General features: G+C 42.8%; 1 protein-coding gene across 1 annotated transcript; it reads right to left on the bottom strand.

The window, feature by feature from the left end:
• Positions 1 to 14,019: 14,019 nt before the first annotated feature.
• Positions 14,020 to 52,342, bottom strand: LOC140211825 (S-adenosylmethionine synthase-like). The gene is made up of 9 exons (XM_072281994.1): positions 52,143 to 52,342; positions 43,608 to 43,685; positions 43,009 to 43,131; positions 40,651 to 40,763; positions 32,117 to 32,260; positions 31,763 to 31,981; positions 26,919 to 27,101; positions 22,527 to 22,660; positions 14,020 to 14,774 (listed from the first exon to the last, which is right to left on the bottom strand). Exons 1-9 carry the CDS (start codon positions 52,234 to 52,236, stop codon positions 14,672 to 14,674), a joined length of 1,191 nt encoding a protein of 396 aa, XP_072138095.1. The 5' UTR covers positions 52,237 to 52,342; the 3' UTR covers positions 14,020 to 14,671.
• Between the last annotated feature and the right edge of the window lie 19,747 nt (positions 52,343 to 72,089).

Below are 72,089 nucleotides of genomic sequence, written 5' to 3'. Positions count from 1 at the left end.
CTGGAGGAACTCAAGGAGTGCCAAGCAGCATCTGCGGTGTTTTTTTTATATAGATAGGAGGAGTCAAAAGAGGGATTGTTCAGAGTCACCACAAATTTTGGTAGACAGGAGGTGATAGTAGAGAGGAAGTAGTTGATTCTGTGCTTTAGAAGGTAACAGAGAGCTCTAAGGCCTGCCTGATGGAAGTGATTAGAGACTGGAAGTCCATGGCTAGATATGAGGTGGTACGGCCAGGGCATTGAAAGTTGCTAAAATGGTGGTGAGCACTGTGGCTGAGAAGATCTACAGGGTGGGACAGAACATAGTCGCAGTACGAGGTGCTGAGTTCAGTAGGGCAAGAGCAGGCAGAAACAACGGGGAAATCAGGGTAGCCTTGTGTAACACCTATGTAGTATTTGTCTTACCTCATGTGATTGGTCACCGCACTCTTTATGAGAAAAATCAAATTACATGGTTCCACACTAGGTGCTAGTAGACCATCAGAAGCTATAGATATCGGAAAGAGGCAGAGAACAGAAGAAAACACACACTTCTGGAGCTAAGTTTTGTTTATTAAAAAAAATGCAAAATATTTACATGAGTAAGAACAATTCAAAATCCAACATTCTGTTTAGGTTCCAAATCCCAGATATCAACATTCCAGATCCCAGATATCAAAATCCAACATTCTGTTTAGGTTCCAAATCCCAGATATTTAGGTTCCAAATCCCAGATATCTCTTGCCAGAAACAGCAAGGAGTTCATGCAAAAAGGTGCTCTCTCTCTCTAAAGGAGTTTAAGATCAGTTGATTTAAACTGTTTATTTTCGGCATCGTGAATGAATCCTGTGGACAGAACCAGCAGTAAAGTTGCGTCTGTGACGAAATCCTTCTCCAGAGAAGTCTCTCCCAATTAAATGTGTAAATCTGTTGAACTTTCGAAGTTATTGCTTTAAGAACTATATCTGACTGTATCGCTTTAAGAATTGTTTTCGCATTTAACGCTTTAAGGACCAGAGCTGAATGGCGAGTTGGTGAACGGCTGTGTATCTGTTAACTTGCGGTTAAAGTTTTCGTTTTTTTTTCCCATATCGTTTATCGGTGTTTAATAAATGTTTGGTTATTTTTATATAACCTGTCTCGATTGATATTCATTGTTGCCCGTTACGTAACAATATTCATTAGAATAACCTTTGTTACTCCAATTTCTCTAACTAATTAGATCTAGTGTTATTTCCTATTTAAAGCTTTACAGACTAACCTTTCCTTTTTATATGTCCCTAGTTAGAAAACTCATTGAATTCCTATTCTTAGGTATTATGGTTAACTTGAATTTCAGTTCAAGTCAGTATGTCTACAAATTAAAACTCAAATTCAAAAATTGTATATCTATACAGCTTAACTCCTTTCACAGCAATGCTCCAACATCATAACTTTTAAACAAAGTAAATCTCATTCAGTAACTTATCAAAGACTTCGCAAAAATAATCAGTTTTTTGCAGAAAATCAAATTCAGAGCCTTTGAATGAAACTAAACTTATACATCCAACCATATTAAATCCTCAATGTCATTGAACATTTTGTTCCTGCACTGGTTCTTCGACCTTGGGTGGCCCGCCATCTTGTTTCTTGGTTCGTTGGATGAAATAGTTGATCATCCATGGAAAGTTGATTCACAATACTTACGCAAAAAGGAACTGACCAAATCCCTTTGTGTAATTTAACAAAACTAATTCCCGGTTAGATGGTAGAGATCTTGGACACTCGCCTCTGCCGATTTTGTCTTGTTATAGCTGCTGCTTGTTATAGTTGTAGCTTGAATAGATCTTTTATCACTATCATCTCTCCTCCAGGGGTTTCACCCTGAAGTTTTCAAGCAAATAAGGTAGTAATTCCACTTTTAACAGTTATATCTTTAGTTTCTAATTTGCAGCGTTTCTCTTGCATTCCTGCGCTGTGTCAGCCACGCCTTGGTCTCACATAGCTTTTTTTCCCCCAAGTTCTTTTTTAATATTCTGTAAAACTCATGTTCATCCCTCTACAGGTGGAGCTTTATAATCTTTGGGGTTTAAGTAACCTGGGTTACACTTGCTCGTGAATCCTGGCCAGGAGAGAAAACTGGTTGAAGTGATGAGATCTGTGATGGTATGGGAGACAGAGGCTTGATGGTCATGGTCACGGAGTACATATGTGCGGGTGTCTAAGAGCTACTGCTTAGGCTTTGCAAGGTAAAGGTCAGTCCGGCAGACTTCAATGGCACTGGGTCCGAGACTTTTACGTCCCCAAATACAGGTACATATTATATTCTGAATCTCAGTTAACCTGCACAACTCAGAAATATGTTAGGCATTTTATTGTCAATGCCCAAGAGGAAAATTTAGTGACGATTCAGATGATGAAGTCTAAACAGTCTGATGTCCATCTAACAGCAGAGAAGCTCTGGGCAGAAGCCCTGCCCATTCACAGCCTGGCAAGTTTCATTGGGCGCAACCACGATAATTGAATTTCCGAATTTGTGCAGGCACGTCCAGCTTATTTGCCCATCTCAAGTCCCCACCCCAGCTCTGTGGGTCCCAGTAAGGGGAAGGTCATTCAGTATTTGCCCATCTCAGGTCCCCACCCAACCTTCCCTGGTCCCAGCAAGGGGAATATAATTTGGTATTCCCGTTGAAAACTGCTGGCCTTGCTGCCTGTCAAAGTTACTACATGAGGTCCAATTCATTCCGGAAGGGCTGGGGTGAGGACTGCCAGAATGAAATCTTCAGTGTATTTAGTTCCTTTATTATCCCTATATTTTCCAATTTATTTACCGTTCCCAGGGAATAACGTGGCTTTGATTGTAGGGTAGGGTTGGTGGTTGTGGGGCGGCTCGGAGAGGGACAGGAAGTGGGGTAAAGAGCCTATAAAAAGTATTCAACCCCCAGACATTTTAATCTTTTATTGTTTTACAACATTGAATCACAGTGGATTTAATTTGGCTTTTTTGACACTGACCAACAGCCTCCTTGAAAACAGATATCCACAAAGTGATCTAAATTAATTACAAATATAAAACACAAAATAGTTGATTGTATATGTTCACCCCCTTTAATACGACACACCAAACCATCACTGGTGCAGCCAATTGTTTTTAAAAATCACATAATTAGGTAAATGGAGATCTGATTTTGGAGACGTGTGTGCAGTCAAGGTGTTTCAATTGATTGCAGTAAAAATACACCCGTATCTGTTAGGTCCAACTGCTGGTGAGTCAGTATCCTGGCAAAAACTACACCATGAAGACAAAAGAACACTCCAAGCAACTCTGCGAAAAGGCTACTGAAAAGCACAAGTCAGGAGACAGATACAAGATAATTTCCATGTTACTGAATATCCCTTGGAGTACAGTTAAGTCCATCATTAAGAAATGGAAATAATATGGCACAGCTGTCAATCTGCCTAGAGCAGGCCATCCTCAAAAACTGAGTGACTGTGCAAGAAGGGGACGAGTGAGGGAGGCCACTAAGTGGCCTGTGACAACTCTAGAGGAGTTACAAGCTTCAGTGGCTAAGAAGGGGGAGACTACGCATACAACAACTGTTGCCCGGGTGCTTCACCAGTCAAAGCTTTCTGGGAGATTGGCAAAGAGAAAGCCACTGTTGAAAAAAACTCACATGAAATCTCAGCTGGAGTTTGCCAAAAGGCATGTGTGAGACTCTGAAGTCAGCTGGAAGAAGGTTCTATGGTCTGATGAAACCAAAATTGAGCTTTTTGGCCATCAGACTAAGTGCTATGTTTGGCATAAGCCAAACACTGCACATCATCAAAAACACACCACCCCTACCATGAAGCATGGTGGTAGTTGCATCATGCTGTGGGGATGCTTCACTGCAGGAGGCCCTGGAAGGCTAGTGAAGGTAGAGGGCAAAATGAATGCAGCAAAATACAGGGAAATCCTGGAGGAAAACCTGATGCAGTCTGCAAGAGAATTGCGACTTGGGAGAAGATTTGTTTTCCGGCAAGACAATGACCACAAGTATGTAGCCAAAGCTATACAGGAATGGCTTAAAAACAACAAAGAAAATTTCCTGGAATGGTCAAATCAGAGTCCAGACCTCAATTCAACTGGGAATTTGTGGCTGGGCTGGAAAAGGGCAATTAATTTACGATTGCCACGCAATCTGACAGAACTTGAGCAGTTCTGTAAAAAAGAAAGGGGAACAATTGCAGTTTCCAGGTGTGCAAAGCTGATAGAAGCCTATCCACACAGTCTCAAGGCTGCAATTGCTGCCAAAAGTCCATCTACTAAATACTGGCTTGAAGGGGGGTGAATACTTATGCAATCAATTTTTTTTGTGTTTTATATTTGTAATTAATTTAAATCATTTTGTAGAGATCCATTTTCACTTTGACACGAAAGAGTCTTCTTCTGTTGATCAATGTCAAAAAAACCAAATTAAATCCACTGTGATTCAGTGTTGTAAAACAGTAAAACATGAAAACTTCCAATGGGTGAATACCCTTTATAGGCTCTGTACTGTGGAACGTGGAAGCTTAGTACGTAATGGAGAACAGAACTGAACAGTTCGTTCCAGACGCTTCAACCTTTGTGGTGGGGGCAAGGCTCCATGGACCGGAAGGTTTTCTCTTGCTGCTTTATCAGTCTCCCATTGTCTGGCACCCTTAAATAAATTTCAAACACAAGAGATTCTGCAGATGCTGGAAATCCAGAGAAACACACACAAGATGCTGAAGGAACTCAGCAGGTTAGGCAGCATCTCTGGAACAGAAGAAAGAGTTGATGTTTCGGGGGCAAGACCTTCATCAGGACTGGAAAGCAAAGAGGAAGAAGCTAAGATAAGAAGATAGAAAGTGATAGCTGAAGTCATATGAGGGGAGAGGGGAAGTGAGAAGCTGGGAGGTGATCAGTGAAAAAGTTAAAGGGCTGAAAAAGAAGGAATATTCCTTCACCATCACCAACCCCATCAATTTTGGAGAGCTCCCATCCACTACCCCCAACCAGCACTGCTCTTTTCAACCCAAGGTCCGCAATGTGGCTGTCCGGGTAGGCGCACTGTTTCTGCTTATTCCTGCCTCAGTGAATTCGTGTCCATCTATCCCAACTTTATTCCTCTTGGTTCAGTCCCTTCCCACCTACATTCATGGCATTTCACATGCTCTTGATCTCCTCAACTTTCAATATCCTGGCCCTGAACGCCACATTTTCACCATGGATGCCCAGTCCCTATATAATTCTATTTCCCCATTAAGATGGTCTTAAAGCTCTATGCTTATTTCTAGAAAACAGACTTAAACATGAGTTCCACTCCTCTGTCTGGCAGAATTGGTCCTCACAATCAATAATTTCTCTTTTAGCTCCTCCACTTTCTGCAAACCCACGGTTTAGCCATAGCATCCACATGTGCCCAGCAATGTTTGTCTTTTCATTGGCTACTTTGACGATTGCATTGGTGCTGCTTCGTGCACCCGTGCCGAACTCGTCAATTTCATCAATTTTGCCACCAATGTCCTCCCTAGAATTGAGTCAGGTTTTATAAACAAACATAAACATTTATTAAACTCTGCTCAACAACAGTGAAAAGTATTCAAACGACCAACTTAACCAGAAGTTAACTGCTATACGGCAACTCTGGAACAGTTCTTAAAGTGGTAAATTCGAACACAGTTTTAAAATGGTAAATTCAAAAGTCCAAGAGATTTACAGTCATTTAGGAGAGACTTCTCGGAAAATGGATTTCTTCGAAGACATGATGTTACTGCTGATTCTGTCCAAAGGATTCACGACGAAGGAAATAAAACGGCTTAAAGGAACTGACCTTTTCCTGGTGAATGAACACTGCGCAAACCTTCCTGATATTACAGGGGTTATTTCAGATGCAGATCACTATTTCTGAACAAAGATTCAATAAGATCGATCCTTTATGAAACCGCCGAACGACACCAACTTTACTCAATCCTTCAGGTTCCCATACTTTAGTAAGGTCACTCTCCAATACGTGACTTACAATAGAAAGTAAAATTCCACTTTAAAATGAAACTGCGTCATGAGACGAATACGCAGCATAACGGAGTAACTGACGAATTAAACAACGAAATGACTGCGTAACAACAGGGTTTTCCTGTTATATACCTGTCAAGAACATGTCATCATGTGACCTCACAGTGTTGGGAAAATTACATCACCCCATCATCACAAGACCATTACATCATGCTCACAAGATACTCAATTACATCATGGTCATAAGACAGTCACAAGATACCCACGAGGTATGTAACACCTCAAACTTAGTCGATTTCTGACACCTCTCTCTTCTTTCTCAATCTCTCTGTTTCCATCTCTGGAGACAGACTGTCAACTGATATCTTTTGTAAGTCTACTGAATCCCACGGCTATCTTGACTATACTTCTACCCACCCTGTCACTTGTAAAAATGCCATCACCTTTTCTCAGTTGCTACATCTTCTTCTCCCCTTAACAGGGATAGACTTCATAGAAACATAGAAAACCTACAGCACAATACAGGCCCTTTGGCCCACAATGCTGTGCCGAACATGTACTTACTTTAGAAATTACTTTGGGTTACCCATAGCCCTCTATTTTTTAAGTTCCATGTTCCAGGAGTCTCTTAGAACGCCCTATCGTATCCGCCTCCATTCCCTTGATCCTTATTTACCACTCCATGAACCTCTGATTTCAGCACAGTATTCTCCACAATTTCTGCCATCTTCTGTGAGATACTACCATTAAACACTTCTTTACCACTGCCCCACTCTCTACTTTCCACAGAGATCATTCCCTCCATGATTCCCTTGACCATTCATCTCTTCCCACTGATCTCCCTCCTGGTACTTATCCTTGCAAGCAGACAGCAGCCCACTCACCTCTTCCCTCACCACCATTCAGGGCTCTAAACTGTATCCAGTGCTCCCTGAATGGCTTCCACTATACTGGTGAGACCTGACGTAGATTGAGGGACGGCTTTGTTGAGCACCTTCGCTCTGTTTGCAACAAGCAGGATCTCCCGGTGGCCAATCATTTAAAACCCAGTCACCATTTCCATGCTGACATGTCGGGCTATGGTCTCCTCTTTGTCAAGATGGGGCCACTCTCAGGTTGGAGGAGCAACACCTCATATTCTGTCTGGGTAGCCTCTACCCTGATGACGTGAACATCGATTATTCTAACTTCTGATAATTACTCCCACCTCCACCTTCTCTCTTCTTCCATTCCCCAGTCTAGTTTCCCTCTCACCTTTTCACTTCTTCTTACTTGCCTATCATGATCTCTGGTGTCCCTCCTCTTTCCCTTTTTCCTATAGTCCACTATTCTCTTTTATCAGATTCCTTCTTTTTTAGGCCTTTATCTTTTCTACCTATCACCTCCCAACTTCTCACTTCAACTGCTCCTCTACCTACCTACCTTCCCCTTCACATGTCTTCACCTATCACCTTCTAGCTTGTACTCCTTCTTCTTCCTCTAACTCTTACACTGGCTTCTTCCCCCTTTCTTTCCAGCCCTGATGAAGGGTTTTGGCCTAAAATATCGACTCTTGAATAAATTTATTGCTTAACTCAAAATACAGAGCCGGAAACCACACAAAGTTTCATCAATCGAACCTTCTTTTTTGCTTTTCTCTCTGGTTATGGAAGACACACATAGCCTGACCAGCCATGCATGTTTTCCTGCTCTACATTTTGCAATGGTTACATTGATCTATGCTCCAACTGCTCCTATCACTCATTGGCCATATAACCTCGTTCATACATTTTCCGCATGGTTACCCTGGTTTTACCCTATCAGAGACACCCTCCCTGCAGCTTTAGGCTTCTTCCCAGTTCTGATGAAGGGCCTTTGACCTGAAAGCCAGTTTTATTTCTCATTGTATAGATTTGACCGTTTCATAGACTGGGTAGCGGGCAGTGTGTCCTTGTGTAAAGCAACCCGCTCCTCATAATGAATGCCATCAACCAGCCTTTTTGCCTTATTCCCAACGAAACAGTTTCTAAAATTATCTGATACGAGACAGGGTAGAGACTGTTAGGAATGCCTGCAAGCTCCAAGAGTTTGCATTACTGATTTTATGGTTGTGGTTAAAGTTTCCAAACTTTGAAAAATCAGAATGTTTTGTCTTTGGACTCTTGCCGATGATGCCATAGATCAACCTGGACTGAACAATATTTATCATTGACATCTGAAGATGGTACCCGGACCAAACAAATAAGATCAGCTTCAATGGGCATCTTTGTTGGCAAGGAAGGATTGTTCATCTGAATGACTTTCAGTTATTATCTTGTTATGTCTCCCAGTCTCTCTCACACAGCACTGTTTTGTTCATCATTTGTACATATAGTGTGTCTTTTAAATAACTTCACTAAATAGTCTGAAAAATTTTATTAGTCAACTGATACACTAACTTTAAGTTATTCAACTCAGCACAAGTGAGTTAAATTGACTCCAGGCTAACCTCCTGTGAGATGGGATCATCTCCTATTACAGGGTCATTGCTTATATTTGGCATGATGCCTTTAGCTTAAAGATACTTCTCAGAAGCATGAAGGATATGTGATTCCCAAGAGGAAATGGTTATCCTTGATATTCAAATGTTGACCAGGGTGGAGAGGCAGATGAGTTGACAAAAGCAATTAAAGAGAGTGGGGCAAAGGGGACAGAAAGGAACGGGAGTAAAGGAGGAGGCTGGCTAGTTTGTGGAAGTCAGAGATAGGGAAAGGGGAGGCTTTAGACCCTTCAGGTAGTTACCAAGTCAAGAGAAATGGTTATGGAATGAACTGAATGTACAGAATGAAGGAAAATATTATCTTGCCAGCTTTGGAGAATTGCGAATTGGTGGAAGACAGTGAGCACTAGAATAATGGACACACAGACTGGAGTGGGATTGAATCTTTTTCAACTGAAAAAATATATGGAGGAGGAGTGAGTTTTGTCAGTGGATTAACCAAGATGGTAAAAATTCCAGCAATGGTAGGGTGGGATAGGAACAGAGGCAGCAAAGTTGTTGTACAGGAAGTACAGATTAATATAATGGAATTTAGGGGTCGGGCAGGAACACTTGTTCATCTTAAGTCTTGTTGATGTCATTATTGCTGGAAATTCCACTGCATGGGACCTACTTTTGAAAGGAAGTTGGGAGGAAAATGTTAACCTCTTCCGTTTAAACGAAGATCAAACATTCTGGAGACAGCTCAAAATAAATAGTTTTAGATTAAATTTAAATCTAAATGTGGATGGTAACTATAGGAACATTGACTGGTGCAGCATGGGTGTCAACCACTTATATACTCCATGGGTTTGCCCAAAATTCCTCCCTGTAGTGAAGCTGCCACTCTTTAACCACGATCACTATTGATCACCTGAGTGTCTCCCTGTGTCTCTTGGCTCCATCTGCGGGCATGATGATGCTCGCCTCTTGGGCCAGCAGGGTAAGGATATCTTCAGTGCTGTTTTAGATCCAACCCAGGAGGAAGGCCTTGCCTGTTGGGAGACTTCTTCAGCTTTTGCCATGCACGGTGAAATACCTGATGGCGTGTTCACTCAGCAGATGAGATTCACTGTCATGAAAGTGATGCTGAATATATGACTCTCTTTGTGCCATGAATCAGAATCAGGTCTGTGCTCCAAAGCCCCATCTTAACTTTGCTTTCCAAGATCTTCCCATTGCCTAGCTTTGTGTGTGTTTTCTGCCCTGGGCTACAGATAAATCCTGCCCAGGTTGGCTCCTGTTGTTTCCGAGGAATGGTGAGAAGGAGAATCTGATTGGCTTCTTCTGGAACAATGAATTGGGATTTCCCTTGCTTATTTGGGACACCATGCCGCATAATTGGGGCAGGAGACTGTTGCGAAGAGTTCCTAGCCTTGCGTGGCCATTAGGCATAACACCATGCTTTGAGCAAACAGTTTTTAAATAGCATCAGTTGTGTGTGTTTGTGGTCAAAAAGCAGGATTTTTTTACACTGATAGTTGGTGAGAAGTAAGCAGTAAGACAATGTTGAACTGTTTTGTTCGCTGTGGTATCAAGCATTCAGTGTTGGAGATGCGAGAAAATGCCGGGAGTAAAAATGAAACAATTTCACTACTTCAACAAGTTAGAAACTACGGAGAACCTGAAGGTATCGATAATCGTCTTGAATGTTGCAATGAAAGTGAAGATTTGGAGGATGCAATTATTGAGAGCATTGTATGAAGGCAGTCCATTATCTGCACTAGGTGTCTGTGCTGATTTTGTTCATTTACAGTCAAAAGAACTTGAATGAATTCTTCTGTTGCTAAGTATTAAGAACTAATAAAAAGTTTTATAGTACTGAGTAGTATTGGTAGTGTTCTAATTTCTTCTGTATTTCATTTAAATACATAATTTGTTACTCAGATTGTTTATTTTATACCATGAAACTTCTGCTAATTGGGGAAGCCGCTTACTTGGACCAAAACATACTGGTCCCAATGAGTCCCATTTAACTGGAATCCGCTGTACATTATCTTCCGGATTTTTAATGTTAATCCTGATGTGCCTTTAAACCTCATCAGTGTCTGGATTAAGCTAAAAGTTGACTTGGGCACACCTGCAGTCCGAACCTTCCTCTTAATTAGGTTGACAAACAATAAAAAGTAAATCATGTTGGAGACAATAAAAGTGAGGAACAAGTCCTCCTGAATGGAAACGGGGGAAACAAGGACTGATGTCAAAGAAGAGTAATTATATTGAGAAGATGAAATATAAATTTGGGTCGGCCAGTGGTGTAGCGGCATCAGCACTTGACTGCGAGGCACGTGGTCCTGAGTTTGAATCCGGCCAGGCCCCAACCAGGGCAGCAGCAGTATCTGCATGGAAGATCTGCTTCTGTAACTTGCCACAAAAACCCTTTTGACAACTACACTATCCATATGGTTGCTATCCATGAATTGATGGTGACTCAGCAACAACAACAAGAAATATAAAGAAAAGGAGCAGCAAAGGCAGATGAGCTCAATGCATGGATCAACTCCTGGAATTATGATATTGTAGCCATTAGTGAGTCTTGGTTGCAGGAGGGGCAGGAATGGCAGGTCAATATTCTGGGGTTCTGTTGTTTTATACGTGAACGGGCAAGAGGGATTAAAGGAGGAGGGGTGGCATTACTAGCAGTGTTCAGTCAGGACAGACTGTAGAACTTGTGTAGCGAGGTACTATGGGTGCAAAAGAGTAATAAGAAAGGTATAACCATGTTAATGGGTTATGTTACAGACCACCCAACAGTCAAAGGAATTTAAAGGAACACATTTGCAGAGAGATCACAGATTGTCGCAAGAAACATAAGTTTGTTATAGGAGGTGACTTAACTTTCCACATATTGATTGGGGCTCCCATACTGTAAAATGACTAGATGGCATAGAGTTCGTCAAATGTGTTCAAGAAAGTTTCCTTAATCAGTGGGCAATTAGAATATAAGACCGGGCAGCTGACAGAAGTTTGCGTAGGGGAACACTTTGCACCTAGTGATCACAATGTCATTAGTTTAAAGGTAAATATGCAAAAACATAGGTCTAGTCCTTGGGTTAAGACTCTAAATTAGAGAAAGGTCTATTTTGATGGTATCAGAAAGGATCTGGCAAGGTCGATTGGGACAGGCTGTTTTCTGGCGAAGGTGAACTCGGTAAAAGGGAGGACTTCAAATTTGAAATTTGGAGAGTACAAAGCTTGTATATGCCTATTAGAATAAAAGGTAAAGATAATAGATGAATGAAACCTTGGTTTTTAAGAGATATTGAAGCCCTGGTTAAGAAAAAAAAGAGGTGCATAGTGGAGCCACTAGAGATGGGGGAGATCTTTACTCAGGAGATGCACACAGGAGAATCTATAGAAATGAGGCAAAGTGGCAACAACTTCATGGACCCTATACAGATTACAGAGGAAGAGGAGTTTGCTGTCCTGAGGCAAATTAGAGTGAATAAATCCCTTGGTCCTGTCAAAATGTTCCCTCAGACCATGCAGGAGGGAAGTACAGAAATTGCCTGGGCCCTTTCAGAGAAATTAAAACCATCTTTGGTGACAGGTGAGGTACCAGACTATTGGAAGATAGCCAAAGTTGTTCTGCTGTTCAAGAAAGGCTTTGAAAATAAAACAGGATTTTGCAGACTGGTGAGCCTGATATCAGTAGTGGGGAAGTTATGGGAAGGTATTGCAAGGAACTGGATATCTAAGTATTTGGATAGACATGGACTGATTGAGGATAGTCAGTATGGCTTCATGTGTGATAGGTCATCTCTAACCAATCTTCCTTTTTCACTTTTTGAAAAAAAATTTTTTCAAGGAAGTTACCAGAAGGTGGATGAAGGCAATGCAGTGGATGTTGTCTTCTTGGACTTTAGCAAGGCATTTGACAAGGCCCCAGGTGGGAGGTTGGTCAGGAAGGTTCAATCGCTCAGCATTCAAGATGAAGTAGCAAATTGGATTAGACATTGGCTTTGTGCAAGAAGCCAGAGAGTGGTAGTAGATGGCTGCCTCTCTGACTGGCGGCTTGTGACTAATGGAGTGCCGTAGAGGTCAGTGCTGGGTCATTTGCTGTTTGTCATCTATGTCAATGATCTGGATGATAGTGTGGTTAACTAGATCACCAAATTTGCAGATGTCACTAAGATTGGGGGTGCAAGGAAGACTATCTATCAAGACTTGCAGCGGGATCTAGACCAGCTGGAAAAATGGGCTGAAAAATCACCATTGGAATTTAATGCAGACAAGTGCGAGGTGTTGCACTTCGGTCATACCAACCAGGATAGGTCTTACACAGTGAACGGTAGGGCATTGGGGAGTGTGGTAGAAAAAAAGGTCCATAATCCATTATAGGTGGATAGATAGGGTGAAAGCTTTTGGCATATTAGCCTTCGTAAATCAAATTATTGCGTACAGGGGATGGGATGTTATGTTGAAGTTGCGTAAGACATTGGTGAGGCCTAATTTGGAGTACTGTGCACAGTTCTGGTCACCTACCTACAGGAAAGATGTAAATAAGATTGAAAGAGTACAGAGAAAATTTACAAGGATGTTGTTGGGTATGAAGGTCCTGTGTTATAAGGAAAGACTGAAGAGGTTAGGACTTTATCCTTAGAATGTAGAAGATTGATATGAGGATTTGATAGTGGTATACAAAATTATAAGGGACTCAGATTGGATAAATGCAAGCAGGCTTTTCCACTGTGGTTTGGTGGGACTACAACCAGAGGTCATGGGTTAAGAGTGAAAGGGGAACATGAAGGGAAACTTCTTCACTCGGAGGGCTGTGAGTGTGTGCAATGAGCTGGCAGCACAAGTGGTGGATGAAAGCTTGATTTCAACACTTAAGAGAAGTACACGGATGGTAGGGGTATGTTGAGCTATGGTCCCTATGCAGGTTGATGGGAGTAGGTAGCTTAAATGGTTTGGCATGGACTAGATGGGCCAGAGGGCCTGTTCCTTCCGGTGCTGTACTTTTCTATGACCATGACTCAAGGAAAGATTGGAGAAAACAATAGGAGGTAAAAAAATTATAAGATTCAGGGTTTTTTTTGGTGTATACCAGGTCTACCATGAAAGAAATTGCATTTATATAGCACCTATCATATCTATAGAACATCCAAAAGTGCTTTAAAGCCAAATAAATACTTTTGAAATGTAGTTATCATAGTATTGGAAAGAATCCACAGCACGCAGCACAGCAAGTTCCCATATATGACAAAGTGTTTAAGACCAGATAAACTACTTGTAGGGCTTTGATTGAGGAATACGTACTGGCCAAGGTCCAATATGCCTTTGGAATTCACCTGTGAGCAGACTTCATATCAGCATCTCATACGAAAGAAATACCTGTAGCCATGTAGCCCTCGTCTCTGGCTGTATGAGACTCCTCCAGTATGCAGAGGCATTTATATTTTTGTGTTGAAGTCACTGGAATGATTTGGAGATAAGACTAGCACCAGATCACTGAACAACAGCCTCCTCTTAATCTGCTCTTTCCTCATAAGAGCAAAGTGAGGTGTTATGTCAGAACCCATTTGGATTCAGGGACTGAACCATTCATTTTTAAGCTTTATATCAGATTATATTTTGTTGAAATAAAATTACTTGTATTAAGTGAAGCAGGTACACCTTGCATCATTGACTTATTTTTCAGTGTGCACCCATGTCATGTAGAATGCAAATTATCCCCTTTGAAGTAGAGGAGGTAGGAGAACAGAACAGAGAAAACAAACTGACTGAACTGCTCTTCACCACAATGCTTCAGAAAATCTAAGCAGACAATTAATACCCTATATTTTGCTCTTTTGTGGCCCAGTTTGCAGTGGTCTTTGTTACCAAGACAGTAAGCATGATTTGGGAACAAATAAAAGTCAAGCAAATCTTGTCATTCGGCTGAGAGCTTCCTCCATTACAGTGGAAGATGTAATTCCTTTAAATGAAAATATTTTATCTCCACTGCCAAGACATGAATCAAGTGCCAGACTTTGGATGGAGGCTCCCAGGGAAGGAGAAGCAATGCTTTTCACTGTGAACCTACTTACAACTTCCTACTAATGTAATATGTTTCTGTGGTTGGTCCCATCTGTAGTGAAGAATCTGGACCTAGCTCATGTAACTACTGGTAACGGACAGTTTGAAATGGAACCCCAGGGCAAGGAGCCCCTCGTGCATTCGTTGGTTGCTGTAAGCAACAGTAGGTCGGTGCAGTTAGTAGATCAGCTTCTTGGCCACTTCCCAGGGGAATTCATTCCTGCCAAAATGTCCATAGCAGGCAGTTTTTTGGTAGATTGGTTGCTTCAAGTTTAGGTCCCTAGAAGAGGAAACATTTTTTTACTGTTACAAGGTAGACAGGATGAATAAGGAGAAAGGCATAACTGTGATCAATAACCTTGTCTTTTTCATGGTGTGGCTTGAAACCATGTTCTTAATGAATCCATTCCTTCCTGTTTTCTATCCTATTAGATCATTTCTTACGGTTGCTCTTGACTTTTCAGTCTTCTAACCCTTGGCAATTAGCCTCAAATATTTTTTTGAGAACCACATTGTCATACATGTAATTATGCAACATCACTGCATGATGTACTTATTCATCTGGGTATTATTTTGTGAAGTCTGAGCCTTAAATAAGCCAAGAGCAAATTTAGAGCTCGCTGTGTCCCCCTTGAGTTTCTCGACATGTTAGTCTGTACATTTGGAGGTCTCTGTCTCTCACCTCTCCCACCATGCATGTTACTCTACACATTATGTGCTCTCTGTATTCCCATTGCATTACTCTGCATGCTATTCTGTACATTTGAAGATCTCTGTGTATTCCCATGTTATTCTGCATGTCTCTCTTCATAATTAGAGCTGTTTGTGTTTCCTGTATTGCTTTGCACATTACTCTGTACCTTTCAAGCTCTCTGTGTTATCCTGTATCTTACCCTACACCTATGGATTTCTCTGTGATCCCTCCAGTATTATCCTTCCCCTTAATGCAATAGGAAGCCCCAGAGACAAAAAACACCACATCTGCAACATTGATGGTCTGGAAGGAAACTGAAGCTGCCTGAAGCAACAAACAAGGCAATAATCAGAATCAGTATCAAGTTTAGTATCACAGGCCTATGTCGTGAAATATATTGTTTTTCAGTAGCGGTATATTGCAATACATAATAATAAAAAAACTATAAATTAGAATAAGAATATGTAAAAATTAAATTAAATAAATAGTGCAAGAAGAGAGCAAGGAAAGAGAGAGGAAAACAGTGAGGTAGTGTTCATGAGTTCATTGTCCATTCAGAAATCTGATGGCGGAGAGGAAGAAGCCTTTCCTGAAACAAAGAGCGTGTTTGCAGGCTCCTGTACCTCCTCCTTGATGGTAGCAATGAGAAGAGGACATGTCCTGGGTAATGGGGTCCACAATGATGGATGCTGCCTTTTAGAGACTTTTCCTTTTGAAGGTGTCTTTGATGCTGGAAGGGCCAGTGCCCTTGATGGAGATGGCTGAGTTTACAACTTTCTGAAGTTTTTTCCCATCATGCCATTGACATCCTGCCAACCATGGCCCCACCATACCAGATGGTGATGTAACCAGTCAGAATGTTCTCCATGGTACTTCTGTAGAGGTTTGTGGATCTTTGGTGACATACTAAGTCTCTTCAAACTCCTAATGAACTATAGCCATTGTCGTTCCTTCTTTGTAACTGCATCAATATGTTGGGCCCAAGATAAATCTTCAGAGATGTTGATACCCTGGAACTTGAAACTGCTGATCGCTTGATGAGAACTAGCGTGTGTTTCCTTGACTTCCAATCCTGAAATTCACAATCAATTCCTTGGTTTTACTGACGTTGATTGCAACGTTGCTGTTGCGACACCACTCAATCAGCTGATCAATCTTGTTCCTGTACGCCTCCTCGTTACCATCTAACATTTTGCCAACAATTGGCAAATTTACACAGTCGAGCAGTGTACTGAACAGCATCCTGTAGGTGCGCCATTGCTGATTGTCCACAAGGAGGAGATGTTATTTCCAATCCACATTGACTGTGGTCTCTGGGTGAGGAAATCAAGAATCCAGTTGCAGAAGGAGGTACAGAGGCCCATATTTTGGAGTATGTTGATTAGAACTGATGGTATGATTGTCTTGAATGCTGAGCTATAAGCTGTAATAGCAGCCTGATGTAGGTATTGCTATAGTCCAGGAGGTCCAAGGCCGAGTGGAGAGACAGTGAGATTGCATCTGTTGTAGACCTATTGTAGCGATAGGCAAACTGCAGTGGGTCCAGGACCTCCAGTCATGATCAAGCTCTCAAAGCACTTCATCACAGTGGATGTGAGCACAGCATTAAGATGCTGCCCTTAGGTGGTGATCGAACGGTTTAAAAATCCACAGTTACTCCCAGCGTCTTCAATGCCAGACTTGAAGTGACAGGATTTGAAATCTGAGATGAGAAGAACATGAGGACTCAGGGAGAAGCCTTGTATCTGTTGCTCAGGGAGAAGCCTCATGCCTATTACTCAGGGAGAAGCCTCGTGCCTGTTACTCGGGGAGAAGCCTTGTGCCTGTTACTCGGGGAGAAGCCTCGTGCCTATTATGCAGGGAGAAGCTTTTGACCTATTACTCGGGGAGAAGCCTTATACCTGTTGCTAGAACATAGAACATAGAACATAGAAAACCTACAGCACAATACAGGTCCTTCGGCCCATAACCATGTGCCAAACATGTCCTTACTTTAGAAATTATCTAGGGTTACCCATAACCCTCTGCTTTTTTGAGCTCCATGTACTTATCCAGGGGTCTCTTAAAAGTCCCTATCATATCCTCGTCAACCACCGTCACCGGCAGCCCATTCCACGCACTCAGTACTCTTTGCGTAAAAAACTTTCCCCTGACATCTCCTCTGTACCTACTTAAAACTGTGCCCTCTCGTGTTAGCCATTTCAGCCCTGGGAAAAAAGCCTCTGACTATCCACACAATCAAAGCCTCTCATCACCTTATACACCTCTATCAGGTCACCTCTCATCCTCCAAGGAGAAAAGGCTGAGTTCATTCAACCTATTCTCATAAGGCATGCTCCCCAATCCAGGCAACATCCCTGTAAATCTCCTCTATACCTTTACTATAGTTTCCACATCCTTCCTGTAGTGAGGCAACCAGAACTGAGCACAGTACTCCAAGTGGGGTCTGACCAGGGTCCTATATAGCTGCAACATTACCTCTCGGCTCCTAAACTCAATCCCACAGTTAATGAAGGCCAATGCACCGTACGCCTTCTTAACCACAGAGTCAGCCTGTGCAACAGGTTTGAGTGTCTTATGGACTCTGACCCCAAGATCCCTTTGATCCTCCACACTGCCAAGAGTTTTACCATTAATACTATATTCTGTCTTTGTATTTGACCTACCAAAATGAACCACCTCATACTTATCTGGGTTACCACTTCTCTGCCTAGTTTTGCATCCTATCAATGTCCCACTGTAACCTTTGACAGCCCTCCACATTATCCACAACACCCCCAACCTTTGTGTCATCAACAAATTTTCTAACCCATCCCTCCATTTCCTCATCCAGGTCATTTATAAAAATCATGAAGAGTAAGGGCCCCAGAACAGATTCCTGAGGCACACCACTGGTCACCGACCTCCATGCAGAATATGACCTGTCTACAACCACTCTACCTTCTGTGGGCAAACCAGTTCTGGATCCACAAAGCAATGTCCCCTTGGATCCCATGCTGCCTTACTTTCTCAATAAGCCTTGCATGGGGTACCTTATCAAATGCCTTGCTGAAATCCATATACACTACATCTACTGCTCTACCTTCATCAATGTGTTTAGTCACATCCTCAGAAAATTCAATCAGGCTTGTAAGGCATGACCTGCCCCTGCCCTTGACAAAGCCATGCTGACTATTCCTAATCATATTATGTCTCTCCAAATATTCATAAATCCTGCCTCTCAGGAGAAGCCTCGTGCCTGTTACTCGGGGAGAAGCCTCGTGCCTGTTACTCTGGGAGAAGCCTCGTGCCTGTTACTCGGGGAGAAGCCTCGTGCCTGTTACTCTGGGAGAAGCCTCGTGCCTGTTACTCGGGGAGAAGCCTCATGCCTGTTACTCTGGGAGAAGCCTCGTGCCTGTTACTCGGGGAGAAGCCTCGTGCCTGTTACTCGGGGAGGAGGTTCGTGCCTGTTACAGTGGGAGGGTTGCAAGATAACTTCTGACACGCTGACTATACCCAGAGCCTTGCTGTCTATGAGTGTGTGAGGCTTTTGGAACTTAAGTGGGTGAAGGCGTTCTTCAAGGTAAACAATGTTATTGATTAGCGGGAAGGGTGACAATTTGCCTGCTCAGAACACTAGCATACAGGGGTGTGAGAGATGAGTGGTAACCCAGTCTGCTCACTGAGTGGAGCTCTGACATGTTTGGCACTGTGGTAGATTTCCCAGAGCCATACCCATAAACGAGATGATGGAGAGATTAGAGAATCACTTTAATGCATCAACCTCAGAAATCATCAAAGGCCATAAATTCAAAACCAGAAGCCATATCCAGCCAAAATCAGAGTCAGAATCAGAATCTGGTTTTATTAACACTGACATACATAGAGAAATCTTGTTGCTTCTCGATATCCACACTGGCATTAAGGGAGACAAAGCCCACGTTTACATTCAAACAAACACCAGCGCTGTTATTGAGATCTAAGTCTATAATCTATGCCATGAAACTTAAGTCTAGCAAGGGATGAAAAACTTGAAGGACACCTCCCTCAAGGGGAACTATGGATGACAACAACACTTATTGCTGGTGTCACTAGGTCTGTATCCTGAGCGGACAAGGACCGGTGACTTTCACAAGTCAAACCTTGAAAATGCCCAATTAAACGTGGAGAAAGAAAGCCAATCTCATATTCATCCTGCTGACTTATAGTGGGGGTATTCATCCAGAATATTTTAGGCCACCGTGGACAAGGTATTAACTAGACTTCAACACTGCCTATAACTTCTTGATTACAGCAGCTGGAGAAGGATGTAAGAGCAGAATACTTGGCTCCAGAAGGGGAAGGGATCTGTTGTGCAGGAAGGGGTGGTTTCCTTGGTGCTGAGGGTGGGCATAAGAAGTCTACAGCTGGATAAGGGGAGGGCTCAAGATTAAGCTGCCTTCACTGGACCTTGCAGTTAAAAGTGATGTAGCTTCATTCTCATTCTGATATGGTGCTCCATGGCCGCCTCTACTCTCACGATGAGGCCATATCTCATTTTCCGTCCGGGTAGCTTCCAACCTGACAGCATGAACATCGATTTCTCTAACTTCTGCCAATTTCTTCCTCTCCCCTTTTTCTCTTTTTAAATTCCCCAGTTTGGCTCACCTCTTACCCCTTCTCTTCTCCTCACCTCCTTCAGATGCCCCTCCTCCTCCTTTTTTCCATGATCTACTCTCCTCTCCTTTCACATTCCTTCTTCTTCAGCCCTTTACCTCTTCCATGTATCACCTCTCAGCTTCTTCCTTCATCCCCTCCATCCCATCCAGCCATCCACCTTTCCCCTCACCTGGGTTCCATATATCACCTGCCAGCTTGTGCTCCTCCCCCCCACCACACCTTCTTACTTTGGCTTATTTCCCCTTTCTTTCCCATCCTAATGAAGGGTCTCAGCCCAAAACATCAACTATTTATTCCTCTCCATGGAGGCTGCCTGACCTGCTGAGCTCTTCTAGCATCTTGTGTGCGTTCCTCACGATGCCCAGCATCTGCAGAATCTCCTGTGATATGGGCCGTGATTGTGGCATGAATCTTAACTCCTTTTTGAGTTTTACTCTGATATGTCTATGTCCTGTTTAGCGGCCCTCCCAAACATTATCACCTCACAAGTGATCTCCTATCTAATTGTCATTCTGAACAATTCTCAAAGTCCCTTATGGTTCTTTTCAATGTTAACTGCTCGCTAACTTTTTTACAGCTGCAAATTTCATTATGGTGCTTCTCTCATCCAAATCCAGATCACCTCCGCATATTAAGCAGGGATCCTTAATCCAATGGGTGGATAAAAAGTTTTATATCTTAGACAGTCTGAGTATATTATGGCCCTGGTCCTCCAATCAAACTTATTGTGATGTATATCCTACAATAAACACACTGGCTTTGTCTAGACCTAGTAGGAATTGGGAGTGTAGGAGATGTGGGTCGGCTAAATAGACTTTAAGCCATGAATCTGGCATTGACTTGGTGTAAAGCCTCTGCCGGTTATTCACCACAGTAAGACTTTGGACATGTTTTGTTCTAAAGGATTCGCAGCTGGCTTCACAGTCATTATGATTTTAACAGTATGAAGACCACATCTGGAACCTGGACGTCAGTTGCTTTCATCAAGGAAGGAAGAGTTGCCATGGTGGATTTTCACCACTGGGTGGAACATAACTTGAGTTTAGTTAAAGTCTGTCCAGAGCCTTGGCTGTTGCTTATTCCGGTTTCTGTGGCGTGAAGCGACTGAGAGAACGAGACTCCCTCCCCCCCCCCCCCCAGATAGGATGCCAGTCTATCGCGAGGTTAACCCCCAGCATTTGCCGGTACCCATTTTCAGCTGGCTGGACTGGAGCAGTGTGTGGTTAAGTGCCTTTCTCAAAGAGACAACACGCTGCCTTGGCCGAGACTCCAACCCACGACCTTCAGATCGTGAGCCCAACGCCCTAACCACTTGGCCATGCGCCACATAACTTGAACCTGCTGAAAATCCAGACCCTTACACCATGATGGAGGAGCTTGGTGTTAAGTCGAAAGTAACAAAAGCTAAGAAATAATGGAATATAGAGTTACAGACCACCAATCCAATATTTTTGACAGAAATATTACTGGTAAGTGGATATAGTACATAAATACACAAGGCAATGGGATAAACACAAGAAATTCTGCAGATGCTAGTAATCCGAAGCAACGCATACAAAATGATGGAGGAACTCAGCAGATCATGCAGCATCCATGGAAATAAACAGTTGATGTTTTGGGTCAGGACTCTTCAGGACAATAGGAGCAGGGTTAGATTACTCATTTCACAGGCCATTCAATATGTTCGTCTGATCTATGCTTGCTTCAGCTCCTGTTCTGTGCCAGTTCCCCACATACCACAATTCCTTGATCCTTGAAATATTTATCTATGTCTACCTTAAAAAATCTAATAATCCACCATCCTCAAGAGCTGACACTACCCTCTGAGAGAAGATCAAAAGGAAAATGAGGAGATTTCTTTCTGTTATATGAAGCTAATCATCTGTCCCTTCTTTGTGCATTAACATTCTCTATTCATTAGAAGCAGCCCTATAATGTTCCAGGCTGGAAACAATATGTGATGTTTCTTGCTGGATTTTATGCTCTGGGGAACTGCAGACAAACAATTGAGAGTTTTTACAGGGATTGGTGCTTAAAAATACTCTGGCTAGGAATAAAGACAGTTTCCCATTCCAGACAATTTATGTTTGTTCATGGTGTTAGAATTGCTCCAGGATTGTCTTAGTGTCTGCAGAAATTGACTAGTTTTCACTCTTTTGGGTAACAAAAGAGAAGTGATACTAGAAAAAATCAAATCACAGAGAAAACACCTTCTGGTCACTCGTCTGTATATTTATAACAAAAGTTACTCAGCTGTGCAAAAAATAAAGTCACTGGAGCTGTAAAGAATGAGCTTCATCCTTTGAACAGTTTTGTCCGCTAGTTATAAATGTGTGGAGATAGGAGGGTGGGGGAGTGAAAGTTTCTTGACTTTTGGGTGGTGGGAAGCCTCATGTTTAAGCTCCCAGGTGTACCCTGAAGTGGAGCTGGAACCCCTTGTTTATCAGCTGATAGGGAAGATGTCACGGTATAATGGCATACTCATCTTAAACTGGGTGCAGGAGCATTATCCTGTGGCTGATTTTGCAGGAACTGACAGGACTGGAAGTGAATGTACCACTCTTGCTATTCGCCCCCTTGCAAACAACCTGTCAGGTGATGGCAACGTTTACACCATGAATGGTGTGCATGGCTCAGACAGACGTGTGCCAATCCCCCACCGCTGCAGCCCTACAACAAACTGAAACAAGTTCATTTTACCTGACAATCACACCGGGTCGAAGGTCAAAGTTCTTCATCACAACCTCCATCAGAGCTTTGTCCCCCATCTGAGAAGTTCCATAGGAAAAGATGGAGATGGAGAGTGGCTCAGCAACACCAATGGCATAGGAAACCTGGAGGATACAGCAGGAGGAGGCTTCAGTGCATCGCCGGTTATATTATGGTTGAATGCATACCTTATGGATAAAGCAATGGTTGCCAGCTCAGAGTCTCAAAATCACTGCCAACCACAATCACGTTCACTCATGCCTAGACTTACACAGAAGTTCAAATAATTGAATACATCTACCCTAACACAATCACTTACTCTTTGGCTCATACTCACTCACAGAGTTACTATTGACAGTGACACATAGAGGGTAATATTCACTCACAATCACACAAACAAAAGTAGCTGAGTTGGTGGAAGTCCTATCAACCCTTATGTAAGTCAGCCGCCAACCAGTTTTGGGTTAGATCACTCTCCACCTTTGTTAGATCCAGGCATTCCCAACCCGATGTCTCCATGGCAGCATCATCCACGGGAGGTTTTGGAAAAGGTCCATCTGTCTTCATCAGATCATAGACTGCGCAATGGATGCATCCTGACAAAGGCAGCAGGCTCTTCACATACCATGTTAAATAGTTCAGACACAGAATTCTTCATTGTATCAGAAGGTGGGGGCACCATTTGTAAATTGACACTAAAGTTATAAACCACTGTATGGTCATATATCTCAAAGATAGCTAATTATATTGAGAATAAAACGGGATGATCTTTCTTTGGACTGAGATAGGAATGTGTGAATCACCATGATCCCATTTCTTTATGCAGCCTGTTGGGGCTTACACCAGCTACCGTCCAGGCTTAGCAATGTGAGGTATTGTTCCAAAGGCAAGCAGGTCTGGGATGATTGGAGACCTGTCTCTGTGCTCTGTGGCACAAACTGAGCACACACACACACACACACACACACACACACACACACACACACACACACTGCCTACTTTATTAGGTATATCTGTGCACCTGTTTGTTAATGCAAATATCTATTCAACCAGTCACATGGCAGCAACTCAATGCATAGAAGCATGCAGACATGGTCAAGGGGTTCAGTTGTTGTTCAGACCAAACTTCAGAATGGGGTGGAAATTTAATCGCAGTGACTTTGCTGAGGAATGATTTTTGGTGCTAGACAGGGTGGTTTGAGTATCTCAGAAACTACTGATCACAACAGTTTCTAAAGTTTACAGAAAATGGTGTCAGAAAGCAAAAAAAAACAATCCAGTGAGTTGCAGTTCTGTGTCTGGAAATGTATCGCTAATGAGAGAGGTCAGAGGAGAATGGTCAGACTGGTTCAGACGGACAGGCAGGCAACAGTAACAATAAGAACCATGTATTATTTCTGCAGAAGAGCATCTCTAAACACGCAACCTGTCAAACTCTGAAGTGGATGGGCTACAGCAGCAGAAGATCAGGAACATACATTTAGTGGCCTCTAAGTGTTGAAGCACACTCTAAAAAACACACAGATATAAACACGTTTCAAACACATGCACGCACGTATACACGCACACATACACGCGCACACACACACACACACACACACACACACACACATATATATATTATTTGGTCCTGTTAAGTGCCCCTTAATTGTAGGTGAATGATAAAATCTGAGAGGAATTGACGGGAATGTGATCAAAATGAAATGGGATCAGTGTAGGATTAGTGTTAATGACTGTATGATGGTTGGTGTGGACTCAGAGCATGTTTTATGCTGTGAATTTTCCTTTGATCTAATATAATCTTTAACTTCTTTAGACACAATGAGAGCATGCAAACCCCACAAAGAGAGATTCAGATGTTGGATAGAAATCTTCAGATGTGAGGCAACAGCACCGTCTCTTGCATCATCCTGATCTTGAGCCGCTGAGCTGGGTGAATTGTAGGCTGTGAGAATTGTGTTTGCCTTATTTCAAATTTTTAAAAAAATCAGCTATTTGCTTATCTGTCTCTTGGCACCTTTCACTTTGACCTTGGAATTTGACTGTGCCAATATACTTTTGTTTGTTGCAAAGTTGATAACAAGTAAATTTGCTGCATATTGTGGATGTCACATGGAAAATAAACCACTTAATAGACCCACCTCGGTTAGGCTTCTTAAATTCAGTAGCTATACTGGATTATAAGTGGATCTTAATGATTCAGAATTCTGCTGATCAGCAGAAAGTGTTACACTCTTTTGTAACTGCATTTCACTCACTGCGATTCAGGGAGCACAGCCTGACTATTGAAATATTAATCCAAATGAATGTGGCTTCATAGGTTCAAAAAGGGGATGTTAGACAAACACCACCAAACACAGTCTGTCTGGAAAATCTTATTGGGAAAGAGCTCACATGATACACACATCTTTACACAAACAATTTTACTCTCACTCATGCATACAGAAACACACACGCTTGCACACTAATTTTCACATTCATACAATCGCGTATACTTGTACACAGTCAAATGTACACACACACACACACACACACACACACACACACACACACACACACACACACACACACGCACACACGCACAAAACGCTCATCCTCTGCAAGATTTCCTTCATTCCAGTCTGCACCCTCCTCCAGTCCCAATAGCTGGGCCTAACCAGACTACTCAACCCCCTAACTCACCTGACCTTGTTGTTCCTTTCCACGCTTTGTGGCGCATCACGTGGCATTTTTGCCACTTCTGTAGCATTTGACTGTTTTTTACGCGGCTGAGTTGCTAGCTCAAGGTTCACCCCAGCATGGATGGGAAGCATGCAAGGAGCCTGCCAGATTCAAACTTGGGACCATTTGCCTCGAAATCTGGTGCTGATGCCACCTCACCACTGGCCGGTATACCTGACGTCTTGAATGACTATTTTGTGTTTGTCTTTACAGTGGAGGACTCATCTGACAAGCCAAAGGGATACAAGGGAAAGTGTAGACCTCGGTACAATCGCTGTCATAAAGAGGTAGTGATGAGCAAACTTGGGGACATAAAGGTAGACAGATCCCCTGGTCCTGATGGGATGCACCATAGGGTACTGAAAGTTATGGCATACTGATAATTCTCTGGAATTTGGGCAGGTGCTGGCAGATTGGAAGACAGCGAATGGCACACCGTTGTTTAAAAGGGATGTATGCAAAAGGTGGGTAACTCTAGGCCAGTTAGCTTAACATCTGTAGTCTGGAAAATGCTTGAAGTTATCATTCAGGGAGAAATAGAGAGACATCTGATTCAAAGTGGTTCCATTAGCCAGATACTGCATGGATTAATGAAGAGCAGGGCCTGTTTGACAAACTTACCTGAGTACTTTGAGAATATAATCAGTGCAGTGGATAAAGTGGAACAGGTGGATATTGTATAATTAGATTTCAAGAAAGGCTTTTGATAAGGTACTGTAGTACTGTATATTTAAGACACAGCTAGATAGGTTTTAGCATTGCAGAGGAATTAAGGGAAGTAAGGATTATGGGAAAAAGGCAGGTAGGTGGTGCAGAGTCCATGACCAGATCAGCCATGATATTATCAAGTGATGTAGCAGGCTCGACACGCCAGATGGCCAACTCCTGCTCTTATTTCCTGCTTCTTACATTCTTATGTCAGCAGATCAGAGTTTCCCGGTGGACTGTGAGGGTGGTGGGGGGCGGGGGGAGATGTGGAGTGCACTTACCGGTGAAGCTGGCTCACCTTACCTGGACACCACCATCTCCTGGCCTGAAGCCCACTGGGTCCCTGTTTACTACACTGTTTTCTGCATTTCCTTTAACTTCACGAGCCAGTGGCACTCTGAGCTTCTGCTAATAGTGTAGCATGGCCATATCACCCATGTCCCGTTCAGAACAACCCACGTGCTTTGAGGCTGGTCAAATGCAGAGAGCCTTGAAGTTGGGTCTCAAAAGAGTTCATTAGCAAGGAGCTATTTACACAGCTTGGAACACTGCGATTAAGCTGGGCTGTAAATCAAAAAGCAGAGAAATGGGCCGGATGAGATTGCTTGATTCGGAGCTGACATTGAATCAATGTGCCACTTGTCCTTATCCCAAGCTGTAAGGATCCTATAATTTTGTCCCACTTTATAGTTAGTATGAAGCAGTGTTATTCAAACTCCATGTTCAAACCAGCCTAAGTTTCTTTCCTAAAATAAGCACCGGCCCAGAAATGGCTGTATTGATATTAATGCATGGATGCTTACCACAGTGGTGATGCTTTACTGCACTGGTTAAATGGAAGCTTTAATCCATTTCAGTAAAACTGGAGAATTCTGCCATTAAAGGGCAGTCGCTACAGGGCACATAGAAACCCGAAGCATCTAATGTGAAACCTCGAAGCAACAAAGCCCTCACCTGCACCAGGACACGTCTGCACAGGCCAGCTTTCACCAGGGACTTGGCTACCCAACGAGCTGCATAAGCAGCTGATCGATCAACCTTCGTGTAGTCCTTGCCTGAGAAGGCTCCACCGCCGTGAGCTCCCCATCCCCCATATGTGTCCACAATGATCTTCCGGCCAGTGACTCCGGCATCACCCTAAACAAACCAAGCACAAGACGCAGAGTGATTGCGAACAGTATAGCTTGTGAGCGCAGATTTTTGTAAAGAACTCTTGGAGAAATTTATACTCCCTATCTGTTTGTTATTGGAGAACATACTGATAAGGCCTACCTCTAGTTTATATAAGGCGCACCTTGGGTTTATTCTGTCATACAGCTCAGATCCAGGCCATTCAGTCAGTCATCTCCGTGCTGACCTCCCCCCTCCATCTACGCGATTCCCATTTGCACACATTATGCTCATAGCGTTCTATATTTGCCTAACTGTGTTTCTCTAATGTAATGTTATATTTCATTTCCCCACCTCCTCTGGCTGTGTATTTCAGATATCAAATACCTTCGGATCCCCTTTCAAATTCCTCCCTCTCACCTTAAACACATGCCCTCTTGTTTGTGATACCCCTACCAAGGAAAGAATAATGAAATTCTGCCCTGTCCATGGCTTTCATTATTTTATACGAGAAAACAAGCCCAGCTTATCCAGTCTCTCCCCATAACTAAATCCTTAAATCCAGGCAACTTCCTAGTAAATCTCCTTTGCACTCTCTCCAGCACAACCACATCCTTCCTCTAGTATGGTGACCAGTTCTGCACACGTTACTCCAAGTGTAGTGTAACCAGTGTTCTGCAAAGTTGCCACATTATTCCTGCCAATGCCTGTAAGGAGATTGCACGTTCTGCCTGTGACAGCGTGGGTTTCTGCTGGGTGCCCAGGCTTCTTCCTGCACCCCGAAGACACACTGCTTGGTAGGTTAATTAGTCATTGTGAGCTGTCCTCTGACTAACTTGGAGGATTGCTGAGCAACTCAGTTCAGAGGGCTGGAAGGGCCTATTCCACGCTGTATCTCTGTAAATTAGTAAACAATGTCCTGATCATTTTATCCTATGCCTTGACCTATAGAGGCAAGCATGCCATATGCCTTCTTCACCATTCTATTGTCCTGTGTCGCTACTTTCACTGAACTATTGACCTGAATGCCAAGCTGGTTCTGTTCATTAACATTCCTTACAAATATTTACTGCATATGTCCTATTCCAATTTGACTCCCAAAAATACACCACTTCACCTTCATTGGGATCATATTTTGTCCAACTTTCCATTTGATCCATGTATATGCTGCTTTTGCCTCAGACCTTCCTCACTATCCACAACTGGCCAACCTTTGTATCATCCACAAACTTACTAATGATACCTCCTACATTCACATCCAAGTCATTGATATACAACAAAAAACAAGGGTTCCTGCACTGATTCCTGTGGTACAGCACGAGTCACAGACTTGAAATTAAAAAAGTGTCCTTCCACTATCACCCTCTGCTTTCTATTAACATGTTAATTATAGTCCCAATTATCCAAACAGCTGCTGCGCAGGTTGGCAGTGTTGTTAAGAAGGCGAATGGTGTGTTGGCACATTCATCAGCTGTGGGATTGAGTTCAAGAACCGTGAGGTAATGTTACGGCTAGATAAGATCTTGGTCAGACTCCACGTGGAGTACTGAGTACTGTGTTCAGTTCTGGTCACCTCGCTACAGGAAGGATATGGATACCTTAGAGAGAATGCAGAGGAAATTTGCAAGGATGTTGCCTGGATTGGAGAGCGAGAGAATAGGTTGCAAGAACTCGGCCTTTTCCCCTTGGAGCAATGGAGGATGAGAGGTGGCCTGATAGAGGTGTATAAGATGATGAGAGGCATTGATCATGTGGATAGACAGAGGCTTTTTCCCAGGGCTGAAATGGCTAACACGAGGAGGGATAGTTTTAAGATGCTTGGAAGTTGGTAGAAGCGGAATGTCAGAGGTAAGTTTTTCACACAGTGGTGGGTACGTGGAATACACTGCCAGCGAGGGTGGTACAGGTGTTTACAATACGGTCTTTTAAGAGACTCTTACATAGAGCTTAGAAAAACAGAGGGCTTTGCAGTAGGGAAATTCTAGGCAGTTTCTAGAGTAGGATACATGGTTAGCACAACATTGTGGGCCGAAGGGCCTGTAATGTGGAGTAGATTCTTATGTTTCTATGTTTCTATCCAATTCTCCTAGGATTTCATGTGCCTGAACATAGTGCAGAATCTTGTTACATGTCTTTCTAACCCACATAGACAAGGTCTACTGCCTTGCTGTAATCCTTAGTTACTTCCTCAAAAACAAATTAATTAAATTGTTGAGATAGGTTTGCCACTACATAAAACCATGCTGATTAAGACCCGTCTTACCAAATGTACATTAAACATCAGAATTTTCTCCAGTAATTTCTCTGTCATGGACATTAAGGCTCACTGTTTTGTACTTACTTGGCTTATCCCTGCTGCTCTCCTTAAATAAAGGAATGATATTAACTATCCTCCATTTTACTGGTATCTCACCAGCAGCTAATGAAGGTGCAAATATCTGTCTGGATCTGTTATTTCCTCTCATGCTTCCCATGACAATGTGGAGATTTATCAGAATTGTCAACGAGTTTAGGCTCAGCACCGATGCAAACAGGGGCTCAGTTCCAATACTCCTAGATCAAAGCGCTGCCATCGACACAATTGACCACAACGTTCTCCTAGATTGCCTTGATAACTGTTCTGGCCTCTTTGACAGTGCCCTTGAGATACAATGTACCTTTTGGTGTTGTTCAGAGAAGTTATCTTGGTCCCCTACTCTTCTCCTTATACCTGCTCCTTTTAGGGGACATCATTAAAGAGCATAAACTTCATTTAGGCAGAAGACACACAATTATACATCTCAGTTGCGCCTGCCTCAGGACTCGAACCAGCAGGTTCAAGAACAGTAACTGCCCCTCAACCATCAGGCTCTTGAACAAAAGGGGAAAACTACACTCACTTAAGCATTCTGTTCTATTGTTATTTCATGCTCATTATTTATTGCTATTTATTTGTATCTGCATTTGCACAGTTTGTTTACAGTTAACAGTTCTTGTTCTATAGATTTGCTAGGTATGCCCTCAGGAAAAAGAATCTCAGGGTTGTATGTGGTGACACGTATGTACTTTGACAATAAATTTTACTTCGAACTTTGATAACACCCTATCTTCTCTGATGTCTGGTATGGCTGCAATAAACAAATAGATGAGGAATAATTTCCTAACACTAAATGAAAATAAAACAAAAATATATTTGGTGGTCCTGAAGCCAAGAGAGATAAACTTCTTGATAAACTTGGGAACTTGGCTTCTCTTGTAAATCAGAAGTAACTAGCCTGTGTGTTATCCTTGATTCAAATTTAAATTTTAAATCCTACATATATAAAACCAGAGCAGCATTCTACACTAAAGAAATTTTGCAAAGGTATGTTCGTTTCTATCACGTAATGATGCTGATAAACTAATTCACACCTTTATATCGAATAGACTAGATATTACCGCAATACATGTTTTGCTGGCCTTCCAAAGCAATATATTGATAAATTTCAACTCATTCAGAAAGCTGCTGCTAGATTTTTAACTAAAACCAGGATATGAAAACATATCACTTCCATCATGGCTACTTTGCATTGGCTTCCTGTATCTTTTAGAATTGATTTTAAAATTTTCATACTTGTTTTTAAAGCTTTCAAAGGTCTGGGACCAGAGTGCGTCACAGAATCGCTTTTGTTTTATAATCCTGCTCGAGCTCTTGGGTCTTCTTCCTCCGGTCTCTTAAATTTAAACAATCCCCCTCAAAAGATAATTGGCAGGTCAGCTTTTTGAACTATGCTCCTGAACTGTGGAACTCAATACCAAAACTATAAGAGCCGCAGACTCAGTTGACACTTTTACATACCAGCTCAAAACTAATTTATTTAACCTATTTATTTGTCTTTTATTTTCATGTTTGCATTTTATTCAATTGTAAAGCACTTTGAAGTACATCGTTTGCATGAAAAATGCTCAATAAATTTATTATTATGAATATTATTACTATTTTTAACCCTTATGTCTATAACACCTAACATCTAAAACCTCCCCCTTCTCACTACTGACCTGCTCCATATTATAAGTGTAGCCAAGGCTTGAGGGGCATAGTTTTGAGATGTGATGTCACCGAATTATTATTTCATCTCTGTTTCCTTGATAACTACAGGCGAAAACTATTTATTTTGGACTTCACCCACCCTTGGCTCTACGAACAGATTACTCCTCTGGTCCCTAAGGGGAACCATTCTTTCCTTGGCTGCTCTCTAGCACCTGATGTACTTACGCAGTAACATTTCTAATGAAAGAGCAAGCCTGGCTGGAAGGGGAAATTGATGCAGAACAGCTGTGACTGTCACATGATCAGAGAATATGGCCTACTGCACCAGGATGTCATTACCTTTCATCAGGCCAGACACCGTTTATTCCGTTAACCTCAAAGGCAGAGAGGTTAATGACTGGATTGTAAGGTGCTGGGATCTCATTCTCCCCCACCCCACCCCAACTCCTTCTTTCCTCATGATGTCATGAATGTATCTGTTTCCAGCTTAATGTTACTGATTCTGGGCAATGGATTCCAGATCTCAGCAACTCCCTGTGCAAAATATTTCTGACAATTCCTCTTTGGGTCTTTTGCTATCTGTCCACCGAGGCTCCAAGAAGTTCCTTCTCATCTGCTCTATCCAAGTTGCAATTGATTCATCTTCCATCGGTTGCTGTAGGGTTCTCTTGCCACTGACCTGTGGTCCTCCGATCACGAACCGCCCGCTGGGCTGGAGGTGATAGATGGTGTCGTCATCCAGGTACTTGCTGGGCACCACAAAATCAATAACTTTCTCCTTTAGGGCATTGCGCATTTCCTCCAGCCCGATGTCTTCGTCGTGCTGTACAGAGATGACGATGGTGTGCACACGGGTAGGGACAACCATCCCGTTCTCCTGGCTGTACTGCACCGTCACCTGCAGGAGAAAGATGCCCACCAAGTTAGTCCTGCACTTGGCTCAGCTCCTTCTAACACCGAGTTAACTACAACCCCGCCAATCTTGTCTGCTGCCTTCAACAATGGGAAAGAAATGGGATAAAGTATAGCACACCTGGGTTTTGGAGTCAGGCCGAAGCCAGGGGAGCCCGCTGTTACGCCGCAGCTCGGCCATGCGAGCGTTGAGCTGGTGTGCGAGTATAATCGTCAGGGGCATGCACTCTTCCGTCTCGTCCGTGGCATAACCAAACATCAGGCCCTGAGAAAAGGATATAGGCACATTTAGAGAACAGAAAAAGGTCTGCTTCATCTTCCCATCCACTTCTAGCAATGACTTCACTGTATGGAGCTTAGTCAGGTCAAGGAGGCCGAGATAAAAATTTACCTTTAATTGAACGATAGTCAAGCTTCGAGAGGCACAAGTTTTAGACAATGTGTCACTGAGTTATTATAATGAACTTGTAGCACAGAAACAGGTGTTGTAATGACATACAGTATGCCATTCACACATACAGTATAACCCCTAATGAATTATGTCGATACCAAAGAATGCTTAATCAAACAATATATTTACAGTATACTCACATACTACTGAAATATTAAATACACAACATTCCTCCATGCTTAGCTATAAGCTTCAACTCATTGCTGTCTAGTCATCTGTATGGAAAGGTCAGCTACAGGGAGGATCAAGGTGGCGTTGCCAGGCCCCAGAGCCGAGCAAAGTGGCAAAACTTGATGTTTGGATGATGATTTAAGCACTGTGCCGAATCAGAACGGTTGGGTACAGGCAGAATCGAGGTGGCAGAGCCTGGGCCCCAGAGTGTCAGGAAATGACTGAACCCCATGTTCGGACGACTTGGGCACCAGGCCAGATTGAAAAGCTCAGGTAGTCGGGACCCGAGGTGAGGGACGGGCCAGTTTAGCTTGCTGCACTTCGACTTTTACTCCGCTCTACTCTGAACTATGGGTCTCGGACTCTCTTTGTGGTCTTCGGTTCAGAAAGTTATTTGCTTGCAATTATTGTTTGCATGATTTTTTAAAAAAAATTTCTGTGCACATTGGGGGATTTGACAGTCTTCTTCTTTATGGGCTCTTCAGGACTTCTTTGTTTTGTGGCTGCCTGTTGGAGACGAATGTCAAGTTTGTATAATGTATACATACATTGATATGTATACATCATACATATATGGAGAATTTCTTACTCATGTGGGATACCGTCTTTCCTGACAGGGGTGAGGGGTCACTCTGTTTGGCAGGTGAGACACGTGGCTATGAAACAATCTCAAATTCCAGGGCCTCCTCTTTGGGACTGTCAGTGGTAGCCACCTTACTTCTCTAACAATTGACTCTGCTCTTTTCAACTGATTGATATATCATCTCCAGATGACTTCAGACGCAATCTGCATTGTGTAGGAGATTGGGTCCAGTTCTGTCCTTAATCTTTCCAAGTATCCACTTTTGATCACCTCTATAATCCCTCGCCAGGACTGCTTGTCCAGGAGCGAAACATTGAACCTCTTTGTTTGAGGAGCTCTCAATTTGTCTCAGTAGTTTGTCCTGCATAGTCCTTCTGAGATTGGGTTTCAGGAAATCCAAACATAAGCACAAAGGACAACCCTGGATATCCAAGGAGGAAATTGGCGAGCTTTTGATTCAGTGTCAGTGTAGAGTGTTTTGTTGCTATTCTTCTTTAGACTCCAGATAAAACTTTCTGCCAAGCTATTTGTAGCTGGGTGATACGATACAAATGTAATATGTCTTATTCCATTCATTTTCAGCAATAACTGACACTGTTTTGCAGCTAACTGTGGTCTATTGTTACTGACTAAGTGTTCTGGAGCACTAGTCCCTGAGAAGAGGCTTCTCAACACTTCATGGAGGCTTCTCAACACTGTCGTGGAGACTATTGGGAACACTTCTGGCCACTTTCTAACTGCATCCATTGCTACGGAAAAACTTGTATTAATGAATGGTCTAGTAAAATCCACATGAATCCCTGGCCAGGGCAAAGCAAGTCATTCCCAGGGATGGAGAGGTGTTGCTGTTGGCATCTTCTGGACATGTTGGCATCCCAAACAGTGTGTGGCAAGCTGCTTGATGTGCTAATCTATCCCAGGCCACCATACAAAATTTAGAGCTAATGCTTTCATTTTGCTCACATCCAGACGACCACATATAGCTCCTCTGGCACTTTAGCTCTCAGCATAGATGGTACAATAACTCTCAACCCCTTTCGATTTGCATTAGGGTAAATATGTTATGAGGAGTGTCCTCTTTTGTAAATTTTTCAGGTATCTCATTTTCCAAGAGTAAACAGGACAACCCATCAGCATTTTCATGATTAGTTCCTCTTGAATTTGATCCTGTAATCGTATCTTCCAAGAAATAGAGCCCATTCCTTCATTTGTACTGCTGCTGTTAGTGGAACATCCTTCTGCTGTTAACACACCACCCATCTATACCAGAGGTTTAGATGCTCTAACTCTCTGGAGTATGGATAGCTGGCATAGCTCCTTTAAGGATTCAGGATTGTCCCACTAATTGGCGGTCATGTTTTGGCACCAAGGACTGAGCATTTAAGGAGCACCTGAACTGAGGTTTGGTGCTCAATTGGAAGCCTACTTGCAATTTTGTCTATGTTTGTTTCAAGCTCAATTTCTTGATTCAGTTTGAAACCATGTCTCAATCCTAGTCTCAGAGACTCCAGCATTTGGGTCCAAGCCATTCGCGTCAAGTACTCTCGTCACGTACTCTCGTCACATCTGTGGATTGAAAATGGACACCAGTGGTTGCTGATCAGTATTGATGGTAAACTATCTCCCATACAAGTACTGGTTGCAACATTTTACATCCCAAAGTACAGTCGTGGCCTTTCTACCAATCTGTGCATAATTTTTCTCTGCAGTGGTAAGGAAATGTGATGCAATGGCTATGAGGCATCAAGTCCATCACTCATAACATATGATGTCACTGCACCTATACCATAAAGCAAGTCATCACAGGCAAACTTCCCTGGATGATGTGGATCATTGTGTGTGAGTACAGTTTTTACTATCATCATTTCCTTTGTCTTTTGGAAAGCCACCTCACATTGCTTTGTCCGTTGGCATTCCTTCCTGATCTGTAGTAATGAGGTCAATGGAGTAGAGCATAGTAGCAAGATTTTCAGGAACCTGTTATAGTAATTGACACATCCTAAAAAGGACCACAACTGTGACACATTCTTTGGCCTTGGGACATCCACCACTGCTTGAATTTTCTGAGCACACTTCTTTAAAACTTGCGCATCAATGGTGTGAGGACAGTAAGTGATGATTAGTTTAAAGAATTCACAATTGTTGCATTGTGCTCTGAGCCCATAACCTTCTAATCATCTGTCTTGAGATTTTGGAGATGTTCCTTGTCATCCTTACTGCAAACAATGATGTCATCCAGGTAACATTGATGTCATCCTGGAAACACTGATGTCATCCTGGGAAGCCTTGCAGCATGTGGTCCATAGCTTTCTGCCAGAATGCAGGTTCGGATACTACTCCTAAATTAAGCCTATTATAGTGATTAAAGCCCTTTGAGTGTTTATGGTGAGAAACACTTAGGACTCCTCTTCCATCTCCATCTGTAGGTAGGCCTCAGCTATATCCACTTTGCTGAAGTGCTTCCCTCCAGAAAGGTTTGTCAAGATATACTCTGTCCTGCTCTTTGTTGACTCCATTGCAGGGGATGTGGCATGCAAATGGTGGATGGATCTCCAATCAAGTTGTAGTTGTCTTAACCAGTCATGGCCCACAATGCTGGTCCTCCTGTTTTTACCACATACAAGCCCAATGTGGCTTGTTGGTTGTTGTGTTTCATTGTTATGAAAGTCATTCCATTTTGGAGACATCTGATTTGCAACATTTTAGCGTTGACTTCTCTTACAGTTAGGAGGGCGATCTTGTTTAAATGGAATGTTGTCATTCTGCCTACTCACGCTCAATGGTTACGTGATGTTATGTCATGCTTAAATTTAGAGAAGATTCATTGTTCCATTTCTAAATCTAGCCAAGACTTTCAAACATTGTGGAGACTATTTTTGAACTATTTTCCAAACCTTTGACTTGCTGTTAAAGCACAGGTGGTGGCTAATAACATATTCCACTTTATGATAAGGATTTTTTTCCTTTTTACTTTCTTTACCAAACCACTTTGATCTTGGTAGTGGGTTTAGATTTTTTTTCTGTATAATAAAATCATTACATTTCAATATTACGATTTAATTTAATTTACATGAATATAGGGTAATGTGATTGCAAGTGTGATTCTAATATAATGTATTTGGTATTATTTTATCTTTTTTTGATTTATAATATATATCTTCTTGTACTCTATTCTTATATGTAGAAACTAATAAAAATATTGAAAGAGAAAGTCATTCCCACAGAAGTAATTATTTTCTCCTCTTCCTAGAGGAGAAAATAATTACTCTTTCTAGAGATGCTGCCTGGCCTGCTGCGTTCACCAGCAACTTTGATCTGTGTTGCTATTTTCTCCAGTGTAAGTTCTTAGTTGAATAACCGCAGGCTCCAGTTCAGTATCTTTGAAATGCTGTTCAAACTCATTTTATGTAACAACTGAAAAAGCCAAGCCATTGTCCAATTCCACATTAATTAATTTGCCATTCACTTCTGGTGTAAGCCATATTGCTTGTTTCTTGTAAGTTTTCACACAGTAGATCTTAAGACTACCTAGTCCTGTGTCACTCTCATCCTTGTCAGAATTTTCATCAACGGCATGCAGATTAGTGCTCTTTTTGAAACTGCAACTTAATGTTTTAGCTTTTTGTTGTCCCTGTGTAGTCCATTTATTTCTGTCTGCCTGATGTGCTCTTTGTATGTGTCCTACTTTGTTGCATTTTCTGCAAGTTTTGCCTTTAAACCTGAATTCGTCTGGTGTATGTGAACTCTTCTGCAACTGTAACACTATTTGTTTGGTCAGGCAGGATTCTGTTTAGACATTACAATTTTGTTCATGATCACTTTTATTCCTACTGCAACTCAATTGAGCCTCTGGCTGCTGTTTCCATTAATATGGTGATTTCAACTGCTCTTTTAAGTGCGAGCTGTACTTCAGTTAAGGGCCTTTTCTGAATGCTTTCTTATAAGATTCCATTAAGTAAACGATCTCTCAGTGCATCAATTAATCCATCACTGAACTGACAATGCTCAGACATTTTTTTCAATTCGGTCACATAAGTTGAAATAGACTCCCCTTCCTTTTGATTCCACTTATGAATCCTAACACTTTCTGCAATCAACAATGGTTTTGGTTCTAAATGTTCTTGTGTTATATTCACAATATCAGCAAAGCTTATTTCTGCTGGTTTGATTGGAGCAGTCAAACTTCTAAGCAAACTGTATTCTTGTCTATCTATTATACTCAGTACCACTGGCACTCACTTTTCATTGGCTGTTTCATTTGCTTCAACACACTGCTCAATTCATTCAGTGTACATCAGCCAGTTATCTATTGTGCAATTGGGCATGTGCGTCTTTACAATGTAGCCAGCCATTTCTACTTCACTTATTTATGATTATTATCTCCCTTTACTTACTGTTTATGAACCTGTGAATTTTGTCTGTTTTCTGCCTTTATCAAGCTCGGCCATCTGTCTCTCTTCCTCCCCCATCCCCCACCCCAAAGAAATATGTGCTGCATATTTTAGAAAAAAAATCAAACATCTTTGTCCCCTTATGAAGAAAAAAAATCCTGCTGTGCTTCACAGGTAGATAGTATTTTTGGGTTCATTTTAAAACTTCTCCGTTACCACTGTTATGTTTTGTAACTCCAGGAACTACTCAAAAGAAAAATATGGGAACCCTAGGGATACTCGTGTATTTAATTTTACTTCAGTGAGGCACTCGCATCTGATGTGGTGGTGTACTTCATACATATAATCCATAAGGAATTATGTAAACAAAAAAGAATGATTAATCAAACAATATATTCACAATATTACCCAAATATTACTGGCATATTAAATACACAACAATTCTTAAAGTTAATAAGAACCAGTGATTCTACCTTTATCATTTACTCTAGTCATCAATTCCAACCTACCACCTTACTATTCAACATGTTGGTCCAGCTGTTAATGGCTAAGGGACTGCTGAGTGTTGCCTATTTGTACTGTTTAGGGTCCCAACTCAGCCAGTATGTAAAGTTCTGCATTCCTCACTGCCCCTGAGGGGTAGTAAAAAGGATGTCCTGTTCCCTGTCTAGGAGAGGGTCAACTCAAATCTCCTTCCTACTCGTAGTTGCATTACTGATCTCCATAGGCCCAATTCTCTCTCATAGGTGCTATAGGGACACACGATGAAGTGCAAAGCTTACTTTTGCAAGTGGTCAGAGCTGGCTAGGGAGGGGGATCTGTGTTCTTTGATGGACTGTCAGAAACTTGCTTACTGTGACTGGTGCTAGAAGTGGCCACAAGCTCTTGGCTCGGCAATGTTTAGGTATTGCCTTCCAAAAGTGAAGATCATCATCCACATGTGGCCATTGATTCTTTAACAGCTGCTACTTTGTTTTTAAAAAAAGGTATCAGCACCAGTCACTGTGAGGGTCAGGGAATCCACTTGCACACAGAGTCATAGAATGAGAATCAGAATCTGGTTTTATTATGATTGGCTTAACCTGAGGTGGAATTTGTTGCATTGTGGCAGTACTACAATGCAAAGACATCATTCAGCACAGAAAAAGGTCACTTGGCCCAACTGATTCATGCTTATCTAAGCTAGTCCAATTTGCCCATGTTTGACTTGCATCCCTCTAAACCATTCCTATCTATGTACCTGCTCAAATGTCCTTTAAATACTGCTAATGCACTTTGTTTAAAAATAGGGGACAAGCTCTCCTCTACAATCACTCTGAGCACCGGTGCCCCACGAGGCTGTGTACTCAGCCCCCTGCTGTACTCACTGTACACCCATGATTGTGTAGCCAAGTTTCCATCAAACTCAATATAAGTTTGCTGATGACACAACAATTATAGGCCGTATCTTGGGTAATGATGAGTTTGAGTACAGAGAGGAAATTAAGAACCTGGTGGCATGGTGCGAAGACAATAACCTATCCCTCAATGTTAGCAAGACGAAGGAATTGGTTGTTGACTTCAGAAGGAGTAGCGGACCACACGACCCAATTGTACATCGGTGGTGCGCAAGTGGAACAGGTCAAAAGCTTTAAGTTCCTCGGGGTCAATATCACAAATGACCTGAGTTGTTCCAAGCAAGCAGAGTTCACTGCCAAGAAGGCCCACCAGCGCCTTTACTTCCTGAGAAAACTAAAGAAATTTGGTCTGTTCCCTAAAACCCTCACTAATTTTCATAGATGCACCATAGAAAGCATTCTTCTAGGGTGCATCACAACCTGGTATGGAAGTTCTCCTGTCCAAGACCGGAAGAAGCTGCAGAAGATCGTGAACACGGCACAGCACATCACACAAACCAATCTTCCGTCCTTGGACTCACTTTACACCGCACGCTGTCGGAGCAGTGGTGCCAGGATAATCAAGGACCCACCCAGCCAACACACTTTTCGTCCCTCTTCCATCCGGGAGAAGGCTCAGGAGCTGGAAGACTCGTATGGCCAGATTTAGGAACAGCTTCTTTCCAACTGTGATAAGACTGCTGAACGGATCTTGACCCAGATCTGGGCCGTACCCTCCAAATATCCGGACCTGCCTCTCGGTTCTTTTGTACTACCTTACTTTCTATTTTTCTAATTTTTCTATTTATGATTTATAATTTAAATTTTTAATATTTACTATTGATTTGTAATTCAGGGAGCAGGAAGTGCAGAATCAAATATCGTTATGATGATTTTATGTTCTATTATCAATTGTTTGGTGACAATAAAGTATAAAGTATAAAGTATTTTCTCTAGCAGCTTGTTCCATTACCCACCACCCTCTGTGTTTAAAAACTGCCCTTCAGGTACCTAATAAATCTTTTCCCTCTCATCATAAACTTGTATGCTCTAGTTCTTGATTCCCCAACCCTGCTTAAAAAAAAAGATGGCATGCATTTACTCTGTGTATGTCCCCCATGATTTTATACATCTTATGGCTGATGTATACTGAATGAATTGAGCAGTATTTAGAAGCAAAAGAAACAGCCAATGAAAAGCGAGTTGCAGTGGCACTGAGTATAATAGATGGATGAGAATGAAGTTTGCTTAGGAGTTTGACTGCTCCAACCAAACCAGCTGAAATGAGCTTTGCTGATATTGTGAAATATAACACGATATTTTTCTATGAAATCATCCCTCAGATTCCTGCATTCCAAGGAATAAAAGTCCCAGCCTGCCCAATCTCTCTCTGTATCCCATTCCCTTGAATCCTGGCAACATCCTTGCAAATCTTTTATGCAACTTTGAGAATTTATTGACACTTTTCCTGCAGCAGGATGAGCATAACACTCCAAATGCAGCCTCATCAACATCTTGTACATGTGCAGGTTATCATGGTGTCAGTCACTGGTACTAGGAAGTGCTGGTGTCTACTGAGTGAGGACTATTGTCAGCAAGTTTATTAATTCAGTAGAAATTGCCCCCTGATTTGTACAGATGTGAGAGACGGTGACCATTGAGTGGTGTTGGCTGTTAACTCACCTGGTCTCCAGCACCAATGTTTTCCTCGTGTCTGTCTAGATGGACTCCCTGTGCAATATCCGGAGACTGCTGCTCCAATGCAACCAGCACGTTGCATGTCTTGTAATCAAAACCTGTACACAGGCAAACATGACCACACTGTTACAAAGCAGAGAGAGGAACTTGAATTCATGACCATGCCTTTCCTTTTCATGCTGATGCATTGCAATTTCCAGCAACAATAATTACTCCGCTGAGGTAGCACAATAATTGAAACCTCCACAGATAGTAGGCTGTCAATTTGTACTTGAAAATTACCTTGCCTGTAACAACCCAAGACAAGCAAGAGCTACAAGATGCTGGAGAAACTCAGCAAGTCAGACAGCATCTGCGTGGCCAGATAAACAGTTGATGCTTGGGACTGAGACTGATCATTTGGCCTTGCTGAGTTCCTTGGGCTTCTGCAGAATCTTGGGTATCAATATTTTTACAAACTCGAAGTTCAAAGAAGGAAAAGGAGCTTCAATGAGTTCTTCTCCAGTTCGATCTATTGATGGTGAGTAAACTGACACCACAGCTCACTAAATAATTGGATGCACTTTTCTTTTGTGTAAGAGCACTGTTGAGCTCCTGGCCGTATACACTGCTGATTTCCAACAGCGAGCAACAGGAGGAATCACTTCCCACTTGCACACCTGGGCAAGTTACTGATGTCAGTGATTTAGACAGGGAGTGGAATCAGTGGTCACTGAGTCATTGAGGAAGGAGAGTGCTGTGATGAGCTGGTGGGTGGTTTTTGCAGGAGTCCATGAGTAGAATCACAGAGTCACACAGTTTAGAAATAGGTAATGGTTTAGGAACAGCTTTTTCCCCGCCTGTCCCGTATCAGATTTCTGAATGGACAACGGGCCACCCCATGAACTACCTCACTACTTTCGCTCCTTTTGCACTACTTACTGAATTTTTAATATATATATATTTCGTACTGTAATTTATATGATTTTTGTGTGCTGCACAGTACTGCAGCCACAAAGCAACAACTTTCACAGTGTATGCCAGTGATAATATACCTGGTTCTGATTCATTCAACTCATCAGGTCTGTGCTGATCTCTGGGCACCCATCCACATTAATCCCATTTTCCAGCACTTGGCCTATGGCCTTCAACACCTGGGCGATTCAGATGCTTCCAAATGGATGGCTCAGTAGTGTAGCGGTTAGTGCAATGCTTCACAGTGCCAGCGATTACTGATCGGGGTTCAATTCCCACTGCTGCCTAAAAGGAGTTTTATACATTCTGGCCGTGACTATGTGGGTTCCCCTGGGTGCTCCAGTTTCCTTCCATATTCCAAAGACGCACGGCTAGGGTGAGGGTGACTGAACCGTGGGCATGCTATGTTGAAGCCAGAAGCATGGCGACACTTGCAGGCTGCCACTAGCACATACTGTAATTGGACTGTGTGGGTGGTTGATGCAAAAGACACGTCTCACTGTACGTTCCCATCTGCTGTACATGTGATGAATAAAATCTATCATTATCTTTATAAATGTTGTTACTCTGCTTCCATCACTCCCTCAGGCAGTATAATACAGGAAATCACCATTCCCTGGGTGAGAAAGATCTCCCTCAAATACTCTCTAAATCTCTTAGAACTTACTCTTTGAACTTTAGTTTTATCTACCTCTGATATGGGGAAAAATTCCTGCAGTCTCTCCTACCCCCCTCATAAATTTAAGCACTTCAATTAGAAACCTTTTTAACATCCTCTGTCTCAGGGAAATCAGACTTGTCCTCTGTGGTCTCTCCTGATAACTGAAACATTCCGTCACTGACAACAGAGCGGAGACAGCCATTAGTGTCGGGGTCCTGCTGATACCTGTGAGTGAGGACTGGTGTCAGTTAATTTGATAGTTGGAGATTGTGTATGAGAAATTCCCCTCCCCCCTTGGTTTGGACAGAATGTGTTTAACAGGCTGGATATTTGTGCTGGATCACGAGATCCCTTCTAGGAGAAGAGTGCTGGGGACAGCAGACGTTCCCCTGAATGAGGAGAGTCCTGTGAGCAGCCGTGAGGTTGGGAGAGGCTTGGAGAGAAAGGACTGACGGCACAGAATCAATACGAGCACGGGTCTGGATTTGCATGTGATTCCTCACAAGGCTGAATATCACTGCCCAGGCTCACGCAAAAGGCGGCCAATGTTTTGCAGATGCCCAGAGAACTGTTCCCAGCTGATCCAGCAAACTGAAGCAACACTAGGAATTTTCACAGAGATTAGTAATTCAACAAAATCAATCATACATTGCATGGGAATTACAAAATACTTTAAAATAATGCTTCATTCCCCATGTTATAAAATGATTGGATGAGTTTTCACTGACCTTTAGAACAATTATCGTATCCGATGTACTGGATTGTGTTCCTCACCACTCTTTGGTAATCAACTATTGCTCGAGAGGTGATCTCACCACATAACAGCACCATTCCAGTCTTGCAGACCGTCTCTGGGGAAACAAGGCAGAAATGCCTTTGAGCTTGGAGATTGATATGATGTCATTTTACCTTGTTTTAATTGAGAGGCAAACTGCAAACTCCTGGGACGGAGAATGCTTTGATGTGGGTGTCCAGTGTCAGCATCAAGCAAAGATGGTCAGGATAGAGGCATCAGTGACTCCTAAAATGGTGAGGAAAACATTCTTACCAATCACTGAGGAAAGAGATTCACCCTGAATATCTCACTGGACTTATTAGGGACTGCTTCTGTTTTTACTTTCTGAAAACATTTTCTCACTGATGCCTTCATAATTCCATAGTCATGCCATTTTCTCAATTTCAGAAAAAAGTCTATTCATTTGATAGGGCTGAGTTCCAATAAAAGGGCATCTCACCAATTAGAAATTATCCAATCCTTCCTCATTGCAGTAGCCAAGGGTTTGAAAGCACACACTGTACTAGACAGATAGGGGTGCGGACCACTCACCACACGCCACCTTGGCATCAGGGTCCTGCTGCAAGTGGGCATCGAGCACGGCATCACTGATCTGGTCACAGATTTTGTCTGAAAGAGAGGAGGAGAGAGCTTAGACACCTGCAACTGGCAGCAGCCTTGGAAGGAGCAAGAGGCATAGCAGTTAGTGTATCGCAGTGCAGAGCTGAGTAAGATTGAGGTTCGATTCCCACTGCTGTCGGTAAGGAGTTCGTACGTCCTCCCCATGACCACGTGTGTTTCCTCCCTCAGTCCAAAGATGACGGTTGGGGTTAGTGAGCTGTGGGCGAACTAGGACGGTACTGGAAGCATGGCGACAATTTGGGCTGCCGAGGGAAAATCCTCATTGATTTGATTTGACACAGGTAACATATTTCACTGTGGGTTTCGATGTACATGTGACAAATAAAGCTAATTTTCATTACCAGCAGACTGGTGGGATCGACATCCCAAGTAATAGATGTACCAATTTATAAGACCGTAAGACATTGGAATGGAATTAGGCTATTCGGCCCATTGAGTCTGTTCTGACATTTGATCATGCCTGATCCTTTTCCCTCTCAAACCCATTGCCCTGCCGCCTCCCCGTAACTTTTCAGGCTGTGACTTATTAAGAGTCCATTGAATACACTCAATGAACTGGCCTCCACAGCCACGTCAACAAATTCCACAGTTTACTATCTCCTGGTTAATGAAATCGCTCCTCATCTTCGCTATAAATGGATGTCCCTCTAATCTGAGGCTATGACCTCTGGTTCTAGACCACACCACTATAGGACCCATCCTCTCCTATCCACTCTATCTAAGCCTTTCAATATTGCATAGGCTTCATTGAGATCCCCCCTCATTCTTCTGAATTCCAGTGAGTTATAAGCCCAGAGCGGTCAAACCCTCCTCATATGATAAGCCTTTCAATCCCAGAGTCATTTTCATCTACCTCCTTTGAACCTTCTCCAGTATTGGCACATCCTTTCTTAGATAAGGGGCCTAAAACTGCTCACATACTCCAAGTGAGGCTTCACCGCCTCAGCGTCACATCATTGCTTTTATATTCTAGTCCTCTTGAAATTCACACTAACATCACATTTACCTTCCTCACCACAGACTCAACCTGCAAATTAACCTTTAGTAAATCCTGCATAAGGACTCCCAAGTCCCTTTGCACCTCAGATTTTTGTATTTTCTCTCCATTTAGAGAATAGTCAACTCTTTCAATTCTTCTACCAAAGTGCATGACCATATACTTCCCGACATTGCATTCCATCTGCCATTTCTTTGCCCATTCTCCTAATCTGTCTAAGTCCTGCTGTAGCCCTTATAAGACCATAAGATATAGGAGTAGAATTAGGCCATTTGGCCCATCGAGTCTGCTCCACCATTTCATCATGGATGATACACTTTTCCTCTCAGCCCCAATCTCCTGCCTTCCCCCCGTATCCCTTCATGCCCTGACCAATTAGGAATCTATCATCCTCTGCCTTAAATATATATATAAATACTTGGTCTCCACAGCCGCCATGGCAAAGAATTCCATAGGTTCACCACTCTTTGGCTGAAGAAGTTCTTCCTCATCTCCTTTCTAAAAGGATGCCCCTCTATTCTGAAACTATGTCCTCTGGTCTTTGACTCTCCCACCGTTGGAAACATCCTCTTCACATTTACTCTATCAAAGCCTTTCACCATTTGATAGATTTCAATGAGGCCACCCCTCACTCTTCTGAATCCCAGTGAATACAGGCCCAGAGCCATCAAACGCTCTTCATATCACAAGCCGTTTAATCCTGGAATCATTTTCGTGAAACTCCTTTGAAGCCTCTCCAGTTTCAGCACATTCTTTCTAAGGGGCCTAAAGCTGCACAAAATACTCCAAGTGAGACTTCACCAATGCTTTATAAAGTTTCAACATTACATCCTTGCTTTTATATTCTAGTCCTCTCAAAGTGAATACTAACACTGCATATGCCTTCCTCACCATTGACTCAACCCATGATTTTTAACTCCATTTCACCAATTAAAGCGATGAGAGAGATTGAAATATTGAGGCAAATGCTGAAGTTTGGAGATTGTTTGGGTGCTTCGGCACTGTAGTCTCCCAGAGGTTTCCGGGAGGCAGACACAGTGTGTGCAAACCTTACAGCAGGCAGGCTGCGGAATGGGGTGCGAGCTGATGCTTGACTCCATTTCGCCAATTATAGCTTTCATTGTTTGCTGATAAAATCAACAAGTGAGATTGAAACATCAAGGTGAATACAAAGGGTGAGCACCAGCTGCCTGCCAGGGGATCACTCTGCTTCGCTACTGGGAGAGATAAGAGCCTGCTGCTGTGTCCGGAGAATGTTCCCCAGGTTTTCTGCATTTTGGATGTGGACTTGGACTATAGACTTCTTTTGATCTTAGTTTTGTTTGTTTTCTGTGTTTCTCACCTGATCTTTCTCTCTTTTTTGCGCAGTGGGTGGTGGTGGTGGTGGGGGGTGGGGGAAATTTGGGGGTTGATTGTTCTGTTTTATTTGTTTTTTTGTGCGGGAGGAGGGATTTGGGGTTTGACGTGCCTGTTCTGTTTTTATTCACTTTTTTGTGCAGTGAGGGGGGGATTTGGGGTGGGGGGGGGGTTGATGATCATGCTGCCTTTCTTTTCTTTTCTTTCTTGGTTTCATGGCTACCCAGAGAAGAAGAATATCAGAGTTGTATACTTTGATAATAAATGAACCTTTGAAGTTAACCTATGGGGAAGCCTGCACAAGAACTCCCAAGTCCCTTCGCATCTCAGGTTTCTGAATTTTTTCCCCATTTAGCACTGTCTACTCTTTTATTTCTTCTACCAAAGAGCTTGAACATACACTTCCTGACACTGTATTCCATCTGCCATTTTTTTGTCCGTTCTCCTAATCTGTCTTAGTCGTCCTGCAGCCTCCCTACCTCCTCTCCACCTATCTTTGTATTATCCGCAGACTTGGCCAAAACGCCATCAATTCTGTTAACCAACTCATTGACATACAACATAAAAAGAAGCGGCCTCAACACAAACCCCTGTGGAACAGAACTGGACACTGGCAGCCAATCAGAAGAGGCTCCCTTTATTCCCTCTCTTTGCCTCCTGTCTACAAGCCAATACTCTACGTGTCCCAGTATCTTTCCTGTAATCTCGTGGGCTCTTATCTTGCTGTGCAGCTCATGTGTGTCATCTTGTCAAAGGCCTTTTGAAAATCCAAGCACACAACATTCACCAATTCTCCTTTGTCTATTCTGTAGTGGTGGGACTGCTGATCTGAGTTCCAGCAGAGAATGTGACTGTTCTCTTTGGGGAAACAGCAGAGACGGAGTAAGCTGCAGAATGTAGGAGTATATTCCTTATCAATTTAATACATAAAATGGAGGTGGTCCTCCTGCTGCTAGCATAGAGCTGGATGATGAGTTGTTCCCAGGTTTAAGTCCGGCCTCTGCCATCCACCCCAACACACAGATTCAAATCTGAGACTGCTTTACCAGGTCTCAGGCTTCTCAGCAATAGAACTTCATGTTCAGACCAAAGGCGGCGGTTGGGGGGACGGGGTGCGGTATTGTGTGTGTGTGTGTGTGTGTGTGTGTGTGTGTGTGTGTGTGTGTGTGTGTGTGTGTGTGTGTGTGTAATTGGTTTAATTCTGTTCCACTATAAAGAGATCAGGAGCAGATAACCATGGACGGCCTTCCTTCCCTGGGTCCAGGGTTGAATCTTTGTAGGACAGAGAATAATTTGTGTCCTTAGGAATGTACACATTTCTAGGAAAAATCAAACTTCAGAAAACTAGTCTGACTTGACTCCTTACAAAGGGGTGACATAGGATCGGAAGTTGTAGAATCCTTGTGGATAGAGTCAAGAAACTGCAAGGGTGAAAAAAAAATCCCCTGATAGGGATTATGTACATGCCAGCGAATAGTAGCCAGGATGGAGGATATAAATTTCAATGGGAAATAGAAAAGGCATGTAATAAACATAATGTTATGATAATCATGGAGAATTTCAATACGCAGGTATGTTGGGAAAATCATATTGGTGTGGGTTCCACAGAAAGGGAATTTGTAGAATGCCATTGAGGTGGCTTATTAGAGCAGCTTGTAGTTAGCTCACTAGGGGAAAAACAATTCTGGATTGGGTGTTGTGTAATGAACCAGATTTGACTAGAGAGCTTAAGGTAAAGGAACTTTTGGGAGACAGTGATCATAATATGATATGATCAGTTTTAGAGGGAGAAGCTGAAGATGTATCAGTATTGCAGTGGAGTACAGGGAATTACAGAGGTATGAGAGGCCTAAGTTGATAGGAAGGGGTCTCCAGAAGGGGTGGCAGCAGTGTAAGAATGGCGAGAGTTTCTGCAGGCAATTCGGATAGATACATCCCACAGATGAAGAAGTAATCTAAAAGGGTGGGTGAGGCAACCATGGCTGACAGGGGAAGTCAAAGCCAGCATAAAAGCCAAAGAGAAGGCATATAATATAGCAAAAATTAGTGGGAAGCTAGAGGACTGAGGAGCTTTTAAAAAACAACAGAAGGCAACTAAAAAAAAACATAAGGAGAGAAAAGAAGAAATACGAAGGTAAGCTAGCCAAAAATCTCAGAGCATACCAAAAGTTTTGTCAGATAGGTAAAGAGTAAAAGAGAGCTTGAGTGGATATTGGATTGCTGGAAAATGATATTGGAGAGGTAGTAATAGGGGACAGAGAAATAGTGCATACACTTATTAAGTATTTTGCATCAGTCTTCATTGTGGAAAACACTAGCAGAATGCCAGAAATTTGAGAGTGCTGGGGTAGAAGTGAGTGTAGTTGATCTTACGAAGGAGAAGGTGCCTGGGAAGTTGAAAGGTCTGAAGGTAGATGTGTCACCTGAACCAGATGGACTACACCCCAGGGTTCTGAAGGAGGTAGCTGAAGAGACTGGGGAGGCATTAGTAATGATCTTTCAAGAACCACTAGATTCTGGAATGGTTCCAGAGAACTGGAAAATTGCAAATGTCACTTCACTCTTTAAGAAGGGAGGGATGCAGAAGAAACTATAGCCTCCTTAGTTATTAAGGATGAGGTTTTGGAGGCACATGATAAAAAAGGCCAAAGTCAGCATGGTTTCCTGATGGGTAGATCTTGTCTGGCAATTCTGTTGGAATTCATTAATGAAGTAACTGATAGGAAAGACAAAGGAGGGTCAGTGGATGTTGCTTACTTGGATTTTCAAAAGGCTTTTGACAAGATGCCACACATGAGGCTGCTAAGCAAGATAAGAACCCGTGGTATTAAAGGGAAGATACTAGAATGGATAGAACATTAGCTGATTGGCAGAAGGCAAAGAGTGAGAATAAAGAGAGCCTTTTCTGACCAGTGGTGTTCCACAGGGGTTAGTGTTGAGGCCACTTCTTTTTACGTTACATGTCAATGATTTGGTTAGCAAGAGTGGCAAATGGAATATAGAGTAGGGAACTATATGGTCATACACTTTGTTAGAAGGAATAAAGGTGCAGATTATTTTCAAAAAAAGGGAGAAAATTCAAAATCAGCAATACAAAGGAACTTGGGAGACCTTGTGCAAGATTCCCTAAAGGTTAACTTGCAGGTTGAGTCAATGGTGAGGAAGGTAAATGTAATGTTAGCATTTACTTTGAGAGGACTAGTATATAAAGTCAAGGATATAATGCTGAGACGGCATTGGTTGGACCATACTTGCAGTATTGTGAACAGATTTGGGCCCCTTATCGAAGAAAAGATCTGTTGGCATTGGGGTGGGTCCAGAGGAGGTTCACGAGCATGAATCCAGGAATGAAAGCGTTAACATACAAGGAGTATTTGATGGCTCTGAGCCTGTACTCACTGGAGTTTTAAAGAATGGGGAGGGGGTGGGCTCTCATTGAAAGCTATCGAATGTTGAAAGGCTCAGATAGGGTGGATGTGGAGAGGATGTTTCCCATAATGGGGTGTCCAGGCCCAGAGGGCACAGCTTTAGAATAAAGGGATGTTCATTTAGAACGGAGATGAGAAGGAATTTCTTTTGCCAGATGGTGGTGAATCTGTGGAATTCACTGCCATGGACAGCTGTGGAGACCAAGTCATATTTAAAGCAGACATTGAAAGGTTCTTGGTTAGTCAGGGTGTCAAAGGTTACAGGGTTGAGAAGGATAAAAAAATAAGCCATGATGGAATGGCAGAGCATGTTGATGGGCTGAGCGGCTTAATTCTGCTTCTACGTTTCATGGTCATATGGACTCATCACCAGCTGTCAACCAACTCAAAGCCTGCCCATTGGCCCAGTGTCTGGTGGTGCCACATTGACCTAGTGTCACCATCACTCAGAAACTACAGAGGCACTTTTCTGAAAGTGGTGAAGAGACTCTGAAACAAGCAGAACACCCCTATTAATAGACAGCAACATTCCTGGAGCTGACAGATCTCATTTCAGAACTCTACATGACAGAAACAGAGTAAGCTTCCAGCAGAACTGCAGCAAGAATCAAAAAAAAACTACCCAGAGGGAAGTTTTAACCCTTAGGGAGTGTGAGGAGTGCATGGGATTTCTCTCAGAGTGCTGAGTTACCAGAGTTCCTGCTTTTGTGTCAAGTCTTCTCTACATTTCCTAACAACATGCCCCATAGATTTAGATATATCTGCCTTGAGGGAAGATTTACCATCTGCCTATCTACACTGCACATAGTTTTATACACTTTGTCAGCTCCAAGGAAAACCAAACCCATTGAATCCAGCCTCTTCACATACTGAAGTGCTCCCTCCCCAGGTAGTATCCCGGTGAATGGTGCTTGCAGCCTGGAGAAGTATGTAGTTCAACTCTGAAGCAAGAGTACACATCATTCTGTGCTTACCCAAACATTTAGTAGGACCGTGCCTAATCATTTATCTTCATCAAATCTCCTGAACAATTCCTATTTCCTTGATTCTCTTGGTGTCCTGTCATCAATCATTATCAGGAATAAAGATTAGCTTTATTTGTCACATATACATTGAAACATACAGTGAGATGCTTCATTTGCATCAACAACCAACATATTCCAAGGATGTGCTGGTGGTGGGGTGCGGCCCACAAGTGTCATCATGCTTCTGACACTGACATAGCATGTCCACAACTTAGTAACCTTAACCCCTCCATTTTTGGATGTGGGAGGAAACAGGAGCACCCAGAGGAACTCTCTGCGGCCATGGGGAGAACGTACAGAATCCCTGCAAACAGCAACAGGAGTTGAACTTCTGATATTCTGCTCTACACACATTGATAGAAGTGAGGTCAAAACCAAACACTACTGCAGTTCAGACCTCTCCAAAGCCCTGGGAAAATGCAGAGAGAGACTTCCTTTTCCCAACCCCTTTGCTTTAAAACACAACTTACCATCCCTCTTCTTAATTGCTTGTCAGATCTGCAGTATTAGCTTTGTGTCTTATGTCACAGTACCAGAATCACTCGTCACACATGTGTGTATCAGTTTCTGGGCATTCAAAGAAAATTCTGCTTTTTACTTTTACAGCAATATTAATAATTTCACATTTTCCCCACAGTATCACCCTTCTTCCCATTGACATGGACTGTCCATGTCTTTTCTCTACCTTCAGAGCTCATTTGACTTGGTATTAGCTGGGCACCTAGATACAATAATGTTATTGATGTAAATTGTGAAAGACTCAGAACTCAGAACTGTCCCTGTGGCTTCCCATCAGGAAAATCCTGATCTATTTATTTCTAGTCTTTCTGTCCTTCTACTAATATACATTGATACATCATTTTTTCTTTGTTAACAAAAGCAGTTATATTCTATCTACTATCTCCCCTCCTAACTGCATCCCCGCAAACTACCACTTTTGTCAATCATAATTTTCATGATTTTCTGAATATTTTTGTATTACAGACTTCATAATGGCTTACAACGTTCCCCTGGTCAGCTGATTTCAATCTAACTGGCTTGTCGGAAAGGTGGACTACAGTGAGAAGACATCGCTGACTTCCAGAAATATTCAAATATCAAAAACTATTTACTCAGAAATATATTTAAATATTCAAAACTATTTAAATACACAAACTATATTTAAATATTCAAAACTATTCAAATATTCAAAAACTATTTAAATAAAATTCAAGAATGAAAATTCAAGATTTAAAGAATAAGAAAAAAGACACTTAAAAACTATTGAAATCTTTCAACCAAATATAATTAATTCAGTACTTTTATCCCTTGTGTCTATTCCTCTCCATTGATCTGAAAGGGAAATTGTTGGTCTACCTCGGAGCAGATTTGGAGGTAGACAGATTACCCAGCATTGGGAAATTGCCACTGCTTCATGTTAAGGCAAGAGTGACCAGCAAGCTTTGACTTCAGTACCTCCACACACAAACGGGGGAAGCCTGATCTCCAACGGGTTTCTACATAGAAATGTGGCAAATTCTGCACAGAACTTGTCCATCTAAATCTTGTCCTTAGACTGCAATATTATCGTGATGTTCTGCAGATCTGACATTAATTGCTCTCAGATAAAGACGTGCAACTTCTGACAACTTTTACTTACCAGGATGCCCCTCGCCCACTGACTCTGAGGTGAACATGAAAGTCCCTTCATCATGTAGGATATTGTTATGAATGCCATTCATTGGGCAACTCATCTTAAAGGTTAGAAAATGCTGCACTTGTTCTAATTTCAGGGTGATTGCTTTAATGCAGTTGCCTTCAGTCGGATAGTGGGGAAAAGAAAGTCCCTGAGTCCCCTGTATCCAGTGCTATAGCTGGATAAACTCCTGCTCCTGCTATATAAGGCATAGTTAATGTAATCAACATCATGCCAGTCCCTCAGGGGAGAACAGAGGACGGGACAGTTTCACATCAAGGCAATCAATTACTGTAACCTACAGAGGAAGTACACAGCATTTATTAACTATCATATTACACCCTCACCTACAATTCCTCATAAGCTCCACATGCTTCATAACTTTTGTTAATTGTTTTTGATATTTCAGCCCCCCTCCTAATTTGCTTTAGGAAAGTCCTGCCTGAGGGCTGGTCTCTGATTGACAGACACAGAGGGGTGGGTGGTAGGGTGCTTTTTTTTAGTTAAGCAGACTCGGTGAGATGATGCAATGTATAAATACTGATTGTGTAAAATGTGTTTGGACTGCACCTACTTCTTTCCACATGGTGGCTTTTCAGTGGCATTTCAATACATATTTGCTAGTGCAGAAAAGAATGTCACAGGGAGCTTTTATTGTTAAAAACTTTGACAGAAGCACATGCACATTCTCCACAAAACTTTGAGTTCACTGCCATTATTTCCCAGAGTAGTCCACCTGTGTCATATATTTTCTCTAGCAGGTTACACCCTCCTTCTGAATGCCAGCTTGGGAATTTGATGGAAGTCTGTTGAGATTTCCTGCAAATCCCTTTGTGATTATCCCTGTCAGGTCCGTGATTTTGCAAGGTTTAGTAGCTTCAGCTTTGAGAAGTGCATTCCTATGGGAGCATTCAAGCTTTAAATATAGGGACAAACTTTACAAGCAAATCAGCAGAAAATATTCATGTAGAAGTCTGCGTTAGTTCAACGTGATGTTTTAATTTCAAGCAGTGTTATACAGTGTATTAAATCCAAAAGTTACGATGGCCAAGAACAAGCCTTAGATCTTAAACAGGTGCATGATCATTAGGGTAACTGCTCAAGGCAGTTTGCAAAGTAATGGACTGATGTTATAGAGTGAACAGACAGTCATGTTTGTGCCTCGAGATAAAGATGCACAATGCAGTTTATTTCAGGCATAAAGTGAACAAAAATTGATCTTTCTCGAGTGAAATGCCAAAATGACCACTTCAGGCCATTTTGTTATGGGTCTTGAAATTTGGCCAGGCACAATGTTTTCCGTATGTGACTGGAAGCATACCCCTTAAGGGGCACACAGGTTGATACACAGATGGATGGTAGGAGTAGGGAGGGCTATGGCCTCAGTGCAGGTTGATGGGAGTGGGCAGATTAAACCATTCGGCATGGACTAGATGGGCCGAAGGTCCTGTTTCTATGCTGCACTTTTCTAAGATTCCATGACCCTATGTCTCTGTATTACTGAAACTCCTGCAGAATGGAAGCAGGCCCTTCATCCACTGTCACCATGCTAACTATCAAACCCCCATTTACCTCAGCTCTTTTTACCCTTCCCATATTCTTAATGACTCTTCCCGCCATATTCCACAACTCAACCTACACACTAGGGCCAATTTACAGCAGCCCAGTCAACCTTGTTTAGTGCTCCTTTGTGTGAGCCGAGGTGAATTAAGTTGTTCTGTAAGTGACTATTGTTGGTCAGTTGTACTTTTCATTAAATACACAGTGGACTGGGACATCTATAAATAAGCCCCTCACTTTTCCCCGAGTTTCCCCTGAGATCCCCTCATCAGACCCAAACATCATTGACCATTCCTTGCCAAAGCCAACAGCCTCACTTCCGATTGCCAGAGATCCTCTCTGATCCTCTGGTTTCAGGATCTCAAATCTACCTCCATTTCTTCATGATCTCCACACTCATCTAAATCCTCCAACAACCCCCCCTCATCTTCTTCCGTACACTAACATGATCATCAGCTCCACAGTCAAAACCTGCCAGCTTCTCTCCCCGATACAGTACCTTCAGTAGTTGACCTCTCACATCTCTTGGTCCTGGTGATTGAAAAGTGCAGTGGAAACTACCATCAAAACAGTTGACACAACTCCACTATAGATTGACCCATTCAGCGAAAGGACATTTCATGGGGCAGCATTTAGAACAAATAAGATTTAGAGACTGGAGGAAAATTAGTAGAGCTACTTCCCGTGAGCACACGGGGAAACATGAGTTTTCTCCAGGTGCTCCGGTTTCCTCCCAAATCCCAAGGATATGTGCATCGGTGAGTTAGTTGGCTATTGTAGTTTTCTCCTTGTGTGTTGGTGAGTGGTCATATCTGAGGGGAGAATAAAACAATGGATTGATGTCGGAATAGTGTAAACAGGTGGCTGATGGTCAGCATGGACTGAATCAATAAGTCTATGAAATCAAATGGCCCAAAATTTGAAGAGTAGGATAGAAATCATGAATGCAACAAGAAATTGATGTGGGTATGTATTTAATATTAAAGCAATAAACCCTGTCCCTCATCCCTTCAAACTAAAGTTTGAGGGGTAAGCTGTGGAAAGGAGATGTGTTTGAATCATGTGTCACTTTGAGTTTTTATTTTCTGTAGATATTGCGTCTTCTCTGCAAGATAACAACCCCACTTGTAATTCAGACCAGCGTGTTTCGAAATCTCACCAGAAACAAATTTTGAATGTTGCACATTGACTTCAGTCAAACAAGCTGAGTGCAAGAAAAATGAGTGAGGTATGCAACACTCCTGCACCAAGTCCATCTTCAAAAAAAACTTGCGTAATATTTATTAATGCCACGTTCATTCAACTTCTGTATAACTTTGCATTCTTTGACACACTTTGGGTTGAAATACCCTCCTGAGACTTGAAGTTTGATGACATACCAAACACAATCTGAGTTGACTTGACTTCTTTCTCCAGTGTGGACCTTCTCTGCCCACTCCATCTTAACTACAGCCTTGGCAACTGATGGGCTACACTGTTTTTGGGCCTACTGATCACAGCCACAGTGAACTGTTCCAACAATATATCATTCAGCTACCCCTAACCATTGCCAGAAGTTTTCTCATCAGCAGCACTTGAACAGCTTGTCTGAAAGAAGCGTGAATAGATTGGCCTGCTCACCACAACTCTGTGGCTCAAAGGCCAATCAGCTCTTGCTCCTTCCAGACTTTGACTTAACATTGGCATCAAGAATCTCAAAACTACAGGACAAGTTCCAATATCTACACCTCCAGTCAACCTCCCTGCCTGTCTCACTCAAACTGTTATATGGATATTAAATGGTCTGCTAGTATGATAAGATGGATTCCTGGCCTCATGATCTACCTCATTATGATCTTGCACGTTATTGTCAACCTGCATTGCACTTTCTCTGTAATTGTTACACTTTATTCTGCACTCCGTTATTATTTTACCTTGTACTTCCTTAATGATTCTTTAAGACTGTTATAGCCAGGAATGGTAATAGGGACAAGCTCCCAATAGCGTGCACTTCTAATAGCCCCTGACAACCAAATCCAGCTACTGGCCTTCATGTGTGGCTTAGTAACCAAGCCCGGCAGAACCATTTTCTATTGGGTTCATCAGATGCAGGGAAGGACGAGCTTGCTACATGGGCAACAACTTGCTCTCTGTATCGTGCTGGCCAGGCTTGCGTATCTAGACAGCTAGGACACAATATCCATGGTCAACTCTGACTGACGGAGGCCATCACATCACATCACATCTCAATGCACTGGACAATGAATTGATCTGTACAAAGAGTATGCAAGGCAAGCTTTTCACTGTATCTCGGTACATTTGACACTAATAAACAGATTCCAATTCCAAGCAAACATACTGAATGATGTACTAATTTACTGGTGTCATGTTGAGGTATAGATAGAAGATATAAGCTTTTTATTGACATGGTTGGGCACTGATTGACGCACTAAGAATTGATTGAAGAGCAGCTGTGCTGATTGACAAGTATTGATAGAAGCTGAAGCAATGGCAGAAACTGCTGGTGTGTTGAGGCATCGACTGAGAGGCTGAGGACCACTGGTGTGTTGAGTGACAGCCTGCGGTACTGATGTACTGAGGAACTGAGTGACCAAGAGGCTTTGATCACACAGTGGGTTAATGTTACACTGATAGATGTGCAGTGGTGTTCACTGAGGTGCTGAGGAATTAATTGCCATTCTGAGGCATGTATTTAAATTCTGGAGCATTGGTGGACAATCTAATGTACTGATTGACATGCTAAGACACTGAGGGAAATGCTGAGGCATTGGACAGTCTGCAAAGCCACGGGGTGAAAGTGAGTTCCTAACTGGAGTCAAACACATTAGCATAAGATGGCACTGGGAGATATGCTGTGGTTTGATTGAGATTCTCTGACATTATCTGAGATTCAGAGGTTCTAGGTAATGTGCTGACAAAATGCTGGAGGTACAGAGCCCTAACAGATGTACTACTGGGCTCAAGGACAGCTTCTAAACACAAAATAACCTGCAGATGCTGGGGTCAAAGCCACACTCACAACACGCTGGAGGAACTCAGCAGGTCGGGCAGCATCCGTGGAAACGATCAGTCGACATTTCGGGCCAGAACTCTTCATCAGGACTCATGACAGTCCTGACGAAGGGTTCCGGCCTGAAATGTCGACTGATCATTTCCACGGATGCTGCCCGACCTGCTGAGTTCCTCCAGCGTGTTGCGAAGGACAGCTTCTACCCTGCTGTTATAAGACTTTTCATTGACCCTTTATAGGATGGACTCTTGACATCACAATCAACCTCATCATGCCCTTGCACCTTATTGTCTTCCTGCACTGCACTTTCTCTGTAATTCTAACACTTTATTCTGTCGTAATGAAGTGATCTGTGTGGATGGCACACAAACAAGATTTTCACTTTACCTTGATATATGAGACAATAATAAACCAATTCCAAGTGCACTGTTTGAAATGTTGAGGCACTGTTTGATTGACATCTTAAGGTGTTAAGTAACTTGCAAAATCATTAATGTAAACATACACGTATACACAGAACAGGTGACCATATAAACTGGGATCAGGAGGATGCCACATGGCACTTTGAGCCTGCTCAGCCTTTAATAATATCGTGGCTGGTCTACACATAACATGAACTCCTCATTCTGATCCATCCATAATGACTTTTCAATCCTTAATCCCCACCGCCCTGCCCCTTAGATATCAATAATTTACCTATCTTTTTAAGAATATGTAAAAATTCTGTTTCTATCACCCCTGAAGAAGACAGTTCCAAAGTCTGGAACATCTGAGAGAAAACACGTTTCATCTCCTCTGTCTTATATAGGCAACTCTTTGTTCTTAAACAGCGAGCCCTAGTTCTAGATTTATCCATGAGGAAGCATCCTTTCCACAGTCATGCTGTCTGGATCATGTGTGTTTTAATCATGTCACTGCTCACACTATTACATTCCAGATGATACAAGACTAGCCTGTCCGATCTTTCCTCAGAAGACAACACACCCATTCCTGGTCTAGTAAACATGAGTTACTGGCATTATGTTATCCTCTTTCCTTCAATAAGTACTCACTGTATTCCTGATGCTGTTTCACCAATAGAAATGTAATCTATTGATTCTTTATTTAATTTAATGTTCCTTGCAACGAATACCAACTTTTTGTTGGTCTTCTTCATGATGCACTATACCTTCATACCACCTACTGTGAATTGTGCACTGGGAGACCCAAATCCATCTGTGTCTCAGAGTTCTAAAATTTCTCATCATTTAGACAATACATTTCCTTTTAATTGTATCCTGGGAAATGGGCAATGTCACATTTGAAATGCTGAGAGAATAATTGACATACTGGGACATGTAGATACACCAAGTTATCGGCTAATGTACCACGGCTCTGAGTGACAAACTGAGGCCGAGATTAACATGCTGTGGCAATGTGAGGTATTGAATGATGTGCAGATGCTTTTATTGAGCTGATGAGTCCTTAAGTTATCTGCAAAGGTACTCCAGGATATTTCATATAGAGATTGGTGAATACCTAGAACATGCTGCCAGAGGAGATGGTTAATGCAGACACAACTATGATCTTTAAAAGGTGATTGGTTAAGAAAGGTATAGAGAGAAACAGGATTAACACAAAAAATAGGATTGGTGTAGACAGGCGAGGACGTGATAGGCCAAAAGAGCCTGTTTATGCTTCTATGAAAAATGCCACAATGCTGCTGTAAATAGGTAGCATTGGTACTGGTCAGAGGTAGGAGAAGGCAGGAGAGGAAGCTCAATATTTCATGGACGTACCATGAGAAATACAGGGAAGCTCTGAATGAATAGTAGAAAGAGTGCACAGCATGGCAAACTGCCCATCTGCACTCTCTGTCTGTGCAAGTATCTGCCAGTTCCCAAATGCCCTCATAAACCCCCTTTATAATCCACAAAACTGTGTGGAACTAATTCATCTTTGATGCTATGGAGATGCTAAAGAAGAAGAAGAAAGCTGAGATGGAAAGGTGTAAAGAAGCTAATTGATAGGATTCATATCTGACATTTCTCATTGAGCACATAGTGGCGCCTAATTTAATCACATGCTTGTACCCAAAGCAATTTGATACCAATGAAGTGCTCAAGGATACATCTCAGTGACATTCTAAGGCACTGATTGATGTACTAAGATGCCAAGTTACATGTTAAACAGAGTGACATGGTGAGGTGTTGACTGACTTGAACAGGAAGGGAGTTATAGACACGTTACACATCCAGGAATAATTGTTTAAATAGTATTAGAAGAGCACAGATTTTTCTTATTTGACCCATCTTGTCATGTGATCTCAGACATCCAGAGAATTTAAGGAACAGTTCATAAGCAGTTGATGGATAACCGTTTTGAGCACCTGAACTTCATTTTAGCAGACACTGAATCAAGGACTCAGCAGTCAATATCAAAGCAATTAAAGGTTTTCATCTCAGGCAGAGACAAATCAAATGATACTGACAATTCTCTTGTAAGAACCATGTTCTGACACCTTGACATGATCCTTCAACTGTACGTATTTTACTATTGCTCATGAATAGAAACCAACCATGAAAAGCCATGTTGGTATCTTGATTGCAAAGGGATGTGCTGTCCACCATTATCCAAATCGAATGTGATAAAGATATGCTTCTAGTCAGCAAGGTAGTCATCCAAACTTTCTTCTGCAGTCCCAATTCCCTATGCTCCATACCACCCTCTGGAATTGGTATTGGTTTAGTATTGTCACATGTACCAAAAAAAGCTTGCCTTGTTCATACAGATCAAATCATTACAAAGTGCATTGAGGTAGATCGACATACACAAAAAATAAAAGAACGGAGAATAAAATGTTTACTAAAATGTTGCCTGGGTTTCATCTCCTAAGTTACAGAGAAAGGTTGGACAAGTTAGGTCTTTATTCTGTCGAGCATAGAAGGTTGAGGGGGGACTTGATAGAGGTGTTTAAAATTATAAGGGGGATTGATAGAGTTGACGTGGATAGCCTTTTTCCATTGAGAGTGGGGAAGATTCAAACAAAAGGACATGAGTTGAGAGTTAAAGGGCAAAAGTTTAGGGGTAACATGAGGGGGAACTTCTTTACTCAGAGAGTGGTAGCTGTGTGGAATGAGCTTCCAGCAGAAGTGGTTGAGGCAGGTTCAATGTTGTCGTTTAAAGTTAAATTGGATAGATATATGGACAGGAAAGAAATGGAGAGTTATGGGCCGAGTGCAGGTCGGTGGGACTAGGTGGGACTAAGAGTTCAGCATGGACTAGAAGGGCCGAGATGGCCTGTTTCTGTGCTGTAGTTGTTATATGGTTATATAATAAAGTGTAACAACTACACAGAAAGTGCAGTGCAGGTAGACAAAAACGAGGTAGTTCGTGAGGTCAAGAATTCGTCTTATCATATCTGTTGCTGTGTGAATGAAGTCACTGGAGAAAATTACCAGTAGATACAAAGCAGCTTCTTTATTCGACAAAACAAGGTACAGCAGGCATCATATGGAGGCACTTTCGGTGGAAAGGTCTGCTGGCTCGATATTTTATGCGCCAAACATCAAAGGACAACTCCATATTTACAATGTATGAACAATGCTTTCTTTGAAACTGCATACAACCTTCGCACCTCCTGATTCACATCCACACCACAGACATCCAAATGAATTTTAATCAGCATTGTCTGGACTGGGATTCATGGCTTTTAGGAGCCTATTGTTCAGAGCTGCACTCCAAATTAAATGCACAATACATTTTCAGATGTGGAGACTGGCAGCCAAAAGTCAATTGCCAAATGTATATGTCCTGAACCTAAAAATCACTTAAACAGTATCTGACCTGTTAATCTAACTTCATAGCTTTCTGGCTTGTCTCCCTGCACTGCCCTTTCTCTGTAACTATCACACTTTATTTTCCTTTGGTAGTACTTTGTTGTACTAATGCAGGGAATGATGCTACTGAATGGGCATAGGAACAAAAGCTTTTCACTGTATCTTAGTACGTGTAATAAAAATAATCCTGGAGAGAGGGCTGGAGTGTGTGCAAGGTAAGCTCTGAATGGCATTGGAAGTCCAGTTCAGCAGATGTGAAGGAACAAGTCCAAGGTTTAATGAGGCTTCAGAAATGCATCCTAACAATGGTCCCTTTAATGATATTGCATAAAAAGGGTGGCACTTCTGTTTACCTTTCCCTCACAGAGGCTGCCTGACCTGTCGGTGTGTTCACAGCACTTCTTGATTTTATTTCAGATTGCCAGCATCAGTAGATTTTTGGTTTTCTCTCCAAAAGAAGGAGCTGGTTCTGGACTGGCTCCAAAACAGTAAAGGCTTAGCAAGGGTCCACCTCCCATCTTCACCCAAGCATCATCCTGGGGGTCTGTAACCCACTCTGTTCAGGGCAGTCTGGAAATGTCCTGCTTTCTGCAATTAATCAGTGCTTTTCAGCACCGTTGGACTGGCTGTAGCCCAGGCTGTTCGGGCTGCATTGGCTCAAGTCACGTGAGTGTGCTGCCTTAGTGGAGAAGTTGTATGTTGGAGGTAAGTGGTCAGGCTTCACTCGTGCTTCAGGAGAATTGCTTACTCCTATGTTCCAGTCTCATCTCCATCATTCTGCCTCTCTAAATCATTGTAACCTCTACGATTCTCCACAAGAAACCTGTTACCACAGGAAATGAATTTAGAAACTACATGAAGGGCAATTTTATCAGTTATCTGTCCCGTGCAATATCCTGGAAAATTACTGCTACAAAGAAGGTTAATGCCAGTATAGAGTAACGTAATTAGGAGAAATGTACATAATTCACAACTGCTGACAATGAGTTGGGGTTTCACTTTAAGAGGCTGGTCCAATGTGATGATGTTATTACGTAAGGAGTTATTTTGGTGCGATTTTGTGTTTAGGTTTTGGAGTTCAATAGATTGTGTTATGGGTTCCATTAAACATAAAATGTCTCGAGTGTATTGGCATACGCACAAGTACACATATCCACAGGTGCAATGAAAAATGGTATGTGACAGGCTGTTAGAACAGATGAGAGTGCAGCAGATTGCAGGAAGTGCAGAAGGCGAATACGAAAGTAATAGAGGTAAAGGCGATGCAGGGGAAAAGACTGGCAGCAACTATAGAAGAGAATTCAAGAGTATATTTTTGGCTCAAGAGCAGGGAAATGGGTGAACAAAATGCATTGGGCAAAACAAGGACAATAAAGGAAACCTTCTCATGGAGGCACAGAACGTGGCTGAGATACTACTGTATGTGAGTATTTTATGTCTGCCTTCACCAAGGAACAGGATATCACTGGAGTCTCAGCAAAGGAAGATACAGTGGAGATAATGGATGGGCTGAAAATCATTAAACAGAAGGTACCAAAATCTCCGTGAGTAAATCACCTGGTACAGATGGGATACATCCTGAGTCATGGAAAGGTGTATGGGAGGGAATTGCGGAGGCCGGACCATAATCTTCCAAACATCTGTAGATTCAAGTGTGGTGCCTAAAGTCATGATAATTATAAATGTTGCATGCTTCTTGATTTAAAATAAAAGGTGCAGGGATAAACCCTGTCAGTTTAATATAAATTTTGGAGAAAATTTTAGAAATACTAATCAGAGGCAGGGGTAGCAATCAGTTGGACAAATGTGCATTTATTAGAAAAAGTATACATAGATTTTAATGGTAAATACTGTCCAATTAACTTGCTATAATTTTTGATAAAGAACAGAGAGGCTCAAAGAGGGGTATGTAGTTGGTATAGAGTATATGGATGTCTGAAATAAATTTGACGGAGTCCAGTATTATCATTAACATTGAAGCCAATGCAATAAAAATGTCTGTGGCAGCATTGATAGAAAATTGGAGAAGCGACAGGAAACTGAAGGTAGTGGTGAAAAGTTTGTCAGACTGAAGGGATTCCTTGGGGTCACTACTAGAGCTGTAGCTTGGACTTAGGTATATAGGGCATAATTTGTAAATCTGTCGATGGCATACAGCCTGAAGACGTAGAGAATTGAGAGGACTAGTAGTAGATCTGGGCTGGAATGGGCAGAGAAACAGCAAATTAAACTTAGCAAATGTCTTCAGACTGCGTATTACACGGCCTCTAGCTCCGACATCAGCCCAGATCTTTGTCGCTACCACCTCCAGACCAAGACCATCCCCACTGCTGATTGGCCCCAGGCTCCCTCCCCCCCCCCACCACTCTTCAACCCTGTGTCTCTCAGGCTCTCCCATCATCTCTTGCATCCTCAGAGGCTCCATATTCCTCTCCCTCTACCTTCCGTGTACATCCTCAACCCTCCTCTGATACAACTAACTCTCCTTCCTGCTTTGATCCTAGCTCTAATCCCTGCCGTGACTTCACCATACCCTCTGCGCTTCCCCTCTCTGAGACAGTACATTCTGTCCTCAGCATGGGTCTTACCTTTGACCCCCTTCACCCGCAGCTCAGTGAGTCTGCGCCCGTCACGATGCAGAGGTCTTCTGTGTCCTTCATCTCCAAGCCCACTTCTTTGGTAAGGATCCCCCTCCATGCACCGATGCCCCCTTCTTCTATCTCCAAACCTCTTCTTCCTCTTGGACACCCCGCTCTGATCCTGTGCCTGCTTTGGATTTTTTCATCTCAAATTGCCAATGAGACATCAATCGGCTCAACTTCAGCACTCTTCTTTCCTCCTGGAAGCTTACCCCATCTGAATGCATTACCCTCCACTCTTTCCGCATCAATCCCAGCTTGACCATGAAACCCACAGACAAAGCGGGTGCTGTTGTAGTGTGGCGGACTGACCTCCATCTTGATCAGGCCAGGCAGACACCTCCTCTTACTTACCCTTTGAAAAGGACCCTACTCAGGACCATCAGGAAATTGTCTCTGACACTCACACTAACCTCATGAACCTTGGAGACCTTCCATCCACTGCCACAAAACTCATAGTTCACTTATCACACACTGTTCGTTCCTACCTTGTACTCAAGATCCATAGACGTGACTGCCTGGGTTGGCCTATTTTCTCTGCTGGCTCCTGAGCTACTGAACTCGTGTCCATATTCCACGACTCCATTCTATGTCCCTTGCTTCAGTCACTTCCTACCTCACATGTTCTCAAACTCCTCAACCACTTTCAATCCCCCAGCTCTGACCGCTTCATTTTCATCAAGAAGGCCATAAAGCTCCCTGCTTGTGTCTCAACAGATGTCCCAACCAATTTCCCTCCACCCCCACTCTCCTCCATCTGGCAGAACTTGGTGCGTGGCCAATTGGTTAAGGCATTGGACTAGTGACCTGAAGGTCGTGAGTTCGAGCCTCAGCTGAGGCAGCATGTTGTGTCCTTGAGCAAGGCACTTAATCACACATTGCTCCTGCACACTTATAGCCCAGTGGCGGCAGTTGGTGCAGTATGGACAAAACAAGAACTGGTCCTCTCCCTCAACAATTTCTCCTTCTGCTCTTTTCCAGACTTAAGGGGTAGCCATGGGCACCCACATGGGCCCCAGTTATGCCTGCCATTTCATTGCCTTGGAGGACAGTTCATGATCCAAGCCTTCCCTTGTAGTGCTCCTTAACTCTTTCTGTGCTACATTGACGACTGCATTGGTGCAGCTTCATGCACCCATGCTGAGCTTGTCAATATCATCAACTTTGCCTCAAGCTTCCACCTTGCTCTTAAATTCACTTGGTTCATTTCTGACAACTCTCTGCCGACATCTTTATAAACCAAACTATTAGCATGGCTATCTTGACAAACCTCTTCCCACCCTGTCTCCTCTAAAACTGCCGTACCCTTTTCTTAGCTCTTTCTGTTTCCAGGATAAGGCTTTTCATTCCAGGTCATTAGAGCTCTCCTTCAAGAATGGAGTTGCCCTTCCTCCACCATTGAATCTGTCCTCACCCACATCTCCTTCATAAACCAGACATCTGTGCTCACCTCATCTTCCTGCAGCCTTAACGGGGACAGAGTTCCCCTTGTTCTCACCTACCACACCCATGAGCTTCCAACATTCTCTGCAACTTTTTGCCATCTTGAAAGGGATCCGACCACCAACCACATCTTTACTTCCCCCTCCCATTCTCCCCTTCCTGCAGGGATTATCTTCTTTATGATTTTCTTGTCGATTCGCCCCTCCCCACTAATCTTCCTCCTGACACATATCCCTGTAAGTGACAGAAATGCTACACCTGCCCATTCACCTCCTCCATTCAGGACCCCAAACAGTCCTTCCAGGTGAGGCAACACTTCAGCTGCGAATCTGTTAAGGGTAGCCTATTGATTCCGGGGCTCCTAATGCAGCTTCCTCTGTATTGGCGAGACCTGTTGTAAATTAGGGGACTGCTTCATCAACCACCTCCACTCCATCCACTAAAAGCAGAATTTCCCGATGGCCAACCATGTTAATTCCTTTCCCCATTCCCATTTTGTCACGTTGGTCGAAGGCTTCCTCTTTTGCCACAATGAAATCACTCTCAGAGTGGGGGCAGCAACACCTCATATTCTGTCTAGGTGGCCTCCAACCTGATGCTTTGCAGGCAGCTGTCAATCGAGTAAACTATTAAGCACGGGCTTAGTAACATTCCAAGAAGATCCTACAGACGTTCTTGACACACAGTGGCCAGATGTCCTAACAAATATTTTCTCTGCAAGCAACATCATCCAATAAATAAATTGGACCTTGTTTTTTCAGTGTTTACAGGATGGGGGTCAAAGCAACAACATCACAGCTGAAGCGTTCTGTAGCTGCTGTTCCTAATCATTATTTTCCCAAGCAGGGCCCTCTTTTCCGAGCCAAAATCAATGCAAATTTGTTTTTCTCCAGATAATTTGGAAAGATGGGCTCGAGCTGCTCTTTTAACTCCACCTCAGGCCTGAGGGAAAGACACACTTGTGGAGGAACAAGGAGGAAGCTGTTGATGTTGGTCAGTTCCTGCACTCAAGGCCAGTAAACACCATGGCGAGGCCCTTACCAGAAGCTCACCCAGGAGAAGAGAGGCCTGAGGGGATAACCTGACGGAGGCATGTGAAGCAAAGAGGAGATGGAAAGGGTAGCCAGAAAAATTTGTTTTCCTGTGGTGGATTTGTCTTAGACAAAAGAGTGCAATTTTTAAGGTGAAAGGTAGAAAATTTAGAGGGGATCCACGGGGGCATTTTTTTCCACACACAGAGGGTCAATGCAATTCGAAATGTTCTGCCTGGAGATGTGAAGGCAGGAACTCTCACAGCATTTGTGATGTTTATTAGTAGCATGTGCATGGTTTATTCTGTGAGCTGCACATGAGCAAGCAATTTTATTGCATCTTGATGTATACGACAATAAACTAAACTACTGAATTCTTTTACCAGACCTGGGATTCCCGAATAAGAACAAAATTTATTGCCCATCCCTAGTTGTTTTTAAGCTGAGTGACTCGGGCAGCACTTTCAAAGGGCGTTTGAAGGGCCTTCCACATCGATGGGAGTGAGCACAGTGGGGCTCTTCTCCTGAAGAACCATGGTGAGCCAGAGAGTCTGAGAGTTTTATCATCATGATTCTCTCCAAAACTTTATTGTGCAGCTGTTGCCAATGGGATATTATTTTCTTTGCAATATTACGCTCCGTTCATAAGTGGGTGCATCTCAGGGTATGTGCCTTTACTTCAGTCGACTTGTAGTGTATGGTCAGTGTTGCCTGCAGAGAGATGTGAATGGTGTGAGTCTCTGCTGAAGAAGGTCTTAACCAAAGGGCTTGTCCTCAAGGCTGCTGTTGAGGACCATGGTAGTGATTAGCCTTCGCAGTGATAGAGGCCTCTCTCTTCTATCTGCACTCCTTAACAGTGTGCTCCATGTCTTCTCAGATCTCTCCTCAGCCTCCCCAGGTCTTCTATGCATCTCCACCCCATCAATTAACTCCCCAAACTCCTCTCGATGATCTTGTGCCCTTTGCCTTCCTCCTGCTCTTGCCCAGGAAGCCAATGGAAGTGAGGGTGAGGGTTACTTGTAAAAATGCCATCCCCTTCTCTCAATTCCTCTGTCTCCGCTGCATTTGTTCTCAGAATGAGGCTTGTCATTCCAGGACGAAGGAGATGTCTTCCTTTTTTAAAGAAAGGGGCTTCCCTTTCTCCACCATCAACTCTGCCCTCAAACGCATCTCTCCATTTCACGCACATCTGCTCTCACCTCATCCTCCTGCCACCCCAGTAGGGATAGGGTTCCTCTTGTCCTCACCTACCACCCAACCAGCCTCCATGTCCAACGTATAATTCTCTGTAACTTCCGCCATCTCCAACGGGACCCCACCACCAAGCACATCTTTCCCACCCCCCCCCCAACTTTCTGCTTTCTGCAGGGATCTCTCCCTATACAACTCCCTTGTCTATTCGTCCCCCCCATCCCTTCCCACCAATCTCCCTCCTGGCACTTATCCTTGTAAGCGGAACAAGTGCTACACCTGCCTTTACACTTCCTCCCTCACTACCATTCAGGACCCCAGACAGTCCTTCCAGGTGAGGCAACACTTCACCTGTGAGTCGGCTGGGGTGATATACTGTGTCCGGTGCTCCTGGTGTGGCCTTCTATGTATTGGTGAGACCCAACGCAGATTGGGAGGCCGCTTCGCTGAACACCTACGCTCTGTCTGCCAGATGAAGCAGGATCTCCCGGTGGCCACACATTTTAATTCCACCTCCCATTCCCATTCTGACATGTCTGTCGAGATGAAGCCACACTCAGGTTGGAGGAACAGCACCTTATATTCCGTTTGGGTAGCCTCCAACCTGATGGCATGAACATTGATTTCTCTAACTTCCGTTAGTGCCCCTGCTCCCCTTCTTATCCCATCCCTTATTTTTTTTTCTCTCTTTCCCTCTCACAATAACTCCTTGCCTGTTCTCCATCTTCCTCTGGTGCTCCCCTCTCCCTTTCTTTCTTCCAAGGCCTTCTGTCCCATGATACTCCCCCCTTCTCCAGCCTTGTATCCCTTTTGCCAATCACGTGTCCAGCTCTTGGCTTCATCCCTCCCCCTCCTGTCTTCTCCTATCATTTCGGGTCTCCTCCTCCCCCTCCCACCTTCAAATCTCTTACTATCTCTTTCTTCTGTTAGCCCTAACAAAGGGTCTCGACCCGAAACGTCGACTGTACTTCTTCCTATAGATGCTGTCTGGCCTGCTGCGTTCCACCAGCATTTTGTGTGTGGTGCTGGGATCTGTCAGTTTTGATGAAGAATCGATGGCCTGAAATGTTGACTGCTTTCTCTTTCCACAGATGCTGAGTTCTTCCAGCACTTCTGTTTTCGTTCTACTCCCCAGTCATCATTTTAGGAACAGCTTCTTCTCCTCCACCATCAAATTTCTGAATTGTCCGTGAATACTACCTCATTATTCACCTTTTACACTGTTTATTTAATATTGTAATTTGAAATTGTTTTTATGCCTTGCACTGTACTGCTCCCACCAAACAACAGATTAACTGACACGCCTCAGTGATAATAAACCTGATTCTGCTTTTGATCTATCATCAAAGATCCTCTCCATCCAGGCCATCCCATCTTTTTGCAGCTACTATCAGGCAGGAGGTACAGAAGCCTGAAGTCCAACACCACCAGGTTCAAGAACAGCTACTTCCCTTCAACCATGCAGTTCTTGAATCAACCAGCAAGCACAAATCACTACAGTTTAGCAAAACTATGACCACTTTAATCACTTGGCTGGTGCTGTCTGTTATCTGTCAAGTAGGGTGCCGTGCACAATCCTGATTTGATGGAGACAGACGTGAGAGCACGGGGGGAACATCTGGTGAAACTTCTGAAATGCCTGCTTCGCTGCTGATGCTACTGTGCGATCCAGAATCTCCAGAGGGGAAGGCCCCGACTCCTCGGCATTGCTTGTTGCTCGGTGGCTGGGGCAGGGTCGAAGCGCTCGGCAGAGGATGGTGTTCGGTGCTTGGTGTCGGAGGGCTGGTCGGAGGCTCGAAGTTTTCAGACGGACTCAGAGTCCGCTGCGGTCGGGGGCTTCGAATGGTGCTGCATTGGCAAGTTTGCAGCGCTTGGAGGTTCATGGCAGGGAGAGTTTCTCCCTTCTGCCACCTGCATGAGATGATGGGGCTATCGGGACTTTGAGACTTTTTTTTACGGTGTCCATGGTCTGCTCTTTATCAAATTACGGTATTGCTTTGCACTGTTGTAACTATATGTTATAATTATGTGGTTTTGTCAGTTTTAGTCTTGGTTTGTCCTGTGTTTCTTGTGATATCTTTCTGGAGGAACATTGTATCATTTTTTAATGCATGCATTTCTAAATGACAATAAACGAGGACTGAGCGTCCTCATAATCTAATCTAATCTAAAATTGGCCCTTTTTTGTTATAATTGTGTCCTATCTGTAAAAAGCATGCATAATTTACCTTTTCCTTGTGCACATTGTTTACATGATGTTCTATGCCTGATATGCTGCTGCAAGACTTTTTTTTATTGCATCTGGGCACACTTGCACTGTGTGCATTTGACAGAACGTGCATCCATGTGGCAGGTTATTGCTGGCCTCACTGTCTCATGGGCACAACAAAAACATGTTAGAAACAAGAGACTGCGGATGCTGCAACCTGGAGATTGATTCATTGGTTCACTGAAAATACATTGAAGATTGTTTGTTGCTTAGCGAACTTCCTGGCTTACTCCCGCCTGGCTTTGTGGCTGTGAGTTGTAGGTATGTTCACCGGAAGGCAGCTGTCGTGTGAAGAGGAGAGGAACATGAAGAAATGCAGTAAAGGTTGATGGAGCCAGGTGGAAGAAGGATTGCGGTCAGTGGCCATCTCCTGTGGGATGTCCCTTCCTTGCCCAGAGGTGAGGACACATCACATCACTTTCAGCTTTTCAGTAAATGGCATCAAGCTTGTGAGACACTCTCCTGTACAACGATTATTACAACATGATGTGTATGTGTGGTAACAATTCCAAATTAAGTAAGTCAGTGCATTTATTATAATCTCTAGCTAAGTATTCTGGTAAAGCAAAGAAGACCTTGTCATATCCAGATTCAGATTCATTTATTTATCACTTGTATTGTATACTGAACATACAATGAAATGCTCCAAGCAACACACACAAGATGCTGGAGGAACTCAGCAGGCCAGGCAGCATCTATGGAAGAAAGGTACAGTTGACATTTTGGGCCGAACCCCTTCGGGAGGACTGGAGAAAAAAGCTGAGGAGTAGATTTAAACCCTGCTGTGATCCCTGCTGTTCTCTGACTCTTTTCAACATAATTGTATAAGGGCTAAGAGAGTTGTAAAAGAGCGCCTGAAGGCTTTGTGTGTCAATGCCAGGAGCATTCGTAACAAGGTGGATGAATTGAAAGTGCAGATTGTTATTAATGATTATGATATAGTTGGGATCACAAAGACATGGCTCCAGGGTGACCAAGGATGGGAGCTCAACGTTCAGGGATATTCAATATTCAGGAGGGATAGACATGAAAGAAAAGGAGGTGGGGTGGCGTTGCTGGTTAAAGAGGAGATTAACACAATAGAAAGGAAGAACATAAGCCGGGAGGATGTGGAATCGATATGGGTAGAGCTTCATAACACTAAGGGGCAGAAAACGCTGGTGGGAGTTGTGTACAGGCCACCTAACAGTAGTAGTGAGGTCGGGGATAGTATTAAACAGGAAATTAGAAATGTGTGCAATAAAGGAACAGCAGTTATAATGGGTGACTTCAATCTACATGTAGATTGGGTGAACCAAATTGGTAAAGGTGCTGAGGAAGAGGATTTCTTGGAATGTATGCGGGTTGGTTTTTTGAACCAACATGTCGAGGAACCAACTAGAGAGCAGGCTATTCTGGACTGGGTTTTGAGCAATGAGGAAGGGTTAATTAGCAATCTTGTCATGAGAGGCCCCTTGGGTAAGAGTGACCATAATATGGTGGAATTCTTCATTAAGATGGAGAGTGACATAGTTAATTCAGAAACAAAGGTTCTGAACTTAAAGAGGGGTAACTTTGAAGGTATGAGACGTGAATTAGCTAAGATAGACTGGCAAATGACACTTAAAGGATTGACGGTGGATATGCAATGGCAAGCATTTAAAGATTGCATGGATGAACTACAACAATTGTTCATCCCAGTTTGACAAAAGAATAAATCAAGGAAGGTAGTGCACCCGTGGCTGACAAAAGGAATTAGGGATAGTATCAATTCCAAAGAAGAGGCATACAAATTAGCCAGAAAAAGTGGCTCACCTGAGGACTGGGAGAAATTCAGAGTTCCGCAGAGGAGGACAAAGGGCTTAATTAGGAAGGGGAAAAAGGATTATGAGAGAAAACTGGCAGGGAACATAAAAACTGACTGTAAAGCTTTTATAGATATGTAAAAAGGAAAAGACTGGTAAAGACAAATGTAGGTCCCCTACAGACGGAAACAAGTGAATTGATTATGGGGAGCAAGGACATGGCAGACCAATTGAATAATTACTTTGGTTCTGTCTTCACTAAGGAGGACATAAATAATCTTCCAGAAATAGTAGGGGACAGAGGGTCCAGTGAGATGGAGGAACTGAGGGAAATACATGTTAGTAGGGAAGTGGTGTTAGGTAAATTGAAGGGATTAAAGGCAGATAAATCCCCAGGGCCAGATGGTCTGCATCCCAGAGTGTTTAAGGAAGTAGCCCAAGAAATAGTGGATGCATTAGTGATAATTTTTCAAAACTCGTTAGATTCTGGACTAGTTCCTGAGGATTGGAGGGTGGCTAATGTAACCCCACTTTTTAAAAAAGGAGGGAGGGAGAAACCGGGGAATTATAGACCGGTTAGCCTAACGTCAGTGGTGGGGAAACTGCTGGAGTCAGTTATCAAAGATGTGATAACAGCACATTTGGAAAGCGGTGAAATCATCGGACAAAGTCAGCACGGATTTGTGAAAGGAAAATCATGTCTGACAAATCACATAGAATTTTTTGAGGATGTAACTACTAGAGTGGATAGGGGAGAACCAGTGGATGTGGTATATTTGGATTTTCAAAAGGCTTTTGACAAGGTCCCACACAGGAGATTAGTGTGCAAATTTAAAGCACACGGTATTGGGGGTAAGGTATTGATGTAGATAGAGAATTGGTTAGCAGACAGGAAGCAAAGAGTGGGAATAAACGGGACCTTTTCAGAATGGCAGGCAGTGACTAGTGGGGTACCGCAAGGCTCAGTACTGGGACCCCAGTTGTTTACAATATATATTAATGACTTGGATGAGGGAATTAAATGCAGCATCTCCAAGTTTGCGGATGACACGAAGCTGGGCGGCAGTGTTAGCTGTGAGGAGGATGCTAAGAGGATGCAGGGTGACTTGGATAGGTTGGGTGAGTGGGCAAATTCATGGCAGATGCAATTTAATGTGGATAAATGT

The sequence above is a fragment of the Mobula birostris genome, chromosome 18 (assembly GCF_030028105.1).
Source record: "Mobula birostris isolate sMobBir1 chromosome 18, sMobBir1.hap1, whole genome shotgun sequence".
In the NCBI taxonomy this organism is placed as follows: Eukaryota; Metazoa; Chordata; class Chondrichthyes; order Myliobatiformes; family Myliobatidae; genus Mobula; species Mobula birostris.
The sequence above is the reverse complement of the archived record's forward strand: the minus strand, read 5'-3'. Positions and strand labels throughout refer to the sequence as shown.

Coding starts and splice junctions, on each gene's coding strand:
- LOC140211825 (XM_072281994.1), bottom strand. CDS start 52,236: ATGAGTTGCCCAATGAATGGCATTCATAACAATATCCTACATGATGAA. Junction 31,982..32,116: donor GGCCTGACTCCAAAACCCAG/GTGTGCTATACT, acceptor TTTCTCCTGCAG/GTGACGGTGCAGTACAGCCA. Junction 27,102..31,762: donor TCGTGATCGGAGGACCACAG/GTCAGTGGCAAG, acceptor TGGTTTGTTTAG/GGTGATGCCGGAGTCACTGG.